A 72,089-nucleotide genomic window follows, 5' to 3' on the forward strand; every position below is an offset into this window, starting at 1 on the left:
TTCCATTCACAGACTTTGGGGTAGGTAATAATAACAATTAATTAAGTTATTTGCTTGTTTACTTTACTTACAAATATGAATCAGGTCCGTACCATAGAAATATAAGTATTTAGGGTAATCTGTGCATGAATTTTAACATCCCTAATCATAGCAACATCCCATGTGAACTAGAACTCCCGTCTTAGTAAATTTACCCCTACATTTTACCCTCAATAAATGATTTTGCACTAACAAAATATCTGCCAATGATAGAAAGTACTGCAATGACCGACATAAAATAAAAGTTAAAATAAATAATTTGATGAAACGTTTCATATGTGTCGGCGCCAGTAGCATCGGTCGGGGCGTTATGGTGATATAATAACAGGATATTCTATTCTATTCTCTACAACTTATAAATTAGAAATCTTTGCACTCTGATATTAAGCTCACAATCCGCAATGTGTGCGCTGATTGTGAGTTTATATCAGAGATTAAATGTACAGAACACATCACATAAACACGTACACAAGTGTATAATAGTACAAGTATATAATAGGTGATTTAATATAATGCTTATGCATCTGTGATCAGTTGTATAAAGTCATACAGTACAATACAGCGGGAAAATCCACTACTTAATATATACAGTATAATGTATTTTTCAATATACATTAAGAAAACGCAATAGCTGTGAAAACATAATGTAATAAATATTCCTTATTCCTTAAATATTCCTTATACACAACCTACACAATTTGTCCCAATTTGTCAGATCGCAGCTGTTTAAAAATCCAGGGCAATTTTTATTTTTTATATAGAAATGTGACATGATTGTGTGAGGATCTGTATAAAATGCGTCGTGATCTCCCAGCTACAATGTCTGTAAGGAGTATATAATGATGCATCTTTGCCACAGGGATTACTGTGCCCTTTGTGGATGAATTCATTACAGTGATCCCAGAACAATTAATATCTACCTGTTTAGTGTAACAATTCTTTGTTTCTATATGTCATCTCCCTACCCGGGAAGGTTTGATACTTACCATTTCCTCTAGTATACATACTGTACTAGATTAAATGGTAGCTATAGCACGATGTTTATAACCTGATATATATATATATGTTTCATAGATATATAGGTAGATTGTTTACTCCATGGCTTTCTTTATAATACAACTAGAATGTATTATTATTCACTCGTTAACACGAATGGAATCCCGAATGTCAGCCTTTTAACCTTTTTCTAATGCTGGCCACACATCAGACCAACTTTTCTCCAACCATCCAACTAGTTGGTTGGTTGGACTGAAAATCTGGTACTGTATGGGGGCAAATGCCAATAAGCAATTTGCTCAAAAAAACTCAGGAGAATAGACAAAAACATTCAGTGAAATTGTCTAAATCAAATAGGTCCAACTACAGTATATTGTCTGAGTGACGGGTGTTGTCCATTTTCCGATTTGGGAGACAAATGACTTAATTACAAATTACATTTGCTCCTATCCAGTACCAGGGTTTTATTCCATCCAACCAACTAGTTGTATGGTTGGAGGAAAGTTGGTCAGATGTGTGGCCAGCATTAGTCACCTCACATACACAGGCATGTACTGTACAATTATTATGCACTTTGCTCACGTTTTTATTGTGTTACAGATAGAGCCGGCTCCATCTTTGGCCGGTGCTCGCCAGATGCCTTTCACTGGCGAGTGCTGGCGATACAGACTGGGATGCGCGTGTGTCTCACGCGCATGCGCGTCCCAGTATCACGGCGGATACCCGTCCACGCTTCAGGGAGACGCTGCCCAGTTCAGGGGGGGGTCGGGGCGGCGATGGGGACCGTTGGCAGCGGGGACCCCCACCAAGCTCTGTCGCCACGGGGCACGCGAGCGTCTCGTGCGTGCGCGTCCCTGGCGGTAGCCGGCTGCTGGCGGTGGATGGCGGCAGAATCGCCATCCACTGCAAAGATGGAGCCGGGTCCATCAGTATACTTATGTTTTCATGTTATGGTTTTCTATAACTATTATCTTGTACACTGCAGCGCGATGCCCGGCTAATAGTGACATCATAGAGGCAACACCCGTGGGGCGGCCCTGAGTGTCTGGCCTCCTGGAAGTCTGAGCAGCACGGCATCGGCGCTACATGCTGCTTACACATGGTTTTAATGTCTCAACTAGAAGGTAAGAAACTGTTTGTTTGTTTGTTTGTTTGTTTTATTTTGCACTTATGCTACTTAACCCCTTACCGCCGCAGCCTGTTTTTGCCTTCCTGACAGAGCCCTTTTTTTCAAATCTGACAGGTATCACTTAAGTAGGGATAACTTTTTTTTGCTTTTACTTATCCCAGTGATTTTGAGATTGTTTTCTCGTGACACATTGTACTTCAAGTTAGTGGTAAATTTTGGTCGATACAGTCTGTGTTTTTTTGTGAAAAATACCAAAATGTCGTAAAAAAAAATTGAAAATTTTGCAATTTGCAAAATGTTAAATTTTCTGCTTGTGAGACAAATAATCATACCACTCAAAATAGTTAATAACTAACATAGACCATATGTATACTTTATGTTTCCATCATTATTTCAACCTCCTTTTAATTTTTTTGGACACTAGGAGGCTTAAAATATGAATAGCAAATTCTCAAATTTTCAAGAAAATTTCAAACACTGATTTTTTTAGGGACCAGTTCAGTTCTGATGTGACTTTGAGGGACTTGTATGTGAGACACCCCCATAAATGATGCCATTTCAAAAACTGCACCCCTCACAGTATTCAAAACAGCATTTTGGAAGTTTGTTAACCCTTTAGGTGTTTCACAGGAATAAAAACATAGTGTAGGTGAAATTTCAAAATTTCATTTTTTTTGCAGATTTTCAATTTTAATACATTTTTCTAAGGAACACAGTAGATTTTACTAGAGAAATGTGACTAAAAATTGATTCCCCCAATTCTTTTGTTTTCATAAATATCCTATATGTGGCCCTAGTGTGCACGTTGACCAAACCACAGGCTTCATAATAGAAGGAGCACCTACTTGATTTTGGAGCCTCCTTTTTATGAGATTATTTTTTAGGCACCATGTAGGTTTCTAGGCACCATAAGATGCTAAAAGTTAGGAACCCCCCCACAAGTGACCCCATTTTGCAAACTACACCCCTCAGGGAATTCATCTAGGGGTATAGTGTACATTTCAAACCCCCAGGGGTTTCACCAATTTTGGCACAACTGGGCTGTGAAAATGAAAAATTACATTTTTTACACAAAAATGCAGTTCTGGCTCAAAATTTTTCATTTTCACAAGGAATGAAGGAGACAAAGCACCCCAAAATCTGTGCCCCAATTTCTCCCGAGTACGGCAATGCCTCATATGTGACCAAAAAATACCATTTGGGTGCATGGCAGGACTCAGAAGGGAAGGAGGGATATTTGGATTTTGCAGCACACATTCTGGTGGAATGAATGGTGGGTGCTATGTCGCATTAGCAAGACCCCCGAAGCACCAATACAGTGGAACCCCCCCACAAGTGACCCCATTTTGCAAACTACACCCCTCAGGGAATTCATCTAGGGGTATAGTGTACATTTCAAACCCCCAGGGGTTTCACCAATTGTGGTACAACTGGGCTGTGAAAATGAAAAATTACATTTTTTTACACAAAAATGCAGTTCTGGCTCAAAATTTTTCATTTTCACAAGGAATGAAGGAGACAAAGCACCCCAAAACCTGTGCCCCAATTTCTCCCGAGTATGGCAATGCCTCATATGTGACCAAAAAATACCATTTGGGTGCATGGCAGGACTCAGAAGGGAAGGAGTGATATTTGGATTTTGCAGCACAGATTCTGGTGGAATGAATGGTGGGTGCTATGTCGCATTAGCAAGACCCCCGAAGCACCAATACAGTGGAACCCCCCCACAAGTGACCCCATTTTGCAAACTACACCCCTCAGGGAATTCATCTAGGGGTATAGTGTACATTTCAAACCCCCAGGGGTTTCACCAATTGTGGTACAACTGGGCTGCGAAAATGAAAAATTACATTTTTTTACACAAAAATGCAGTTCTGGCTCAAAATTTTTCATTTTCACAAGGAATGAAGGAGACAAAGCACCCCAAAATCTGTGCCCCAATTTCTCCGGAGTACGGCAATGCCTCATATGTGACCAAAAAATACCATTTGGGTGCATGGCAGGACTCAGAAGGGAAGGAGTGATATTTGGATTTTGCAGCACACATTCTGGTGGAATGAATGGTGGGTGCTATGTCGCATTAGCAAGACCCCCGAAGCACCAATACAGTGGAACCCCCCCACAAGTGACCCCATTTCGCAAACTACACCCCTCAGGGAATTCATCTAGGGGTATAGTGTACATTTCAAACCCCCAGGGGTTTCACCAATTGTGGTACAACTGGGCTGTGAAAATGAAAAATTACATTTTTTTACACAAAAATGCAGTTCTGGCTCAAAATTTTTCATTGTCACAAGGAATGAAGGAGACAAAGCACCCCAAAATCTGTGCCCCAATTTCTCCCGAGTACGGCAATGCCTCATATGTGACCAAAAAATACCATTTGGGTGCATGGCAGGACTCAGAAGGGAAGGAGTGATATTTGGATTTTGCAGCACACATTCTGGTGGAATGAATGGTGGGTGCTATGTCGCATTAGAAAGACCCCCGAAGCACCAATACAGTGGAACCCCCCCACAAGTGACCCCATTTTGCAAACTACACCCCTCAGGGAATTCATCTAGGGGTATAGTGTACATTTCAAACCCCCAGGGGTTTCACCAATTTTGGTACAACTGGGCTGTGAAAATGAAAAATTACATTTTTTAACACAAAAATGCAGTTCTGGCTCAAACTTTTGCATTGTCACAAGGAATGAAGGAGACAAAGCACCCCAAAATCTGTGCCCTAATTTCTCCCGAGTACGGCAATGCCTCATATGTGACCAAAAAATGGCAGGACTCATAAGGGAAGGAGTGATATTTGGATTTTGCAGCACAGATTCTGGTGGAATGAATGGTGGGTGCTATGTCGCATTAGCAAGACCCCCGAAGCACCAATACAGTGGAACCCCCCCACAAGTGACCCCATTTTGCAAACTACACCCCTCAGGGAATTCATCTAGGGGTATAGTGTAAATTTAAACCCCCCAGGGGTTTCACCAATTGTGGTACAACTGGGCTGTGAAAATGAAAAATTACATTTTTTTACACAAAAATGCAGTTCTGGCTCAAAATTTTTCATTTTCACAAGGAATGAAGGAGACATAGCACCCCAAAATCTGTGCCCCAATTTCTCCCGAGTACGGAAATGCCTCATATGTGACCAAAAAATACCATTTGGGTGCATGGCAGGACTCAGAAGGGAAGGAGGGATATTTGGATTTTGCAGCACACATTCTGGTGGAATGAATGGTGGGTGCTATGTCGCATTAGCAAGACCCCCGAAGCACCAATACAGTGGAACCCCCCCACAAGTGACCCCATTTTGCAAACTACACCCCTCAGGGAATTCATCTAGGGGTATAGTGTACATTTCAAACCCCCAGGGGTTTCACCAATTGTGGTACAACTGGGCTGTGAAAATGAAAAATTACATTTTTTTACACAAAAATGCAGTTCTGGCTCAAAATTTTTCATTTTCACAAGTAATGAAGGAGACAAAGCACCCCAAAACCTGTGCCCCAATTTCTCCCGAGTATGGCAATGCCTCATATGTGACCAAAAAATACCATTTGGGTGCATGGCAGGACTCAGAAGGGAAGGAGTGATATTTGGATTTTGCAGCACAGATTCTGGTGGAATGAATGGTGGGTGCTATGTCGCATTAGCAAGACCCCCGAAGCACCAATACAGTGGAACCCCCCCACAAGTGACCCCATTTTGCAAACTACACCCCTCAGGGAATTCATCTAGGGGTATAGTGTACATTTCAAACCCCCAGGGGTTTCACCAATTGTGGTACAACTGGGCTGCGAAAATGAAAAATTACATTTTTTTACACAAAAATGCAGTTCTGGCTCAAAATTTTTCATTTTCACAAGGAATGAAGGAGACAAAGCACCCCAAAATCTGTGCCCCAATTTCTCCGGAGTACGGCAATGCCTCATATGTGACCAAAAAATACCATTTGGGTGCATGGCAGGACTCAGAAGGGAAGGAGTGATATTTGGATTTTGCAGCACACATTCTGGTGGAATGAATGGTGGGTGCTATGTCGCATTAGCAAGACCCCCGAAGCACCAATACAGTGGAACCCCCCCACAAGTGACCCCATTTCGCAAACTACACCCCTCAGGGAATTCATCTAGGGGTATAGTGTACATTTCAAACCCCCAGGGGTTTCACCAATTGTGGTACAACTGGGCTGTGAAAATGAAAAATTACATTTTTTTACACAAAAATGCAGTTCTGGCTCAAAATTTTTCATTGTCACAAGGAATGAAGGAGACAAAGCACCCCAAAATCTGTGCCCCAATTTCTCCCGAGTACGGCAATGCCTCATATGTGACCAAAAAATACCATTTGGGTGCATGGCAGGACTCAGAAGGGAAGGAGTGATATTTGGATTTTGCAGCACACATTCTGGTGGAATGAATGGTGGGTGCTATGTCGCATTAGCAAGACCCCCGAAGCACGGTGAAATGATGAACCTAATAATCCATAGATGTGTGGTATATTTTAAAGCACTCCTTCATACATAAGCCGGGTTTGTCGGGGCAAGTTTCACAGTGGAAAATAGTTTGCTTTCGTATTCCCTTTTTATAGCAAACTTTGCACCTTTTTTGTGTCCTGCCCTTTTTTCCAGTGGAGGGGATTTCGTTAGGAAAATGCTGCCCTGATACAATACGGGGGCCAGTACTAGAAGTACTGGGGCCAGTACTAGAAGTACTGGGGCCCTCTGCCTGCTGGTTCCCAAATATTAGGCCCTTTATGACTTCCTCTTGAAAGTGCATAAATGTCCCCGTCTGGCTGGTAGAACGGAATAGTACGTAAGCGTTATACAGTGCCATCTGGATGATATACACGGCCAGCTTCTTATACCATATTTTTGTTTCCCGCAGGGCACAGTACGGCTTCAGTACCTGATCTGAAAGATCCACTCCGCCCATGTACTTATTGTAATCTAGGATACAAATAGGTTTTGAGGTGTGGGTACTGGTACCTCGTACAGGGACGGAGGTGGTACTGTCTCCGTGAATTGTTGTCAGTATATGGACATCCCTCTTGTCCTTATATTTGACCAACAACATATTTTCGGTGCATATTCCCCTGCTTTCACCCTTTCTCAGTAATTGGGCAACGTGCGTTTTTGGGAGGCCTCTTTGGTTCTTGCGCACAGTACCGCAAGCTGCTGTACCTCTTGAACCAAGGGCCTTAAACAGGGGGATGCTGGTGTAAAAGTTATCCACATAGAGGTGATAACCCTTATCCAGGAAGGGGTGCACTAAATCCCAGACAATCTTTCCACTAACACCTACGAGGGAGGGGGGGCATTCTGGCGGTTCAATTCTTGTGTCCTTCCCTTCATATACCCTAAACCTGTGGGTGTACCCTGAGGTACTTTCGCACAGCTTATACATTTTTATGCCATACCTTGCCCTCTTATTGGGAAGGTACTGGCGGAATTTAACCCTTCCTTTAAAATGTATAAGTGACTCGTCTACACAAATGAATTTTTGGGGGATGTACATCTCAGCAAATTTGGCGCTGAAATGATCAATGACCGGCCTGACTTTGAATAGCCGGTCAAAGGTGGGATCATCTCTGGGTGGGCACTGTGCATTATCGTTGTAATGCAAAAATTTAAGGATCGTCTCAAAACGAGTCCGGGTCATGGCCATACGATGAAGTGGGGTGCTGTACAGAACATCTGTACTCCAATATTGCCTAATTTCTGGCTTTTTAACTATGCCCATATGTAACACCAGACCCCAAAACGTCATCATCTCTACTGCATCTACAGGGGTCCACCTAGCAAATGATGACATGGGGTTTTGGGCAATAAACTGCTGGGCATATAAATTACTTTGGTCCACCATTAAATTTATAAAATCATCAGAGAAAAAATCTTTGAAAAAGTCAATTTCTTTGAGGCCTGTACTATCAAATTGGATTCCTGGGTTGGCCAAAAACTCAGGAACCTGGGGCTCAAAATTGTCTGGTGGTGGGGTCCATACGAGATCAATCATTGGGGGGGGGGTCTCAGCTGCTCTACGGGGGCGTCTTTGAGGGGGTCCCTCATCACTAGAGGAGGAAGAGGAGCTTAAGACAAATGCCAATTCATCGCTTACTTTACTGGCTGTGTCAGTGTCAGAGGCAAGAAGGGCATATGCCTCCTCCGCTGAAAACAGTCTTTGCGATGATTGGGACATTTTTATTATTTTTAAGTGTAGTGTTTCAACACGTGTATAGTGTAGGGGGGGGTACAAACTTTATTTCAACACGGTGGGTATGTAGTGTGTATGTAGTGCTTTAACACGTGTAAGTTTAAAAGAAAAAAAAAAAAGCTCCTGCGCCAAAAATTGAGCACAGATGTTGGTCAGTAACGTCCGTCACTGATCAGCGCTCAGCGGGCACAGGACACCCACAAAAGCACCGTGGGTGTAAAAACAATTTAAAAAAAAAAGCCCACAGCACTCTCCAAAAAAAAAAAAAAAACTGCTAAAAAAAAATTATATCAACCCTGTGCCAAAAATGCTGTTCAGTGATGTACGTCACTGATCAGCGCTCAGCGGCCACAGGACACCCACAAAAGCACCGTGGGTGTAAAAACAATTAAAAAAAAAAAGCCCACAGCACTCTCCAAAAAAAAAAATTAAAAAAAAACTGCTGAAAAAAAATTATATCAACCCTGTGCCAAAAATGCTGTTCAGTGATGTACGTCACTGATTAGCGCTCAGCGGCCACAGGACACCCACAAAAGCACCGTGGGTGTAAAAACAATTTAAAAAAAAAAGCCCACAGCACTCTCCAAAAAAAAAAAATTTAAAAAAACTGCTGAAAAAAAATTATATCACCCCTGTGCCAAAAATGCTGTTCAGTGATGTACGTCACTGATCAGCGCTCAGCGGCCACAGGACACCCACAAAAGCACCGTGGGTGTAAAAACAATTAAAAAAAAAAAGCCCACAGCACTCGCCCCAAAAAATAAATAAAAAAAAACTGCTGAAAAAAAATTATATCAACCCTGTGCCAAAAATGCTGTTCAGTGATGTACGTCACTGATCAGCGCTCAGCGGCCACAGGACACCCACAAAATCACCGTGGGTGTAAAAAATTTTTTACAAAAAAAACCCACAACACCCTCAAAAAAAAACAACTGCTGAGCAGTAATGCACCACTGATTAGCAGTGATGCAACACTGATTAGCAGTGAGGGGCAGCAGGCACACAACTGTGGGTGCAACCTGACAGGGTATATATATAAAAAACCTGCACCCCAAAAAAGGTGCTGATCACTTAGTTTATAGTGATCAGCACAAAAGGGGGCAGCAGGGGGCAGCAGATACAAAATTAAAGCACACAATTTAAATCTCTGAAACAATGACGCTGCTGCAGCAGCAGCAGCAGCAGCAGCACAAGGAAGTCACACAAGGAAGTCACACCAGGAGCTGGCACCAACGCTGATCAGGTCAGTATAGGGCACAGATGGGCACGGAGACCGCTCTACACGCTGTTCCTGACCGGAATGGCGGCTGCAGGGCTGTCTCCGTTATTTCATCTGAGGTGAAATGGCTGTGATTGGTCCGTCGGTCCGACAGACCAATCACAGCCTTTGGGGGCAGGTGGGGTGAGGTGGGGTGACCACCAGTGTCACCCTTACACCCGGTGGTGATTGGTGCTGTACTTTACAGCACCAATCACCACCGATCCCTGTGTCACCGGCGAACGTTATTCGCCGGTACACAGAAAAACGCTGTAATTGGCTGTTCACATTGAACAGCCAATCACAGCGATCGCCGATGGGCGAGGGCATCGCTGCCCCCCCTGGGCAATGAGGGAAGATGTCAGGGACAGCAGACATCGTCCCTCTGTCACCGCGTCTCTAGACGCGGTGACAGTTAAATGGCATGACGTACATTTATGCCATGTGGCGGAAAGTACATCCCGACCATGACGTAAATGTACGTCAAATGTCGGGAAGGGGTTAAGGTATGACCTGATGAAAAGACTGCACAGGCCTTGAAACGTTGTTATGTGGATTACAATGATACTTTGAAAATGCTTATCACAATACACATGCACCTTTCAAAAATCCGTTCTTATCTCATACTTTGCTGCTAACGTTTCCTATGAGAGTCTGGATAGATACTGTAGATAGATAGATAGATAGATAGATAGATAGATAGATAGATATACACCTACATCCACATATAGACCTACACATATACATAAATATACTTGCATGCTTATCCTCTCACATTGTATATACATGTGACCCAGACATAGAATGTCAAAGTCGTGAATGAGGTTTCTAGGGCCCAGGGGCTACTCAACGTCACTATAGTCAATATGTCTTTCATTTGTAGGGACAGTTCAGTGGTGGGGCTGCTGCCACTGTCTTGCACTTGTGTCCAGTGCAGGCAGAAGGCTGGGCTGCTCTGTGACGTTCCTCAGCTGCTCGGCATCAAGAGAAACGTAAGGACCGGCGCAGCCTCAAGATGGCCGCTTGAGCCACTAGAACAGGACTGAACTAATTGGGAGGGGGAATAAGCCTCCGGACTCATTGTAGGTGTCCTTCATACCCAGCCGGGCCTGGGGGGCTACCACACATAGCTCCCCCACTCCTCCTGTAGAGCGGCACCTCTGATACATGATGTGGCATGGGGTGGTGGGACTCCCTCATGCTTTGAAAGACACCTGGAAAGCCCACCGCTCTCTGTCCTGCTGTCACTGCTGAGTTGTGCCTGCCTTGCGGGCGCGTCTGTCTGGTCACAGTTTACCACCCATTATAACTGCCACCCCTAGGCCCGTGCCTCACAGGCCTAGTGACAAATCTGGCTCCGACCACAGCCTCTCTTCATGGGAGACAGGACTGGGGGATTGACTATCAGCTCATAGATTATATTTCCTATATAAGGTAACAATATAGGTCATTATGATGAATTAAAAATGTTTCCTTGGCAATTTTCACACCAATTTTGACAAATTCACTTGGCACTCAAAGGGTTAATTAGAAAAGGATCATTTTGAATCCCTTTTTGAAAGACTAACTGTAACATTTACCATGCAGAAATGTCTTAATCTAATGCTTATTATTAAAATTAATGAAATAGTATCATGACATGTATAAGTGATTTCTTCTTATTTTTCAAAAACAAGAAATATATAAAGCTGTCTTTACTTCACAGGGAATAACCTTTGTGAATACACGTATAACGGTTTCCCATAACAATTAATATTTTATTTTTTTACTGATTTAACTCTAAAAAGTCTTTATCAATTCTGCAGTATACGCAATTACTCTATCATTAATACACTCGCTTAATTTCTAGATTTTTATATTTTACCCCATGATTTAAAAAGAGAAAATAAGTTAAATTATGAATAATTATTTGTATAAATGTATCTTTTATAATTAGCATATCAAATAAACCATATCTATAGGAGAGACTTTGATAAAATGGTCAGTGGACACTGAAACGCGTCAGTTGGAGAAGCCCTGACCTGCTTTTTTAGTACTGAAGATTAAAATTGCAGGCCAATCACTTTTGGCCAACATGTTAATTTAGCAAAAATAAGGCCAACAAAAACCTTAAGCCCTAAAACTGAACATTTGAAGTAATTACAAAACTTGGGGAACTACATTAGGAGGTCTCTAAAGCTGACTCGTGTCTAGGTAGGCAGAGCTAATCATGTTAATCTGTTGAAAGCACAGAAAGACCAAGAGGTTTTTTTTAACCACTTAAACATTTGGGTGGTAAGGATGTTGCTAATCTTCACCCTACTACTGTATAGATTAGGTTTGGCATCATTATTTTAGTCTTACTATGCATATATTTAAAGTGTGGACTAATAATCTGTGTACAATGTATTAAAGGATTTCAGAGGTTAGAGGCAAAGAACCAAAATCCTTTATTAAATCTAGAAAAAAAATCACAAGTTGTTTATAGCGACTTGCATGAAATAAATGAAAATCTCCCTCATGAGACTCTATATGAGACCCTAGAAGGAGGAAATTTAAGGTTCATAAAACAATTAAGGACACCGCTGTCTGATGTGATGAGTTTCATGTGAAAACCAGTATCGTGCATCTACCCTTTCCTTTGTTGTATGTTATCCTAAACCTCCTTAGTAACTCAAATAAGAACCTCTTGATTTGTGTAATAGGATGTTGATTATAAGGGATATGGTCCGTTGGTCGACCTAAAGATGGTCAATAGTCATAAGGTCGACACCACTAGGTCAACATGCTGCAAGGTAGACATAGGTCTAGGTCGACATGGGACAAGGTCGTCAGGGCATTAGGTCGACACAAGCATTAGGTCGACAGTCAAAAGGTCTGGACACAATGGAACCTCATTCCGGCCTATGTTCAAGGATGATAAATAACAATAGAGAGGCTCATGGGAAAATATATATTTCCACACATTACAAAAAACTGTCAATTAACATGAAAATAAAAAATGTAATAAAAAAATGTTTGCTGCAATTTTTATGGATATACTCTATTAGCATTGCCTTTTATATATTGTGGACTTTCCTTTAATATGTCATGACAAATGTATTCACATTTTATAACTGTCATTTCATATTTGAAACTTTATGTATATTTTTCGGTACTTGTGTATTTTGGCGGCGCCCATCGCATCGCATACCATAACGTATACGATGGTATGCGATGCGACGCGATATCGTACGATAGTGCACGATGGCATACAATTTTGAAATTGTATGCCATTGTACATGGCATACAATGCCATACGATGCGATGCGATGCGATTAAACATTGTATAAGCACCCTAATGGGTGCTTATATAATGTTAAGCACCCAATTGGGTGCTTACAATGTTAAATGCACCCCCACGCCACCCCCCCACTATAAACGTGAACCTGAAGCGTGGCGAGCGCAGCGTGCCCGCGAGGGGCGGCGGTACGCGTCCTACGACCTTTTCATACCCCCACTATCCACGTCGGCGTGGAGTTGAAAATAGAATAGTGTGGCGAGCGCAGCGAGCCACCGAGCCCGAAGCATGGCGAGCGCAGCGAGCCCCACGAGGGGACACGGATACCTGTGAAGCCCGCGAAGGGACGCGTTTACCTGTGAAGGTATCCGCGTCCCCTCGCGGGGCTCGCTGCGCTCGCCACGCTTCGGGCTCGGTGGCTCGCTGCGCTCGCCACACTATTCTATTCTCAGCTCCACGCCGACGTGGATAGTGGGGGTATGAAAAGGTCGTAGGACGCGTACCGACGCCCCTCGCGGGCTCGCTGCGCTCGCCACGCTTCGGGTTCACGTTTATAGTGGGGGGGTGGCGTGGGGGTGCATTTAACATTGTAAGCACCCATTTGGGTGCTCAAAAGCACCCTTTAGGGTGCTTATACGATTTTTGGTCATATAAGGGGTCAAAATCGCGTCGCATCGCATCGTATGCCATCGGGTGCATGGCATGCGATGCGATGTGATCTGTCCGTCGTACGACGGACATCGGGGGCGCCGCCAAAATACACAAGTACCTATTTTTCTTATGTGATGATACATTTTGCATATTTATTGTAAGTTGAAAACAAAAAAATAAAATATAAGGAAGCTAGCCAAAATTAATTTTTTTTCCGAAATCTGAACTCAAACCAGAAGCCCAGTCTGGATTTCCTGAGGATATTTGGTATGATATCTCGATTTTGTTGTGGTTCAAAGATCAAATTTCAATCCAAATGTTGGGTTATAGATTGCAAAAATTACATGATTTTAGCTGTTTTTATCAATTTGAAATAATATATAAATATAAAACCAAATCACTTAATGGGGAATTTTGCAGAATCAAAACATGAGGATGAAATTATAACCAAAACCAATACACAACACTCTGCAAACATCTCTACATAAAATTTTGATACCTCTAAATTTCAGTAAACAGGCATCAGTGTTGTGATGCTCTTTAAAATCTCTTGAGACAGCAAAGGTATCAACACTATTCCTTGGATATAAAGTTTTACAAATCCTTTTTATTTTTCCAACATATAACATATGAATTTTAGAAGCAATTTAAAACTATGTTCTAGGTTTCCTATAAAGGTTTAACTTTTTTGACTGAATTTTTTTTTTAAAAAGGCCACATTTTTGTAAATGTACCAATTTTTTTTTTAAAGTGCCTTTCTCATGCACAATGCTTATCATGCTATTAGCAACAACAATTTTTTTGTATCTTACTTTCTGAAAAATAATTTCCAGACTAGTTGGAATGATGGTAGTAGAACACAATCTCTTAATAAAATATTCCAATATTTTGTGAGTATACATTTTATTTTTCTGTACTTCAAGTTGTTTCCAGTTTGTAAGGTTATCACTTTCATAACGTAGATACATTTTTGTATCTACTGTTTTTATAACTGTTTTAGTTTTAGCTTTGTCACAAATCTTCTACAAATAAAATCTAATTAGTCATTGAGGGAATTATTAACTTTGAAGTTAAATTAAAATTAAAATTATTATTGCAAAATTAAATAAAAAAAAAAACATCTCATCTACAGTATATATTGATTAAAAATCGTAATCTTCACTTCGTAATATATATTAACAACAAGGGTTGTTAATATATATTAATTCATACAATTAGCAATGTTCAAATTAGCAAAATTACAGGCAATAATGGTACCAATGGCTGTTTAGTTTTTTTGAATAAAAAATTGATCCAGATGTTAAAAAAAGGTAAAATGAAAGTGAATTCAAAAATATTTTTAGGATTATCATCCATGATCTTACCTTGCTTAAGAAAAACATCAACCACATATATTATTTTCTTTTTCTGAATGGATTTATAAATATAATACATAAATTGATGCCATACAAATATGCTTTCATTAAATAGTATCCAAATGTTTAATAAGAGTATTATACATATCTTTTAAAAGGAAGCTTAACTTTCCACAAATTAAAAAAACTGAAAGGAAAATATAACATACTAGGATATATGCAATGTTAATAAATTTATGACAAACATTATTTGCCTCGTTATACGTTTTGTTATTATTATTTTTTTGCATTTTTGGAATGGTAGAGAAATAAGGGAAATTTGTTTTAATTTTATAATAAATAGTTGTAATCATTTATATCTAGAATTCCTTACTCTAAGGTTGCATTTTTTCTATTCAAATATAAAAGTCTAGTAGTGCCTTAAATATAATAAATTCTTTGAAATGAATGAAAATCCCTCCACAATCAGCTGCTTGTTGTATTACTATTTCCATATTCTCCAATAACATTTCTAATGCCCCAGTGGAAAGGGGAGACAATTGGGATCCACAGAGACTACTAGAGACTCCCGGGGAGGTATTCTCACAAACCCAATATGGCAACTATTGGCAATGGGACTTAATAGATGGGACTTTAAACAGGTTTAAAAGTAAAGTTATTTGTAAAGGGTGCTTCTATATAAAGGTATTTCTTTATGGAGGACCCTAACAGCATAGAGGAAAAAAGTATTAAATGAAAGAAGCCTATAATTAATGTATGGAGATCTTTGCTTTTGGATTTTCAGATTCCCTTGCCATGTGTTTCCATCACAGATCCCAAGATTCCAAGATACATGCACACAAACAGAAAAGAAACATATAAGTGCAACTTAGTGACACTTACCTGCTATCTAGAATGAATAATACACCAATAAGAAAATGAAACCGAATAAACAAATTAACAACATAAGCATCTTTTCAAAATGTCACCCAAGGATATCAGGACCTGCTTGTTCCTCGGAGTATAAACTAGAGGGTTTAGCATTGGGACCCCAGCTGTGTACAGCAAGTAGAGAAGTTGTTCTTGTTGTGGAGGGTCCTGTGACTCTGGGATGGTATACAAACTGAGCGACGTCCCATAGAATAACATTACAATGGTGAGATGGGAGGAGCAGCTGGAGAACGCCTTTCCTCTGCTCGCTGAGCTACGGATCATTATAATAGTAGAAATGATACATGTACAGTATAAGAGACTAAAATCAGCACAAACCACCTCACCCTAGCAAAAAAATGAATATTAATTCACTGGATATCGCCATCTACACCCTCCATCACAGAACTAAAAATGAAACTAACACAACTAGTACTATTTGACAAAAGATCAGTCCAACTTAACACACACCTAACTATCAAAAAATACCAGCAGAAATGGGAATAATTTATCAACTCGACTCACAGACAAAAACTATCCTCTCCCTTTAACCTGTCATAGAAAGCACTACTCAACAAAATTATCAAGTCATCCTCGCCCTAACATGAAATTTGACTGTTTAATAGCCTTAGCGTAAACTGTTTTTATTGAAGCAGTAGACAACAACATTGGTCATAACATTCAGTCCTTAAGTTGACATTGGTAATATGTCTACATTACGATTAAGTCAATAGATAAGTTACAAGGGTGGAGGAAGGAAAGGAAAGGGAGGAAAAAAGTAAAGAAGAGTAAGAAGAAAAGGTTATGAGGACATATATGACCTGTAAATGGGTGAAAGTTTGAAATTATGCCATAGTTGATTTGTCTCTAGTGGGGCAGTGGGTTGGCCTGAGGAGAAGGAGATCAGATCTTCCATATCTAAGAAGTAGTCAATTTTCTTTAACCATTGCTTCATCGAGGGAGGTATAGGAGACTTCCATAAGGTAGGGATAATGGCTTTGGCTGCATTATTAAAATGTCTAAGTAATGAGTGCTTATAAGTGTGTGTGTCTATTTGGATAAGGTTTAGTAGCCAAAATCCCGGGTCTTTGGGTACTGTATCCCCCAGTATTAATTCTGAGCACTTAAATACCTCAGTCCAAAAGGTAGAAATGTGGGGGCACTCCCACCAGATGTGAACAAAAGTGCCGGGAGCAGACTTACATCTCCAACAAAGGTTGGACACCGCAGGAAACATTTTATTGAGAATATATGGGGTTCTGTACCATCTATATATAAGTTTATAAAGGTTTTCTAGTGTGTGTAGGCACAAGGAACTGCACTGTGTATTACGCAAAATTGTATCCCAATTTGTTTGTATATCTAGTGCTTGCATATCTTTCTCCCAGGAGATTGTAAAGGAGGGCGGTTTAGCAGCAAAGTTATCCATAATGATCGCATATACTTGTGAGATAGTGTGCGTAGGAGTCTGGGGTGAAATACATAACTTCTCGAAGGGAGTGAGTTTTCTTTTGGTACTGGAGGACTTTCTAGAAGAGACAAGAAAGTGACGCACCTGGAGATACTTCCAAAAATCTGAGTTTGGAATGCTCCATAGTGACTGGATGTCAGAGAATGACCGCACCTCACCATCGCTCACCAGTTGGCCCAGTCTGAAGAGCCCACAATCTGTCCATCGTTCAAAAGTTAATCTGTCAAGTCCAGGGGTAAATTCTGGGTTACAAATGAAGGGGGTAAGGGGGGAGATTCTTGAGGTTATGAGTGAATTATCTCGTAACCTATCCCATCTTTTGAGTGTAGGGGTGACCGTTGGGTGGGAGATTTTCGGCAATGAGGGTAGCCATGGCGCGACTTCTATATACTGTTGGAAGCTAGCTTCCTCTAGAAGGACCCATTGTTTATCACTCTTGGCCCTTGTCCAGTCTATTATTCTGTGTAAAATTATTGCATCATAGTAATTTGGGATATGTGGGAGTTGTTGGCCTCCTTGGTGTTTTCTCATGAATAAGATATCATGACAGAACCATGACAGATGCAGTTTCCGCCACTTCTGAAAGTCTAAGCGCAGTGTGTTCAGCAAAGGGATAAAATTTAATGTGAATAATTTAGATAAGTCATTTGGGATCGTTACACCTAAATATTTTATTTTGCAATCCTGCCAAGTGAATGGGAAACTATTTTTCAGATTTAGAAGGATATTGGTGGGTGTATTTAAGTTCATTGCGATAGATTTAGAATAATTTATTTTAAAATTAGACAGGGCTCCAAATTTGTTAAATTCTGATATCAGATTTGGTAGGGAGGTCGATGGATTGGTGATGAGGGCTAGTAGGTCATCAGCGAACATAGCTAGCTTATATTCTTTACCTTTTACCATAAGACCTGTGATGTTTGGGTTTGCTCTGATACTCCTGGCTAATGCTTCTATACATAGAACAAATAGGAGGGGGGACAGGGGGCAGCCCTGTCTCGTACCATTAGTAATTGAGAAGGGGTCAGATAGAGACCCATTGATTTTAATGCGGGCATATGGTGAGATGTATAAGGATAGGATTCTATGAAGGCAGGTCTTGCCTAATCCTAGGTGTTTTAGTACCCCTGTCATAAATCCCCAATCTACTCTATTGAACGCCTTTTCGGCGTCTGTCGTGATAACGACTGACGGTTGTGTAGACAGAGAGGCGTAGTGAATCATATTAATCACTTTGACAGTGTTGTCTCTGGCCTCTCGGCCTATAACAAAGCCAACCTGGTCGCCATGGATTAAGTCAGGTAGTAGCAATTTCAGGCGGTTTGCGATCAGTTTGGCGAAAATTTTTATGTCTATATTTAATAAAGAGATTGGTCTATAACTTGGGCATAGGCTAGGATCTTTGCCTTCTTTAGGCAGGACCGTGATATGTGCCTCCAGCGAGTGTGGGGAGAAATGTGACTCCGCTGAGATCTCATTAAAGGCACGTGTAAGTAGGGAAGCCAATTTGTTTTTATAGGCTTTATAGTAGGCTATAGTGAACCCGTCAGGGCCCGGACTTTTCCCATTAGCAGATGAATCTATGGCTTTCTCTACCTCCTCAAGGGTAAAGGGGGCATCTAAGGCATCTGCTTCGTCTTTGGGTAATGTGGGGAAGTTAATCGTTTTTAAGTATTCAGCTACCGCAGAACTATGAGCTATTGTGTCTGTTCTTCCCCCAGACCCTGAGAGGTTATATAAATTTGCGTAGTATGCTTGGAAGATTTTGGCTATCTGAGAGGTGTCGTGGTGTGTATGGCCTCCATCATCTTTTATGGCGTGTATAAAGGTGAGGGCTCGTTGTTCTCTCAGGGCTTTGGCTAGTAATTTGCCAGGTTTGTTGCCCCATTGATAATATCGGCTACGACATTTGCGATATGAGAATTTTATGTTGTCATTAAGCAGTTTATTTAGAGAAGTACGGGCCAATTCAAGATCCATATAATGTTGGGGGGATTGTGATTTCTTATGGAGAGTTTCTAGTCTTTTAATCTGGGTTAGGAGGTCGTCCCTTTGTTTGCATTTTTGTTTTTTCCGCATAGAGCCTAACTGAATACACACTCCACGTAGCACGCATTTATGTGCCTCCCAAATGGAAATTCTGGAGGCTTCAGTGTTGTCATTATCAGAGATATAGGAATCAATGGCTTTATCTAGCTGAGCTTTGTACGTTACATCCTGTAAGAGAGTGTCATTGAAACGCCAGTTCCATGAGCGTGTGGTCTGTGTAGGAAAAAGCAGGGTTAAGTGGACTGGGGCATGGTCGGACCATGTAATTTGACCTATCGAGGTGTTTGCAATCAGGTGTAAATGTCGGTGGCCGAGGAATAGATAATCTAACCTCGAGTAGGATTGATGGGGGTGAGAGAAGTATGTATAATCTAAGTCTGAGGGGTGGGTCAGTCTCCAAGAGTCAATCAACTGGTGGTCCAGCAAGGTGCGTCTCACCCTCCTATATTCCCGTTCCGGTCTATAAGACACTTTTTTGGAGGAATCTAGAAAGGGATCAAGAGTCCAGTTTAAGTCTCCCCCCATTACCGTCACTCCCTCGAGAAGAGTGTCTGCTTTATCTAAGGCTGATGAGATAAATAATGGTTGTTTCGTGTTTGGGGCGTAGATGTTCATGAAAGAGAAACGTTGGGAGTTAATGTCACACTTGACTAATAGCGCTCTGCCCTCTAGGATAATATGAGAGGATACATTCAGGATAGGTATATGTCTAGCTATCAAGATTCCCACTCCCAGTGATTTCCCTGTTGGATTGTTTGCTGTAAAGACATGGGGGTAGTAGTGACATTTGAGAGAGGGAACATTCCCTTTTTTAAAATGTGTTTCCTGAATGAGCGCGATATCTACTTTCTCGTCTCTGAGCCACTTAAGTAACCCAGAATGTTTCTCTGGGATGTTTAAGCCCTTAACGTTAAGAGTGATTATATGTAGATCATTAATACCCATTGCCAGTTTGGATCAAGGCAACTCTTACCAAGCTCAAGGCCATATAGATAGGAAGAGGGATAGAAGTGAGGAAATAGGTGGAAAAAAGGAAGAGGAGGATGCCACATAATAAGATATGTAGCATAGAACATTGGAAATATATAACGTACGTGTAAACGTGTAAAAGAAGAACAGCTGCAAATGGGACAAGGGAGGATGCCTGCACCCTCCCTTCCCATGGAGAAGACTTGTGCAGCTCAACGGGGGATTAGCGGGGAGCCAAAAACAACAACCGCCCACCGCCAATATCTATATTCATCTATCAAATCGCATATGAAAATAACATACTAGGTAATTCTAATTGGAAATACCATTAAAGAGCTAAGTATCAATACAAGTATAGAAAATTAGCCATCTATCTGTCGCTTCTATATGAGCAGACAAAGTACAACGATAAATGTAAAATTAGAAATATCTATCAGAATACTAAACATTGAGTCAACAGAACCCATAAGTCTTTAAGCGGAGAAAAAAGGTATATTACCACTTTTCATGAACCAAGGGGTAATAGCCTAGAAAAAGGGTTGATCTTGCAATAGCAAATGTTCATGGTGGTTCCGTTGTACGAGAGGGGGTCGTATGGGACTTCCCGCGTCGTGGTGGACGTGCTTGTTGCCAAGCGTCGTCGTGCGTATCGATAGTAGGTAGGTCAGGGCATTGGTGAAAAGAGTCCCAATCCGGAAGTGGCACAGGTTGGATGCCAAGTGTAGTGAAAAAAGTTGGGAGATCAGCTGGTTTGGATATAGAGGTAGATTTACCATTGTGGGTCACCTGCAAAGAGAATGGGAATCCCCATCTATATTTCAGGCCTAATTTTCGCAGGGTATCTGTAAGCGGTTTTAAGGTTCTTCTCTGCTGTAATGTCGACCACGCCAGGTCGGGAAATATTTGGATCCTGTCTCCTTGGAATTCGATCCCTTCTAATAGGCGAGATTTATGTAGAATTTCTTCTTTTTGGGTGTAGTAATGCAGTCTACAGATAACATCTCGAGGTCGGTCCGGTGGGAGGCCCCTAGGTCTCAGGGCACGGTGTGCTCTATCGAAGGTAATGGCTGTGTTTGGGTCTAAGCCCAGGATTTCCCCAAAGATTTTTGTAAGGACATCTGTGAGATTAGACTGGTGTATATCTTCTGATAAACCTCTGACCCTGATGTTATTTCTTCTGCCCCGATTGTCCATATCTTCTATGCGGGCTTTAAGGAAGGTGATATCAGATGTTTGGTGGGAGATCACGTCCTTGAACTTGGCCAAGATAGCTGTAGTTGGAGATTCGTGTCTCTCTAGAGTATCTACTCTTGACTCAAGTGAAGACATGTCTCTCTGAAGGACAGATACTTCGTGTTTGATAGTAGCAAGTAGGCTGGACTCCAGGTTTGAAAAGTCCTGCTTCGTAGGTAGGGTTTTGACATGCGCCAGAATCTCCCTAACCTCTGTTGCCAATGAAGTAGTGTCCTGAGGTAGGGTGCCTTCTGGCAGAGACATCTCGTCTGACTGAGAGGGTGAGGTCGACGAGGAAGGGGTTTCTGTTGTATTCGAGGGATTTGTATTGGAGGGTAGTAAAAACTGGCGTAGATCTGATGTGTGGCAGTCCGCGGATTTAGGTGTTCCTTCCGGTTTGGTCTTAGATTTTTTCTTAGCGTTTTTCACCATGAGCACCGACTTAAATGTATGTGACTTTAAGATCAGATGGTAAAAACAGGCTCAGCTCTTCAGGTCTTGTGTTAAGAATAACAGCGGGCCATTGTCGTGTCAAGGCTCCCCCGTGGCCTATGTGGACGTCATCAGTCGGTCATTTTATCACCTCCCTGATGTCGGGTGTGATAGGAGAGAAACATTTTCAAAAGACACTCAAACTGCTGGATTTAGATAATATATTATTTGGAAGCTCCGTGTCCGCTCCTAGCCACCCGAGGCTTTGTGTGGTGGCTCTGGTCACCGTCAGTGTGTGGTAAAGGGGTGGGTGGGGCAAGGGGCAGTCGGAGGCCCCCCCCTCGCGAGTCGGTCCAAGCCGCGCCCTGTGGCAGATGAAAATCAGCTCTGAGGTGGAAACATAGGTCCCGCAGTGAGATTTAATATGCAGCTGTTTTAGGACAGATATGCAGGTAATGCTTCCAATGTACCCCTCTGTAAGTGTCCAGAAGATAGTTGTGTATGGCTAGCTTTATTTGTCAGCAAGTTATGTATAGAGAGTAGGTATGCTAGTTTTATTTAGCAGTCTCTATTAATAGGCTTTCTATGTGGTCCCCGCGAGTCTCAGGGGGAGATTTGTGTGCCAGGAGCAGCAGCTGCAGCTGTGGAGAACTGCCTGCTGTATGCTTATCTCAATCCAAGATGGCGGCCGCCCTTATTTTATATGGGGGAGAGGGAGCCTGCAGATGCCCCCCGTCCCCTAGGTCTGCTGGGTAGAGTGGTGCCTTGTCTGGTGGGCTGGGGGGTCCCCTGCTTCTCTCCAGCGAGGCTCTCCCTGTTAGAACAGGAGCCTGCGCCGGAGTCTGCCGCCCGCCAGTAACCAAGATGGCCGCCGCGGCTTCGAGCGGGGAGCCTCTTCGCTCTGTCCCTGGCTCCGGCGCCGCTGAATTAGGTCTGGGACGTGCGGGGAAGACCCGGGGCACAACAGTCTTACCTCCGGTCTCACTCCCTCGTCCCGCCGTCCGCGATGCCTCTTCCACGTATTTCGGCTGGCGGGTATGTGGAGTCCACTCCTGGACGCTGCTTCAGGGGGAGGAGAGGGCCGCAGCCTGCAGAGAGGGATTTCTCCCCTTCCCGGCTCCGCAGCACCGTCAGCTCTGCTCCGGAGGGTGGGTGCAGGGTAAGGGCCCCTGTGTGAGTTGTTTTTTTTTTTGTGAATGGAGTCCGGGGTTAAATTCTAAAGTAGAACTGCGGGAGCTCCTGTAAAACGTGTCCAGCAGTCTACACGGCCAGGCCACGCCCCGACTGTTTAATAGCCTTTTTTACTGCCCTGTATGCGAAACCAGTGTTGACTGCCTCTGGAGATGTCATAGACCTTTATCCTCCTTCCTATTGATAAAACATCCTAACTCAACTTGAATCGAAATACTGAATTCCTGAGCAGAGTGGGTCATGGGCGTCAGTCTTCGTCAGAAGAATGAACAAAAGAACTGTCTTTCGAATTGAATATATTTACCCTCTCCCTTTCCTCCTCCACCCCCCCTCGTCTTCACCAATAAAAAAAAAATATCAGCACAAACCCCAAAACTACACATTCCACATATATCATAATCGCAATCCCTGTGATGTCACCACTAGAAAGCATTATCATGGCTTTCAGATCACAAAAGAAATGACTAATGTCTTGCGAGATGAAGAATGAGGATTTAGAAACAAGCACAGCATATATTAAACCGGTAAAAAAGCCAACAAGCCAGGAGACAGAAGATAGCGTAATACACAGGTTTTTGTTCATAACAGTTGTGAAACGCAGAGGGATGCAGACATAACGGTCATATGCCATAGCAATCAGGAGTAAAAACTCTGCCCCCACACAAAATGAAAACAAGAATACATCTGTGTGATGCATGCTGGGAAGGCAATTCTGGTGTCACCTGTTACTAGGAAAGAGAGAAATTTCGGTAGTATGCTGGAGACGTAGATGATGTCCTGCACTGAGAGGTTACAAAGGAAATAGTACATAGGGGTGTGGAGCTGTGGGGTCAGACATATAAGACTGGAGATAATCAGGTTCCCCAGCAATATCAGTAAATACATCACCAGGATCCCAATGAAGAGCAGAAGCTGTGGGTCTGCAGAGATGGAGAACACCAGGCGGTAAAAGTCTCCCTGTACTGTGCAGTTCATGAGATATTCCTTCCTCTCATGGCAGGTTCACGCTCCGCCACAGAAGAAGCATGAAAAAAAAAAAAAAAAAAAAAAATATATATATATATATATATATATATATATATATATATATATATAATTTTATACATAATATTTGCAAGACCGCTTCTGTGGACATTTTATATATATACATATATATATATATATATATATATATATATATATATATACGGGCGTTTGGACCAGCACTCTCCTCAGAAACAATCGAATGGGGCTGCGTGCCATTGCCAGGATACATACAAATCAGGGTTTCTCTTCCCAAAGGAAATGGAAACGGCACGTCACTGCAGCAGGAATGAAAAAGTCTTTATTAGAGCCTCAACGGCTCGTTTCGGGGCATCAGCCCCTTTATCAAGAGGCAAACAAGACAGGTACAGGCAGCAAGATGACACAGCATCACACACATCATTAAATGCTAAACAGGCGCCAAATCGGTCCGTTCACGTGGATCTCAGCACAGCTGCGGCTAGTCAGGCACCAGCTGATGACGCAAGCGTCATCACCAAGGTAACCCGGCTCACGTCCTATGCAGCTCATGACAGCGCGGCTCCCACCCGCAGTGTCATGGCAACCGGACGCCGCTCAGCTGATTGCCGTACACACTGAAGCATAGTGTGCGAGTAATCGGCAGACAGTTTCATACAGACGGAGTGACCTCAGCAGCTCTCACCTGCTTAATCAAAACCCCCTGTCATTCGGCTGTCTGTCTATACTCAAAAACACATACAGTTGCCTGGACAATGGATACATTTGAATACATTAAAAATAACATTGTTATACAAACGATTTTAGATGTAGACAGAGTAGAATACAATTCATCAACATACAAAATACATTTATCAAAGGCAAAAATACAGAAAAATACAAAAAGATATATAAGAAATACAGATAAATGTACACCTCCAAACGACCATTGAGCCCCAGTGGGTGACATAACCACACAATGGCTCCGGCATGTCTATATCACCCCAAGTGTCTCACACCCACTTGGTTAGACAATGACCATACTAAAGCACAAAGGTGGCCATACACTCCACTCCGGAGCCATGGTCAATATATGGCTATATATCATAAACTCAAGTGAATAAAAGGAAAGTAGAAACCCAGCGTAATAAAGTAACTGTCCAAGAGGATGCAGGTCATTGTTCTCCAATCTGCAACCTAAAGTGACAGGAAGTTAAAAACAAATACACCATAAGCAATAAACAACTAACAATTAGTTGAAAACATATATATTGTCCAACTAAGAGAGTAGCATAGTTCTAGGTACACCAATCTACATGAAAGTGCTCCATACAATACGCTCATTCAAGCCATGTGGAGCCACCGTATTTAATCGATGGATCCAAGTGGCTTCCAATTTCAGTAATCTCTTAAATCTGTCTCCTCCCCTATTGGATAAGGGGACTTGATCAATGATTTGATACTTAAGTGAGGCCAGCGTGTGTTGACATTCCTTGAAATAAATGGCCACCGGTTGGTCGGCCTTTTTGCCGGCCAATGCCGCTTTAATGGCCGACCGGTGCATGGCCATTCTTTCTTTGAATTTGCGTGATGTCATGCCTATATAGAATAAGCCACAGGGCACACAATCCTATAGACCACAAATTGCGACTCACAGGATAAAACATATCTGATATGGTATATCTTAGATGATTGCGAATCTTTAAATTCACTACCTGGGATGAGATAATTACAGGTCGTACAACGAGGACATTTGTAACATCCCGTTTTTTTAAAAGTTGTGTTGCTATGTTCATTCATACCATATCCTGTGATATCCGTGTGGACTAGTATATCACGAAGGTTACGCCCTCTGGTGTAACACGTTAAGGGGTGAACATTTTTGAACACTGGTAAATTTGCATCAGTGGCAACTATGGGTCACAGTGCCTTACTGGCAATGGGCACCACAGAGCATGATGTGTAAAATTTAGTAATGAAGGGAAAAACAGAGGCAGGAGACTTCTCCACAGGAGTTAGTAAATCAGTTCTATGTAAACGTAGAGCTTTGTTTTTAGCTGTAATCAATTGATTGTATGCATAGCCTCTGTTGCGAAATTTATCGATGATGATATTAAGTTCTTCCTGCATTTTGGAAGGGTCACTGCATATCCGCACCGCCCGCACCATCTGCGAATATGGGAGACCCTTGCGCAATGCAGAAGGGTGGTGGCTGCTTGCATGCAGCAGGGTGTTGCGGTCTGTGATTTTTCTAAACAATTCTGTGTTGACCACCCTGTTGTTGAGTTTGACTGATACATCCAGGAAATCAATCTCTGATTGGCCTCATTAATTTCACCCAGCATGTCTTCAAATAATTGTACTCCACCATTCCAAAACATAAATAAATCATAGATATATCTACAGAACGTCTGAATGTGCTGGCTGTATCTATGTCCGAAGAAAAATTCACGTTCAAATTTGAACATGAAAATATTGGCGTAAGCCGGAGCTACCGCCGCGCCCATCGCACACCCGGACGTCTGTAGATATGTCCCTCCATCAAATAAAAAGTAATTTTTCGTGAGCACTAGCTCAAGCAATTTCAGGTACAGATTGATATTAAAATCAAACCCCTCCAAATCCATCAAAAACTCTTGCATGGCGAGTAAACCCTGCTGATGGGGGATGGACGTGTACAAACTGCACACGTCCATCACACACATCAGGGTATGGTCGCAGATGTCATCCGCACTTGTTAAACGATTTAAAAAACTAGTAGTGTCTTTTAGGAATGATTGCTGGGATGATAAGTGAGGCTGGACCAACATGTCCAGGAGCTGAGAGATGGGTTGGTATAGACTCCCCCTGGCAGAGATGATAGGTCTGCCAGGGGGGTCTACCTGATTTTTGTGCAGTTTAGGCAGGGAATAAAGTGCCGGGATCACAGGACTCTCTACCTTCAACGCTGCTGCATATTTAGCATCCAAAACCCCTTCTAACACTGCCCCATCAATAATAGCAAACAATTCACGTTGAAACATTTTATTAGGGTCACAGGATAATTTTTTGTACACTTTACCATCGCCAAGCTGTTTGTATAACTCTCTGCGGTAATCAGAAACATTTTGAACGACTATCCCGCCCCCCTTATCGGCAGGGCGGATAGTAATAGACTTGTCCTTGCTGAGTGACTTCAACGCACTCTGTTCAGCCCTAGATAGATTGCAATGAACAGGGTGCTCAGCAATGTTGAACCGGGTCATAGAGTCATTCAGCAAACGAACATAAGTCTTAATAGAAGCATTACTGCTTAACGGGTCAAATTTAGAGAGATGTTGGCTTCTGATAAATGCACCTGTGATGCTATTGTCAGGGGGGGATACAGATCCCTGGAAATGTTCTCTCAGCCGCAAATTTCTACCCAGTCTATGGATGTTACACTGCCACTCGAAGCTATCATGGGGGTTGGTGGGGATAAATGATAATCCCTTACCTAGAACTCTTTCTTCAATTGTTGATAGCGGACGATCCGACAAATTAAAAACTAGGTCCTCTTTGACCCTCTGGCTCTTGAAGATCCTCTGGTTTTGTCCACTGCGGCGGGTTCTTTTATCCCGTGACCAGCTTTTCTGCAGGTGGTTACCCCTAAAGGGGGACGACCTGTGGATGGATCATCAGATTCAGGCCAGCCAAAGTCACTGTCGCTGTATGAGGAGTGCCAGTGCTGTTCAGGTCTTTCTTTGCGATTGCGCCAATTACTATTGTTACGTTGTCTGAAAGTGCGTCTGGAAGAACCTGTTCCAGAAGCCCAGCGATACACAGTGTTGTCCTCGTAGTCTTGTTGGACTGTGTGTAGCTTGGTTTTTTAAATTTCAACAATTCTGCCTTGTAGCTTTCACATTGGGATTCTAGTTTCTGCCACAATTTCTCATGCTCTTTCCCTTTAAGCACGGATTCATGTATATTTGTAAAGGCCTCCAATTTTTCACGGGTAGATTTAAGTTCTCGCCCTGCTTGCTCTATTACTATAAGCATTAAGTCTAGCCCGGCTATCCACCGTCTACAAAATTCGGGGCTAGATCGGCCTATTGTTGGTACATTGTGGCAACAAAACCCACGGGGGATTAATTTGTCCCGGAAATGGTCAGAGAGTGACTGACCATGTAACAAAAAGTCAATTTCTTTCTTGCGCATTTTCAACAAACGGAAATATATATCTTCCACATTAGGGCTGGAATCGTTAGAAGATTCACCAAACAGCATCTGAGCAGCCTCCTCAGCAGTGAAGGACAAAGTCTCACCTCACCATTACTCGCACACTATGCTTCAGTGTGTACGGCAATCAGCTGAGCGGCGTCCGGTTGCCATGACACTGCGGGTGGGAGCCGCGCTGTCATGAGCTGCATAGGACGTGAGCCGGGTTACCTTGGTGATGACACTGCGGGTGAGAGCCGCTTGCGTCATCAGCTGGTGCCTGACTAGCCGCAGCTGTGCTGAGATCCACGTGAACGGACCGATTTTGCGCCTGTTTAGCATTTAAAAAGGTAATGATGTGACGAGAGAAAGGAGGAGCGCACGAGTGAGCAAGGTTAAAACAGCATTTACTGAAAAAAGTGTAGGCTTACATACAATTCAATTAGCTGTAGTCAGCATATGTAGCATTCACCGTCAGCACACCAGCTCGTAGCACGGGCACCTTTAAACATGATAACCAAATGAGGTACAATAGAGGTACAATAGAAATTCTCAATATCGTCAGTCTGATAATAGTTGGCAAAGAGTGCCATATAAAAAATAAAAATAAAAATTGGACCAGACACTCTGACTCCCCTAATCATTCTGATAAACCCCATTCTGAAATATACACACATAACCGATTCCAAGTGTTTAATACTCCTAATAGGAATAGGAATAGGCAAGAGACGGACAGGATACACTGTAGCAAGGATCCGATACGTCAGGTGACCATACTCCAACGCGTTTCGTCACGGATGACTTCGTCAGGAGGCGTGTCAAAGGTACGTATGGCAGGGTTTTTTATAAGCCGGCTAATTGAGCTCAATCAGTAAACAGAAACCAAAAAGATGAACAGCGCAATAGTGATGAGAATCGATGTAACAATTTATTTAATAACAATGAAAATATAAGAAATTCATAAAATACATATGTTAAAAACTGTAATTGATATATTGCACAATTGATAATGAATGGGTATGAAATATGGGGGTCCCCCTGCAATTGGGATAAAGCTGGAGAGTCCATTCGGTACTTGTTTCCTAGCACGGCCACAATCTTAAGTAATCGTGTCCCTTAATTAAGGGACACGATTACCCCCGATGGACCCGATTTCTTTTGAAATCAGGTCCATTTAGCCGGCTAGGAGACAATATTGCGACCGACGCGATGCCCCCGATATTTCCATAGACTTCAATGTTAAAAAAAAATTTAACATTGAAATCTTGTCGGGAAAGGTAAAATATCGGGGGCATCGCGTCGGTCGGGACCATTAACATTGGTCCCGACGCGATGCGACGCGATGCACCCGATTTTTGCATAGGCTTCAATGTTAAAAAAATTTGGTACTTGTTTCCTAGCACGGCCACACCGATTCAGATCGGGGTGGTCGTGTCGGAAAAATCGGGTCGATCGCATCGCATGCGATTTGGTCGCATGCGATGCGATCGACGCGACCGACCGATTTTTGACCCGATTTTTTTCATTGAATCCAATGTAAATTGGGTCCCTGGGACCCAATTTTACATTGGATTCAATGAAAAAAATTCCCAACCCCCCCAAATTTAAGCGCGTTAACCCCAGGCCACGATAGACGCCAACCCGAAGCGTGGCGAGCGCAGCGAGCCCGCGAGGGGCGGCGGTACGCGTCCTCCGACCTTTTCATGCCCTACTATCCACGTCGGCGTGGAGTGAGAATAGAATAGTGTGGCGAGCGCAGCGAGCCACCGAGCCCGAAGCGTGGCGAGCGCAGCGAGCCACCGAGCCCGAAGCGTGGCGAGGGGACGCGGATACCTTCACAGGTAAACGCGTCCCTTCGCGGGCTTCACAGGTGTCCGCGTCGCCACGGACACCTGTGAAGCCCGCAAGGGGACGCGTATAACTGTGAAGGTATCCGCGTCCCCTCGCAGGGCTCGCTGCGCTCGCCACACTTCGGGCTCGGTGGCTTGCTGCGCTCGCCACACTATTCTATTCTCACTCCACGCCGACGTGGATAGTAGGGCATGAAAAGGTCGGAGGACGCGTACCGCCGCCCCTCGCGGGCTCACTGCGCTCGCCACGCTTCGGGTTGGCGTCTATCGTGGGGTGACGACGGGGACATCTATAATGTGAAATGGGTCATATTGGCCCATTTCACATTTTTTCACATTTTTACAGCATTTCAATGTTAAAAAATTTTTTAACATTGAAGCCTATGCAAAAATCGGGTGCATCGCGTCGCATCGCGTCGGGACCAATGTTAATGGTCCCGACCGACGCGATGCCCCCGATATTTTACCTTTCCCGACAAGATTTCAATGTTAAATTTTTTTTTAACATTGAAGTCTATGGAAATATCGGGGGCATCGCGTCGGTCGCGTCGGGACCAATGTTAATGGTCCCGACCGACGCGATGCCCCCGATATTGTCTCCTGGCCGGCTAAATGGACCTGATTTCAAAAGAAATCGGGTCCATCGGGGGTAATCGTGTCCCTTAATTAAGGGACACGATTACTTAAGATTGTGGCCGTGCTAGGAAACAAGTACCGAAATTCTAAACGTTTAGAAGATTGTCATAGACGTTTTAATAATGTATTTGAGACCAGTCACAAAGTAGTGAGTGGGCCCGGTGCTGAGAATACGAATGATTTTGATGAATTGTGCTCTCAGATAGAGAAGTTGAATATAAAGGAGATGAAAATCAACTGGGAAATCACTACCTTGGAGAATTATATCCAAGCTAAAAGGATACCCAGGGGTTTGCGACTAACAAAACATCCCACTTTTGGAAACGATAAAAAAGATTTTATTGATAGCTGGTTTAACATTTTGGACGAGTGTTCTATGCAATTAATGAAATTCATTATTAGAGAGAGAAAATGTGAAATTGCTGTTATTGGTAATGAAATCGATGCCCTTGAGTTAAAATTAAATCCTGCAAAAGAGTTAAAAATATATAAGGACCTCATTGCTATGAGTGATCTTAGGTTTAAGAAAATTGAGGATGATATTGTGGACATTAAAGTTAAAAAATTTAAACGTGACCTCAATGATTACAAAGAGGGTAATATTCACAAATGGCCACAAAATCAAACCTTTAAACATGATAACCAAATGAGGTACAATAGAAATTCTCAATATCGTCAGTCTGATAATGGTTGGCAAAGAGTGCCATATAAAAATAAAAATAAAAATTGGACACTCTGATTCCCCTAATCATTCTGATAAACCCCATTCTGAAATATACACACATAACCGATTCCAAGTGTTTAACACACCTAATAGGAATAGGCAAGAGGTTTTTCAGGATCGCCCTCAATGGAGGAACTACAAGAGAGGCGAATTAGGAGCAGAGAACAGCCCAAATATCTCACAAAAAAAAAAAGAAAACAAGAGGCTGTAGACGTGGGAAAAGAGGGGGAAAGACGACTAAAGCAAAGGAAATACAATCACTAAAATGTAATATCGATGTCTTTAATTTATCAGACCATTTACTTACTAAAGATGAAAATAATGTATTAAGTAAAGGGTTATCGTTTGCTCCCCAAAAGGGTCCTAATCCCTTTGAACTATTTATAGATGCCAATAAATTTGTGCGCACTCTGACCTTAAAACGGCATTTTGCAAAAATGAATAAGAATAATGATATTGGAGATACCGACAGTACCCAGATTTCTAATGAAATTAAACTTAAACCCAAATTTAATTTTTATCCAATTGAATCCCGTGGTAGCAATGTGGAGACCTTCTTTAACCTCATTAAAAAGGACTTTGATAAATTGTGTGAGGATAATAATGGTTATAGATCTAAAGACAACCTTAAAAGGAATGAAAGAGCAGCCATTAAAAAATTGGAAGATAATCACAATATAGTGATCAAGTCGGCTGACAAGGGCAGTGGGATAGTTGTCCTTAACCGCGAAGATTACCTTAAGGGGGCTTACCGGCTCCTTAATGATCATACCACCTACCGCAGGCTGGCAGCAGATCCCACTCCCCTTGTCATTGATTAAATCAAACAACACATGAAACTTGTCATAGAAAGTGGATGTATTACTATCAGTGAGTCCAAATATATCATTAATGAAAATCCACCATTGGCGTTGTTTTATTATATGCCAAAAATACATAAACGACTTGTCAAACCTCCCGGGCGTCCCATTGTTGCTGGGATCAATTTGGCTACCTCTAGTCTCTGAATATATTGATTTACATATACAAAAATATGTGGTCAAGCTCGATTCTTTTACCAAAGATTCTACTCAGATTCTTATGATGCTTGAGGATTTTGAATGGAAACATACTTACAGATGGTGTACAATAGATGTGGAGGCGCTCTACACCTCCATACCTCATGAGGTAGGCCTCCAGGCAATTAAATATTATCTTGATAGCGATAGTTCCTTAAATGACACCTTTCGTGATTTTATTTTGGATAGTATAAGGCTAGTCATGAGCAATAATGTTTTTGTTTTCCAAAGTGAATACTTTGTCCAGCTATGCGGGGTTGCAATGGGTACGCCCTATGCTCCCAGCCTCGCCAATCTTTATTTAGGACAGTGGGAAGAGTGCAATATGGAAATTAATCTAACCTATAAAAAGAACATTATTAGGTATAATCGTTATATCGACGATATTATTATTGTATGGGATGGTGATGAGAGCCTTTTTAATGATTTTGTCAGAGACATAAATATCAATTGTTATAACCTTCGGTTTACGTCAAAAACAGACAAAAATAAAATTGAATTCCTCGATCTTTTGCTGGATACTACAAATTGGTCTGAAGATAATAAATTAATAGAAACCAGCACATTCATTAAGCAAGTTGATAGCAACAGCTACGTTCACTTTAATAGTTGTCACCTAAAAAAATGGATTAACAATATTCCTTACTCGCAGTTCGTACGTGTGCGCAGGAATTGTGCAAACGTAACCAAGTTTGAAGAGCAAGCCGATATATAGTAAAAGGTTTATTGAAAAGGAATATTCCTGCGAATTGGGCCGTAGCTGTAAGGAAAGAGCACTCAAACGTGACAGAAAATAACTGCTTAAGTATAAAGAAAGACCGTGCGACCAAGGTGCCATGGTTCCTTTTGTCACAAAATATAATAGTGATAGCAACAAAATTAGACAAATCTTAACCCAGCATTGGGATGTGCTATTATTAGACCCTTTGTTAAAACCGTTACTGCCTGAAAGACCTCAGGTAATTTTTAGAAGAGCCGCCTCTCTTAAAAATACATTAGCGCCGAGTATGTTGAGGAGTGTTGATGATCGTAAAGAAGGCTGGTTAAAAACATGTAATGGATTTTTCCCTTGCAACAAATGCAAGGTGTGCAAATATGCTGATAAAGAGAGATCCCTTTTTTGGAACTCCGAACACACTAAATCCTGGCATATTAAAAGCAGGATGTCTTGCCTGACCACACATGTTGTATACATGCTTATGTGTAGATGCGGTAAAAAGTATGTCGGCAAGACAAAAAGGTTTCTTAAATTACGTGTGTTAGAACACACTAGGAGCATTACCAACAAAGTGTTAAAACACAGTGTCCCTAGACACTTTGCCACATGTTGCGCCTCTGACCTTCAGCACTTCTCATTTAAGGCGCTTGAGCATATTACCCTTGATGAAAGGGGGGGCGACATTCTAACTAAACTAAGTAAGAGGGAGACATTTTGAATCTATACCCTCAATACCATGTCTCCGATGGGTCTTAACGAGGGGGTGGACATTGTACCGTTCTTGCACTAAATGGCTCCGTGTGTAGGACGCTTGCACTGGCTCCGTGCTGTTGTTGGGTTTTTGCCCCTTCAAGGTGCCTATAGTGCGGGTGCCCGGACATTGAGTCTGTGCAGAGCAGTGTACACTTCCCTTGTTGTTCTGTGATATCGAATTTAAATTTAAGTATATATATATTTCTATTTATTTCTATCATGTAGTGACTTGTACACTTATGTATTAGTGGCTATCAACTGCCTGTTGCTATATGTCTGACATTGACGTTTGATTATGTTCCATTATACTAATATTGTTCTTCATTTTTTCTTTCTTCCTTTATTGTTCATCTCCTTGTATCTGAGTGATAGTCATATATTCTAATATGATATGTGCCGTACTTATATATATATATATATATATATATATATATATATATATATATATTAATATAGCATTATTTAAATGCTCTTTTATGTACTTCTTTATTTTTTATATTTTATATATATATATATATTTATATATATATATATATATATATATATATATTTTATATATATTTTATTTTTTTATATGTTTATCTTGTATTGTATATTGCTATTAAATTGAATTAAATATTGTATTTTTTTTTTATTGCATGTATGTAACTTCAACTGGGGCGTACTTTTGTGCTACCAGTTGGAATATGTTAAACAAATTCATTTTATGTTTTCTCTCTGTGATGTATACTTACTATTATGTGGAATTAGCATAGACTGTTTACTGATTGAGCTCAATTAGCCGGCTTATAAAAAACCCTGCCATACGTACCTTGGACACGCCTCCTAACGAAGTCATACGTGACGAAACGCGTTGGTACGTGGTCACCTGACGTATCGGATCCTTGCTACAGTGTATCCTGTCTATCTGTAGTCCTTGTGTGGAGAACACCGCCGCCGCTGCTGTTCCATTCTTGCCGGTCTTCTGGATGTCCTCCGGTGCCCGTGCTACGAGCTTGTGTGCTGACAGTGAATGCTACATATGCTGACTACAGCTGATTGAATTGTATGTGAGCCTACACTTTTTTCAGTAAATGCTGTTTTAACCTTGCTCACTCGTGCGCTCCTCCTTTCTCTCGTTACATGTGTTACCACTGAGGCCGTGACAAAGCCTTTTGAGAGTGAGCAGCACTACATTTGGAGAGACGGATTCACTATTAATGGTGTAACGTTGCGCAGATTCCTTTCTTGTATATATATACTGTATATATATATATATATTCCAAAGACAAAAAACCTTACGGTTTCACATGTCCCATTAAGGCTTCTTACACATGATCTGGCATTTCTGAAACCTGTTGTAACTCTTCCACTCAAACGCCAAAAAGCAATGAAATTCCGATCATTAAGGCTGACGCCTTAATGGACGTGTTCCTTGTGCAATACAGATATGGTACGCCATCACAGCCTGTGGGTAAGTGCAGATTCAGCACTCTCACAGAGTGAGATTGCTGTCACTCACACAATGGTGGAGCTGCTAATTCACAGATTTGTGTGCTCATTGGAATACACACATGCAGTCTATGCAACTGAAGGTCTGAGCAGTTATGTAGCGCACTCATCCTAATAAGTACCTGCAATCATCTAAAACTGTCTAGCCCACTGGATTACTATAGTGTTCATTCTAGCACCCGCCATCTTTGAAAACCCATGCAGTTCCTCTTCCCTGCCTGGGGTGTAGCTGTCTGCTGTAGTGCTTCTAGCACAGTGTGATCTGTACATCAGCACTGCAAACCAGACCTGTGCTAGAAACACTACAGCAGACAGCAACACCCTAGACAGGGTAGATGAACTGCATGGGTTTTCAAAGATAGCAGGTGCTAGAATAAACACTATTACTAGAACTTTTCCACTGAGGGTCCAACATCTTTCACACACTACCAATATCCATTTCATTTAGTATTCACATACAGTTACAATAAACATCTTTCATAATTGCAAAAACTATAATACTCCCAACTACTATGCATCAACACTTTCCTCTTCTATACGCCTTCATGCTGCTCTGTCTTCTTCAATCCCTACTGCTGTGTGTACTCCCTCATCCGCACCAATGTGTCTTTCCCCATCTGCACTGCCCTGTCTTTCCACACAGATGCCGCTGTTTACTTCTACCTGTGCCACTGGCTTCCACACTATTAGTGATACTCTGTCTCCCCCTCCATCCATGCTGCTCTGCCTGCATCATCCATGACACAGTTTACTTCCATCTGTACTGCTCTGTTTTCCCTTTATCCCCTTTGCTCCGAACCCCCTCCCCCATCAGTGCTGTCTTTCCTCCAACTGCTCCTCTGTTTCCCACCCAATCGCATCACTCTGCCTTACCTTCCCCCAATCTGTGCCACTGTTTTCCACCCATCTGCTTCGTTAGTCCCCCATCAGTGCTGCTTCCCCATTATCTACACATTTCTATTTGTCCCCATCCACATGACACTGTCTCCTCCCCTAATCAACACCACTTTTACCCCATCCGCTCAGCTCTCTTTTGCTCAGACCTTCAGTTGCATAGACTGCATGTGTGTATTCCAATGAGCACACAAATCTGTGAATTAGCAGCTCCACCATTGTGTGAGTGACAGCAATCTCACTCTGTGAGAGTGCTGAATCTGCACTTACCCACAGGCTGTGATGGCGTACCATATCTGTATTGCACAAGGAACACGTCCATTAAGGCGTCAGCCTTAATGATCGGAATTTCATTGCTTTTTGGCGTTTGAGTGGAAGAGTTACAACAGGTTTCAGAAATGCCAGATCATGTGTAAGAAGCCTTAATGGGACATGTGAAACCGTAAGGTTTTTTGTCTTTGGAATTTCATAGCTTTTTTTCAATTTATTTTTTTTAATTCAGAAATTTTCACTGTAAGAATAAACATTGGATTTTTAAAAATGTTTAAAAATACACACCCTTGGCAATGAGCATTACCAGTGGCTACAAGCGTTACAAACCCCTGGCAATGAGTATGACACCCATCCCAGAGCATGAAAGCCCTGGCAATGAAGACACCCATCTCATGAAACCCCTGGCAATGAGCATGACACCCAGTGTGTAGAAGCTATACTGTAGGGCATAATGTATCATGGGCATTGCAGTGTGGGGCCATTACTGTATGGGGCTTCATATGGTGAAAAAATGTTCTTCCTGTGGTGGTAAAGGTCTGTTGATGCAGGGCCAAAAACTGGGGTGTAAGGTAGTCTTCTCTGGTGAGGCCATGCCCATTTTGATGAGACCACGCCCCTTGCTTGGGGCAGAGATCAAATTACAAATGTATGGATAGGGTTAGGCTGCGAGTGTGTGTGTGTATGTACAGGGTTAAGCTATGGGTGTATGAATAGATAAGGTTAGGCTATGTGTGTGTATGGATAGGGTTAGGCTGCAGGTGTGTGTGTGTGTATGTATGGAGTGTGCGGATGGGCGTGTGTGTAGATAGGGTAGGCTACATATGTGTGTGGATGGTGTTAGACTATGTGTTTAGATAGTGTTAGGCTACGTGTGAGTGTGTATGGATAGGGTTAGGGTATGTGTATGGACAGGGTTAGGCTACATGTGTGTGTGCATATATGATAGACTATGGGTGGGTGTGTTTGGCTACTGTGTTATAACCCTGCACACACACACACACACACACACACACACAGAGTCAATAATGCCTATCCCTAGATATACATGACACGCTGACCCTACCAGGTCAGCTGCGGGTGTGTGAGAATGTATGTATGGATAGGGTTAGGCTACATATATGTGTGTGTGTGCACAGGGTTAGGATACAGGTGCCAGAGTCAATGATACCTACCTATACATGACACGCTGACCCTACCAGGTTATGGAACTTTAAAAGGGTGAGGGTTCCTCCCGGGGATGGCGACCAATCTGCTCCTTCTGTCTGACTTGATGGTTTCCCCTACAGCAGAGAGTTCCAGGCAGCCGCTCCCCTCTTCCCCGATGTCCGCAGATGCTGCCATGCCTTCTTCTGGCATGGCAGTGGTGCGGTCTCCAGACTGGATCGCCAGATTTAAGGGGAGTGTCAATGGGGTGACCAGGGCGGCATGGGAGGAGCTACACACGACTGTGCATGCGCAGCAGCCCTCCCGGAGCTATTTTGGTTTTGTGCAATGATCAAATTTGTTTTTTGGTTACGATCAAATTCTGCTAAGAGAAATGTGACCTATTTTAGTCTAAAAAAAAGGGAGGTAGTGAATCACACCATACCTCTGGTGCTATATTGAATAAAACAGTTAATAGCCAAAGAAAGCCGCATATGACAACAAGCAAACCAGCTTGTAAGAAATAAAAGAAAACAATTGGAAAGCTGTCACAGCATTAGCAATTATACCTTTGATTAAAGTTAAAAACTAAATGTAATATAGGTCCCCCTTTTCAATAATAACACAAGTCTCAGTTCAATTGAAATATCAAAAATATTTAATAAACACATAATATATACAAAAATATACATAAATCACATGTAATTAATGGTAAAACAATGTAACTTAAGGTGCTGGCGTCTCAATTAATTAATAGAAATGAATGTAGCAGCAGCAGCAGCAGACCTCACTTGGCAGGATGATGATGGAGTCGGCGGAAAACAGCTGGGTCATGATCAGAGCCCACAGCAGGTGCCCGCCGGCAGAGGAATCAGCACTGGTGCATCACCGAGGAGTAGGAGGGGGGTTTAGATGAGGTCTGACAGAGCAGGCAGTAGTAGGGAGATAGCCGTAGTGAGGGACCAAGTTTGTGTTTATGCAGGATGGGGAGGGGAGTTCGGCGGGTGAGAAGCCCCTGAGCAGATGAAAGCTGCCGGTCACTGGTCGGCCGGGTGAGAGGTACGGGCAGGAGGTGTGGGGGGAGAAAGCTGCAAGGGCCAGTGAGAGGGGGACAGTGTACACATGAGGTCACTGAAGGGATGGGGGGGACAGTGTACACATGGGGTCACTGAAGGGAGGGGGGACAGCGTACACATGGAATCACTGAAGGGGTTATAGGCTGCATATGGTTAGGATAATAGGCTGCGGGGGGGGTGTATGGTTAGGGTCATAGGCTGTGGGGTGTGTATGGTTAGGGTTATAGGCAGCGGGGTGTGTGTGTGTGGTTAGGGTTATTGGCTGCTGGGTGTGTGTGTATGGTTAGGGTTATAGGCAGTGAAGTGGGTGTATGGTTAGGGTCATAGGCTGCGGGTGTGTGTATGGTTAGGGTTATAGGCTGCGGGGTGTGTGTATGGTTAGGGTAAATGGCTGCTGGGTGTGTGTGTGTATGGTTAGGGTTATAGGCAGTGGGGTGGGTGTATAGTTAGGGTTATAGGCTGCGGGGTGTATGTATGGTTAGGGTTATAGGCTGCGGGGTGTGTGTATGGTTAGGGTTATAGGCAGTGGGGTGGGTGTATGGTTACAGTTATAGGCTGCGGGGGGTGTGTGGTTAGGGTTATAGGCTGCGGGGTGTATGTATGGTTAGGGTTATAGGCTGCAGGATGTGTGTGTATGGTTAGGGTTATAGGCTGCGGGGTGTGTGTATGGTTAGGGTTATAGGCTGCGGGGTTTCTGTGTGGTTAGGGTTATAGGCTGCGGGGAGTGTGTGTATGGTTAGGGTTATAGGCAGTGGGGTGGGTGTATGGTTACAGTTATAGGCTGCGGGGTGTGTTTGGTTAGGGTTATAGGCTGCAGGGTGTGTGTGGTTAGGGTTATAGGCTGCAGGATGTGTGTGTATGGCTAGGGTTATAGGCTGCGGGGTGTGTGTATGGTTAGGGTTATAGGCTGCGGGGTGTGTATGGTTAGGGTTATAGGCTGCGGGGTGTGTGTGTATGGTTAGGGTTATAGGCAGTGGGGTGGGTGTATGGTTACAGTTATAGGCTGCAGGTGTGTATGGTTAGGGTTATAGGCTTCGGGGTGTATGTGTATGGTTCGGGTTATAGGCTGCGAAGTGTGTGTATGGTTAGGGTTATAGGCTGCAGGGTGTGTGTGGTTAGGGTTATAGGCTGCGGGGTGTGTATGGTTAGGGTTATAGGCTGCGGGGTGTGTATGGTTAGGGTTATAGGCTGCGGGGTGTGTATGGTTAGGGTTATAGGCTGCGGGGTGTGTGTGTATGGTTATGGTTATAGGCTGCGGGGTGGGTGTATGGTTACAGTTATAGGCTGCGGGTGTGTATGGTTAGGGTTATAGGCTGCGGGGTGTATGTGTATGGTTAGGGTTATAGGCTGCGAAGTGTGTGTATGGTTAGGGTTATAGGCTGCAGGGTGTGTGTGGTTAGGGTTATAGGCTGCGGGGTGTATGTATGGTTAGGGTTATAGGCTGCAGGATGTGTGTGTATGGTTAGGGTTATAGGCTGCGGGGTGTGTGTATGGTTAGGGTTATAGGCTGCGGGGTGTGTGTATGGTTAGGGTTATAGGCTGCGGGGTGTGTATGGTTAGGGTTATAGGCTGCGGGGTGTGTGTATGGTTAGGGTTATAGGCAGTGGGGTGGGTGTATGGTTACAGTTATCGGCTGCGGGTGTGTATGGTTAGGGTTATAGGCTGCGGGGTGTATGCATGTGTATGGTTAGGTTATAGGCTGCGGGGTGTGTGTGTATGGTTAGGGTTATAGGCAGGGTGTGTGTGTATGGTTAGGGTTATAGGCTGCGGGGTGTGTGTATGGTTAGGGTTATAGGCTGCGGGGTGTGTGTATGGTTAGGGTTATAGGCTGCGGGGTGTGTGTATGGTTAGGGTTATAGGCTGCGGGGTGTGTGTATGGTTAGGGTTATAGGCTGCGGGGTGTGTGTATGGTTAGGGTTATAGGCTGCGGGGTGTGTGTATGGTTAGGGTTATAGGCTGCGGGGTGTGTGTATGGTTAGGGTTATAGGCTGCGGGGTTTGTGTATGGTTAGGGTTATAGGCTGCGGGGTGTGTGTATGGTTAGGGTTATAGGCTGCGGGGTGTGTGTATGGTTAGGGTTATAGGCTGCGGGGTGTGTGTATGGTTAGGGTTATAGGCTGCGGGGTGTGTGTATGGTTAGGGTTATAGGCTGCGGGGTGTGTGTATGGTTAGGGTTATAGGCTGCGGGGTGTGTGTATGGTTAGGATTATAGGCTGCGGGGTGTGTGTATGGTTAGGGTTAAAGGCTGTGCGGTGTGTATGGTTAGAGTTATAGGCTGCAGGGGGGGGAGTATGTTTAGGGTTATAAGCTGCAGTGTGTGTGTGTGTGTGTGTGTGTGTGGTTAGGTTTATAGGCTGCAGGGTTTGTGTTTGTATGGTTAGGTTTATAGGCTGTGCGGTGTGTATGGTTAGGGTTATAAGCTAAGTGTATGGTTAGAGTTATAGGCTGCGGGGGGGGGGATATGTTTAGGGTTATAGGCTGCAGGGTTATAGGCTGCAGGGTGTGTGTATGGTTAGGGTTATAGGCTGCGGGGTGTGTGTATTGTTAGGGTTATAGGCTGCCGCGTTGTGTATGGTTAGGGTTATAGGCTGCGGAGTGTGTATGGTTAGGGTAATAGGCTGTGGGGGGGGGGGTGTATGTTTAGGGTTATAGGCTGCAGGGTGTACATGTATGGTTAGGGTTATAGGCTGTGGGGTGTGTATGGTTAGGGTTATAGACTGCAAGGTGTGTATGGTTACGGTTATAGGCTGCGGAATATGTGTATGGTTAGGGATATAAGCTGCGCAGCGTGTATGGTTAGGGTTAAAGGCTGTAGTGTGTGTGTATGGTTAGGGTTATAGGCTGTGGGGTGTGTGTGTGTATGGTTAGGGTTATAGGCTGTGGGGTGTGTGTGTGTATGGTTAGGATTATAGGCAGTGTTCCCTCTAAGCTGTGCGCGTGCACACAACTCGCCGAGCCCGCGCACAGACATTAAAACTGAGCGCACAAAGTTTAATATCTTGTTTAGTGTTTTAATAAGGTTGAAAATCACTGATATAGCCTATATGTGTGGTGTGTGAAGTCTGTAAACATTCAAATTGCTTTATTAACTCGACAGAACGCGAAACCTAGGCCTGTATACGTTATGTGACGCACAAAAATGTACATTTTCTTCCAAAGTTGCACAGCCAATATCTTTTGCCGCACACAGCCTTCGTAAAATTAGAGGGAACATTGGTTATAGGCTGTGGTGTGTGTGTATGGTTGGGGTTATAGGCTGTGGGGTGTGTGTATGGTTAGGGTTATAGGCTGTGGTGTGTGTGTATGGTTAGGGTTATAGGCTGCGGGGTGTGTGTGCATAGTTAGGGTTGTACGCTGCGGGGTGTATGTGTATGGTTAGTGTTATAGGCTGTGGGGTGTGTGTATGGTTAGGGTTATAGGCTGCGGGGTGTGTATGGTTAGGGTTATAGGCTGTGCGGTGTGTGTATGGTTAGGGTTATAGGCTGCGGGGTGTGTGTATGGTTAGGGTTATAGGCTGCGGGGTGTGTGTATGGATAGGGGTAAAGGCTGTGCGGTGTGTATGGTTAGAGTTATAGGCTGCAGGGGGGGGGGGAGTATGTTTAGGGTTATAGGCTGCAGGGGGTGTGTATGGTTAGGGTTATAAGCTGCAGTGTGTGTGTGTGTGTGTGTGTGTGTGTGTGTGGTTAGGTTTATAGGCTGCAGGGTTTGTGTTTGTATGGTTAGGGTTATAGGCTGTGCGGTGTGTATGGTTAGGGTTATAAGCTAAGTGTATGGTTAGAGTTATAGGCTGCGGGGGGGGGGGGGATATGTTTAGGGTTATAGGCTGCAGGGTGTGTGTATGGTTAGGGTTATAGGCTGCGGGGGTGTGTGTGTGGTTAGGGTTATAGGCTGCGGGTGTGTGTGTGTGTGGTTAGGGTTATAGGCTGCAGGGTGTGTGTATTGTTAGGGTTATAGGCTGCGCGTTGTGTATGGTTAGGGTTATAGGCTGCGGAGTGTGTATGGTTAGGGTAATAGGCTGTGGGGGGGGGAGGGGTGTATGTTTAGGGTTATAGGCCGCAGGGTGTACATGTATGGTTAGGGTTATAGGCTGTGGGGTGTGTATGGTTAGGGTTATAGACTGCAAGGTGTGTATGGTTACGGTTATAGGCTGCGGAATATGTGTATGGTTAGGGATATAAGCTGCGCGGCGTGTATGGTTAGGGTTAAAGGCTGTAGTGTGTGTGTATGGTTACGGTTATAGGCTGTGGGGTGTGTGTGTATGGTTAGGGTTATAGGCTGTCGGGTGCTTGTGTGTATGGTTTGAGTTATAGGCTGTGGTGTGTGTATGGTTAGGGTTATAGGCTGTGGGGTGTGTGTGTGTGTATGGTTAGGGTTATAGGCTGTGGTGTGTGTGTATGGTTAGGGTTATAGGCTGCGGGGTGTGTGTGCATAGTTAGGGTTGTAGGCTGCGGGGTGTATGTGTATGGTTAGTGTTATAGGCTGTGGGGTGTGTGTATGGTTAGGGTTATAGGCTGCGGGGTGTGTATGGTTAGGGTTATAGGCTGTGGGGTGTGTGTATGGTTAGGGTTATAGGCTGTGGGGTGTGTATATGGTTAGGGTTATTGGCTGCAGTGTGTCTATGGTTAGGATTATAGGGTGCGGGGGGTGTGTGTATGGTTAGGGTTATAGGCTGTGGGGTGTGTGTATGGTTAGGGTTATACGCTGTGGGGTGTGTGTATGGTTAGGGTTATAGACTGCGGGGTGTGTATGGTTAGGGTAAAAGGCTGCGGGGGGTGTATGGTTAGGGCTATAGGCTGCGGGGTGTGTGTGCATAGTTAGGGTTATAGGCTGCGTGGTGTGTGTATGGTGAGGGTTATAGGCTGCGGGGTGTATGTATGGTTACAGTTATAGGCTGCGGGTGTGTATGGTTAGGGTTATAGGCTGCAGGGTGTGTGTATGGTTAGTGTTATAGGCTGTGGGGTGTGTGTATGGTTAGGATTATAGGTTGCGGGGAGTGTGTGTATAGTTAGGGTTGTAGGCTGCGGGGTGTATGTGTATGGTTAGGATTATAGGCTGCGGGGTGTGTGTATGGTTAGGGTTATAGGCTGCAGGGTGTGTGTATGGTTAGGATAATAGGCTGCAGGGTGTGTGTGTGTGTGGTTAGGGTTATAGGCTGTGGGGTGTGTGTATGGTTAGGGTTATAGGATGCGGGGTGTGTGTGTATGGTTAGGAATATAGGCTGCAGGGTGTGTGTGTATGGTTAGGGTTATAGGCTGCGCGGTGTGTGTATGGTTAGGGTTATAGGCTGCGGGGTGTGTGTGTATGGTTAGGATTATAGGCTGCAGGGTGTGTGTGTATGGTTAGGGTTATAGGCTGCGGGGTGTGTGTATGGTTAGGGTTATAGGCTGCGCGGTGTGTATGGTTAGGGTTAAAGGCTGCGCGGTGTATGGTTAGAGTTATAGGCAGCGGGGGGGAGGAGCAGTGGCGTAGCTACAGGGGTCGCAGCGGTCGCAGATGCGACCGGGCCCCTGAGCCAGGGTGCCCAACCCCCGCCACTGTCCGGCCGTCCTGGAAGAGGAAAGCGAACAGGACGCACCCGTTCCCAGTGCTGCTTTGCGGGCCCGCGTTCGTCGCGCTGACGTCACGCGGCAAGGGGTCCCCTTCCTATTGGCTGCCTGCGGCTGGGGACGGGACACGGTGGCCGTATCTGAGCTGTGATCAGCGGCATAGCACTTGCTCCAGGCGCAGGAAGTTCACATGGCGCCGGAGCCGTGCTCCACAAACTCTGCCGCCCGCCCAGCACGCCTGCTCCCCCACCCGCTTCCCCGCACGTTCAGCACCCCCACCTCTGGTGTCCTGACACCTGGAACCGCAGCTCACTGTCTTAAGCCGCCAGTCATTGGTAGCCGCGCTGGGAAGAGGAGCACCCAGCGCGGTGACTGCGCTGTGGACTCTGGAGAGTAAGGCGCTGGGGAGAGGAACACCCGGCAGCGGAGACACTGTGATTGACACCAGGAGACTGGTGAGGGAGAAGCTGTGAGCACTGCAGGATGACGCCGGAAAAGTCGCGCCGGGGAGAGGAACACCCGGGGGCCGTGACAACAGGAGACTGCGGAGAGAAGCTGTGAGTGGTATGACACAGGAGACACCGCGCTGGGGAGAGGATGGAAGGAGAAACACTGACTGCACTGGGGACGGGAGAAGGAAGCGTGGTGAGCAGGTAAGTACTAGCAGTTAACACACTGCCTGTGAAAGGGAGTGTAGTTCCACTGTTACAGTGGAACTACACGTCCCAGCATGCCCTGTCACAGTTTTAGAAATCCATTATCTAAAATCTGTGGCAGGGCATGCTGGGACGTGTAGTTCCACAACAGCACTGACTCCAGTCCTGTCAGGCTTGTCAGCTTTTATTTTCTTGGGGTGCCTGCCTGGTGTCTGGCCATTTTGTTGTATGTAGGGGGGCCCCAAGCTGACCTTTCGCACCAGGGCCCATGAACCCTTAGCTACGCCCCTGGGGAGGAGTATGTTTAGGGTTATAGGCTGCAGGGGGTGTGTATGTATGGTTAGGGTTATAGGCTGCAGAGGGTGTGTATGGTTAGGGTTATAGGCTGCAGTGTGTGTGTGTGTGTGTGTGTGTGTGTGTGTGTGTGTGTGTATGGTTAGGTTTATAGGCTGCAGGGTGTGTGTTTGTATGGTTAGGGTTATAGGCTGTGCGGTGTGTATGGTTAGGGTTATAAGCTAAGTGTATGGTTAGAGTTATAGGCTGCGGGGGGGGATATGTTTAGGGTTATAGGCTGCAGGGTTATAGGCTGCAGGGTGTGTGTATGGTTAGGGTTATAGGCTGCGGGGTGTGTATGGTTAGGGTTATAGGCTGCGGGGTGTGTGTATGGTTAGGGTTATAGGCAGTGGGGTGGGTGTATGGTTACAGTTATCGGCTGCGGGTGTGTATGGTTAGGGTTATAGGCTGCGGGGTGTATGCATGTGTATGGTTAGGTTATAGGCTGCGGGGTGTGTGTGTATGGTTAGGGTTATAGGCAGGGTGTGTGTGTATGGTTAGGGTTATAGGCTGCGGGGTGTGTGTATGGTTAGGGTTATAGGCTGCGGGGTGTGTGTATGGTTAGGGTTATAGGCTGCGGGGTGTGTGTATGGTTAGGGTTATAGGCTGCGGGGTGTGTGTATGGTTAGGGTTATAGGCTGCGGGGTGTGTGTATGGTTAGGGTTATAGGCTGCGGGGTGTGTGTATGGTTAGGGTTATAGGCTGCGGGGTGTGTGTATGGTTAGGGTTATAGGCTGCGGGGTTTGTGTATGGTTAGGGTTATAGGCTGCGGGGTGTGTGTATGGTTAGGGTTATAGGCTGCGGGGTGTGTGTATGGTTAGGGTTATAGGCTGCGGGGTGTGTGTATGGTTAGGGTTATAGGCTGCGGGGTGTGTGTATGGTTAGGGTTATAGGCTGCGGGGTGTGTGTATGGTTAGGGTTATAGGCTGCGGGGTGTGTGTATGGTTAGGATTATAGGCTGCGGGGTGTGTGTATGGTTAGGGTTAAAGGCTGTGCGGTGTGTATGGTTAGAGTTATAGGCTGCAGGGGGGGGAGTATGTTTAGGGTTATAAGCTGCAGTGTGTGTGTGTGTGTGTGTGTGTGTGGTTAGGTTTATAGGCTGCAGGGTTTGTGTTTGTATGGTTAGGTTTATAGGCTGTGCGGTGTGTATGGTTAGGGTTATAAGCTAAGTGTATGGTTAGAGTTATAGGCTGCGGGGGGGGGGATATGTTTAGGGTTATAGGCTGCAGGGTTATAGGCTGCAGGGTGTGTGTATGGTTAGGGTTATAGGCTGCGGGGTGTGTGTATTGTTAGGGTTATAGGCTGCCGCGTTGTGTATGGTTAGGGTTATAGGCTGCGGAGTGTGTATGGTTAGGGTAATAGGCTGTGGGGGGGGGGGTGTATGTTTAGGGTTATAGGCTGCAGGGTGTACATGTATGGTTAGGGTTATAGGCTGTGGGGTGTGTATGGTTAGGGTTATAGACTGCAAGGTGTGTATGGTTACGGTTATAGGCTGCGGAATATGTGTATGGTTAGGGATATAAGCTGCGCAGCGTGTATGGTTAGGGTTAAAGGCTGTAGTGTGTGTGTATGGTTAGGGTTATAGGCTGTGGGGTGTGTGTGTGTATGGTTAGGGTTATAGGCTGTGGGGTGTGTGTGTGTATGGTTAGGATTATAGGCAGTGTTCCCTCTAAGCTGTGCGCGTGCACACAACTCGCCGAGCCCGCGCACAGACATTAAAACTGAGCGCACAAAGTTTAATATCTTGTTTAGTGTTTTAATAAGGTTGAAAATCACTGATATAGCCTATATGTGTGGTGTGTGAAGTCTGTAAACATTCAAATTGCTTTATTAACTCGACAGAACGCGAAACCTAGGCCTGTATACGTTATGTGACGCACAAAAATGTACATTTTCTTCCAAAGTTGCACAGCCAATATCTTTTGCCGCACACAGCCTTCGTAAAATTAGAGGGAACATTGGTTATAGGCTGTGGTGTGTGTGTATGGTTGGGGTTATAGGCTGTGGGGTGTGTGTATGGTTAGGGTTATAGGCTGTGGTGTGTGTGTATGGTTAGGGTTATAGGCTGCGGGGTGTGTGTGCATAGTTAGGGTTGTACGCTGCGGGGTGTATGTGTATGGTTAGTGTTATAGGCTGTGGGGTGTGTGTATGGTTAGGGTTATAGGCTGCGGGGTGTGTATGGTTAGGGTTATAGGCTGTGCGGTGTGTGTATGGTTAGGGTTATAGGCTGCGGGGTGTGTGTATGGTTAGGGTTATAGGCTGCGGGGTGTGTGTATGGATAGGGGTAAAGGCTGTGCGGTGTGTATGGTTAGAGTTATAGGCTGCAGGGGGGGGGGGAGTATGTTTAGGGTTATAGGCTGCAGGGGGTGTGTATGGTTAGGGTTATAAGCTGCAGTGTGTGTGTGTGTGTGTGTGTGTGTGTGTGTGGTTAGGTTTATAGGCTGCAGGGTTTGTGTTTGTATGGTTAGGGTTATAGGCTGTGCGGTGTGTATGGTTAGGGTTATAAGCTAAGTGTATGGTTAGAGTTATAGGCTGCGGGGGGGGGGGGATATGTTTAGGGTTATAGGCTGCAGGGTGTGTGTATGGTTAGGGTTATAGGCTGCGGGGGTGTGTGTGTGGTTAGGGTTATAGGCTGCGGGTGTGTGTGTGTGTGGTTAGGGTTATAGGCTGCAGGGTGTGTGTATTGTTAGGGTTATAGGCTGCGCGTTGTGTATGGTTAGGGTTATAGGCTGCGGAGTGTGTATGGTTAGGGTAATAGGCTGTGGGGGGGGGAGGGGTGTATGTTTAGGGTTATAGGCCGCAGGGTGTACATGTATGGTTAGGGTTATAGGCTGTGGGGTGTGTATGGTTAGGGTTATAGACTGCAAGGTGTGTATGGTTACGGTTATAGGCTGCGGAATATGTGTATGGTTAGGGATATAAGCTGCGCGGCGTGTATGGTTAGGGTTAAAGGCTGTAGTGTGTGTGTATGGTTACGGTTATAGGCTGTGGGGTGTGTGTGTATGGTTAGGGTTATAGGCTGTCGGGTGCTTGTGTGTATGGTTTGAGTTATAGGCTGTGGTGTGTGTATGGTTAGGGTTATAGGCTGTGGGGTGTGTGTGTGTGTATGGTTAGGGTTATAGGCTGTGGTGTGTGTGTATGGTTAGGGTTATAGGCTGCGGGGTGTGTGTGCATAGTTAGGGTTGTAGGCTGCGGGGTGTATGTGTATGGTTAGTGTTATAGGCTGTGGGGTGTGTGTATGGTTAGGGTTATAGGCTGCGGGGTGTGTATGGTTAGGGTTATAGGCTGTGGGGTGTGTGTATGGTTAGGGTTATAGGCTGTGGGGTGTGTATATGGTTAGGGTTATTGGCTGCAGTGTGTCTATGGTTAGGATTATAGGGTGCGGGGGGTGTGTGTATGGTTAGGGTTATAGGCTGTGGGGTGTGTGTATGGTTAGGGTTATACGCTGTGGGGTGTGTGTATGGTTAGGGTTATAGACTGCGGGGTGTGTATGGTTAGGGTAAAAGGCTGCGGGGGGTGTATGGTTAGGGCTATAGGCTGCGGGGTGTGTGTGCATAGTTAGGGTTATAGGCTGCGTGGTGTGTGTATGGTGAGGGTTATAGGCTGCGGGGTGTATGTATGGTTACAGTTATAGGCTGCGGGTGTGTATGGTTAGGGTTATAGGCTGCAGGGTGTGTGTATGGTTAGTGTTATAGGCTGTGGGGTGTGTGTATGGTTAGGATTATAGGTTGCGGGGAGTGTGTGTATAGTTAGGGTTGTAGGCTGCGGGGTGTATGTGTATGGTTAGGATTATAGGCTGCGGGGTGTGTGTATGGTTAGGGTTATAGGCTGCAGGGTGTGTGTATGGTTAGGATAATAGGCTGCAGGGTGTGTGTGTGTGTGGTTAGGGTTATAGGCTGTGGGGTGTGTGTATGGTTAGGGTTATAGGATGCGGGGTGTGTGTGTATGGTTAGGAATATAGGCTGCAGGGTGTGTGTGTATGGTTAGGGTTATAGGCTGCGCGGTGTGTGTATGGTTAGGGTTATAGGCTGCGGGGTGTGTGTGTATGGTTAGGATTATAGGCTGCAGGGTGTGTGTGTATGGTTAGGGTTATAGGCTGCGGGGTGTGTGTATGGTTAGGGTTATAGGCTGCGCGGTGTGTATGGTTAGGGTTAAAGGCTGCGCGGTGTATGGTTAGAGTTATAGGCAGCGGGGGGGAGGAGCAGTGGCGTAGCTACAGGGGTCGCAGCGGTCGCAGATGCGACCGGGCCCCTGAGCCAGGGTGCCCAACCCCCGCCACTGTCCGGCCGTCCTGGAAGAGGAAAGCGAACAGGACGCACCCGTTCCCAGTGCTGCTTTGCGGGCCCGCGTTCGTCGCGCTGACGTCACGCGGCAAGGGGTCCCCTTCCTATTGGCTGCCTGCGGCTGGGGACGGGACACGGTGGCCGTATCTGAGCTGTGATCAGCGGCATAGCACTTGCTCCAGGCGCAGGAAGTTCACATGGCGCCGGAGCCGTGCTCCACAAACTCTGCCGCCCGCCCAGCACGCCTGCTCCCCCACCCGCTTCCCCGCACGTTCAGCACCCCCACCTCTGGTGTCCTGACACCTGGAACCGCAGCTCACTGTCTTAAGCCGCCAGTCATTGGTAGCCGCGCTGGGAAGAGGAGCACCCAGCGCGGTGACTGCGCTGTGGACTCTGGAGAGTAAGGCGCTGGGGAGAGGAACACCCGGCAGCGGAGACACTGTGATTGACACCAGGAGACTGGTGAGGGAGAAGCTGTGAGCACTGCAGGATGACGCCGGAAAAGTCGCGCCGGGGAGAGGAACACCCGGGGGCCGTGACAACAGGAGACTGCGGAGAGAAGCTGTGAGTGGTATGACACAGGAGACACCGCGCTGGGGAGAGGATGGAAGGAGAAACACTGACTGCACTGGGGACGGGAGAAGGAAGCGTGGTGAGCAGGTAAGTACTAGCAGTTAACACACTGCCTGTGAAAGGGAGTGTAGTTCCACTGTTACAGTGGAACTACACGTCCCAGCATGCCCTGTCACAGTTTTAGAAATCCATTATCTAAAATCTGTGGCAGGGCATGCTGGGACGTGTAGTTCCACAACAGCACTGACTCCAGTCCTGTCAGGCTTGTCAGCTTTTATTTTCTTGGGGTGCCTGCCTGGTGTCTGGCCATTTTGTTGTATGTAGGGGGGCCCCAAGCTGACCTTTCGCACCAGGGCCCATGAACCCTTAGCTACGCCCCTGGGGAGGAGTATGTTTAGGGTTATAGGCTGCAGGGGGTGTGTATGTATGGTTAGGGTTATAGGCTGCAGAGGGTGTGTATGGTTAGGGTTATAGGCTGCAGTGTGTGTGTGTGTGTGTGTGTGTGTGTGTGTGTGTGTATGGTTAGGTTTATAGGCTGCAGGGTGTGTGTTTGTATGGTTAGGGTTATAGGCTGTGCGGTGTGTATGGTTAGGGTTATAAGCTAAGTGTATGGTTAGAGTTATAGGCTGCGGGGGGGGATATGTTTAGGGTTATAGGCTGCAGGGTTATAGGCTGCAGGGTGTGTGTATGGTTAGGGTTATAGGCTGCGGGGTATGTGTATGGTTAGGTTATAAGCTGCGTGGCGTGTATAGTTAGGGTTATGGGCTGCAGGGTGTGTGTATGTGTGTGTGTATGGTTAGGGTTATAGGCTGCGGGGGTGTGTGTATGGTCACGGTTATAGGCTGCGGGGTGAGCATGGTTACGGTTATAGGCTGCAAGGTGTGTGTATGGTTATTGGAATAGGCTGCGGGGTGTGTGTGTATGGTTAGGGTTATAGGCTGCGGGGTGTGTGTATGGTTAGGGTAATAGGCTGCGGGGTGTATGGTTAGGGTTATAGGCTGCTGGGTTTCTGTGTGGTTAGGGTTATAGGCTGCGGGGTGTGTATGGTTAGGGTTATAGGCTGCAGGGTGTGTATGGTTAGGGTAATAGGCTGCAAGGGAGGGTTTGTATGGTTAGGGTTATAGGCTGCGGCGTAGTGTTCCAAGGTGTGTGGCCTGGGGTGTCCCGCTACCCGGGGGGGAGCGGCCTGGGGTGTCCCGCTACCCAGGGGGGAGCGGTCTGGGGTGTCCCGCTACCCAGGGGGGAGCGGCCTGGGGTGTCCCGCTACCCAGGGGGGGGGGGGGGAGGCGGCCTGGGGTGTCCCGCTACCCAGGGGGGAGCGGCCTGGGGTGTATAGATAGTTAGGCTTGCGGGGGAGGTGTGTATAGATAGTTAGGCTTGCGGTGGAGGGGGTGTATAGATAGTTAGGCTTGCGGGGGAGCAGGGGTGCAGGGGAGGGAGGTGTATAGATATTTAGGCTGCAGGGGAACGGGGGGGGTATAGATAGTTAGGCTTGCGGGGGGAACGGGGGTGTATAGATAGTTAGGCTTGCGGGGGAAAGGGGGTGTATAGATAGTTAGGCTTGCGGGGGAACAGGGGTGTATAGATAGTTAGGTTTGCAGGGGAGGGGGTGTATAGTTAGAGTAAGGCTGTGGGCGATTGTGTGTGTGTAGTAGTTACTAACCTGGGTTTGAACGGAGGCTGCTTTTGGGGACACGCCGGATCAATTCACTAATTCATCCTATTTGGACCTCCATTTCCAGGTGCCATGCAGCCTTCTTCTCCACCCTCCAGAGCTCGGTTCTCCACCCTTCAGCCACTGGGACTCGCACTTCTTCTGGTTCAGTAGCAGGCACCGTACATCTCTCCGCTTCTGCTCCATTTCATCAGCCCACACTGGCCTGACTCCTGTCCTACAGTCATGGCCCAGCACAGCAGAGAGCAGACACGTGCGCAAGGAGGGAGAGATGCTGCGGAAAACATAGAGAGCTGCTCAGGGAATCCCGTGGTCAGCCTGCACACACATGCTGCCGCTGTTACATTTAAAGTAATTTTTTTTTTTAAATCACAAAAAAATTGGAAACTGACGGCAGTATATACATACATAATCGCTCTCATACATACATACATACACCATCACTCTCATCCATACATACACCGTCACTTTCAAACATATAAACACCCTGCCGCTCACACTACCACTTTTATACATACATACATTGCTGCTCTCATACATACATACATACATTCACTGCTGCTATCACATATACATACATACACTGCTGCTCTCACATATACAAACATACACTGCTGCTCTCACATATACAAACATACACTGCTGCTCACATACATACATAAATACACTACTGCTCTCATACATACAGTACATATATTGCTGCTCTCATACATACACACTTGGGGGCAGTGACGGGGGGACACTTGGGGGGAGTGACGGGGGACAGCGTACACTTGGGGGCAGTGACGGGGGGACGGCGTACACTTGGGGGCTGTGACGGGGGGACGGCGTACACTTGGGGGCTGTGACGGGGGGACAGCGCACACTTGGGGGCAGTGACGGGGGGACAGCGCACACTTGGGGGCAGTGACGGGGGGACAGCGTACACTTGGAGGGGGGCAGTGGGGGGGACAGCCTACACACGGAGGAGGGGGCACTGGGGGGGACAGCATACACACGGCGGGCGCACTTGGGGGGGACAGCGCGCACACAGGGGCACTTGGTACACACAGGGACAGTGGGGTGGGGGACAGGGTACACACAGGGACAGTCGGGGGACGGATTTACCTGGGTGCAGCTGCTCCTCTGATGGCCCAAGTGGCTTCTTTCTGCCTTCCCGGTGGCAGAGGCAACTCAAGGAAGCACCTTAGTCCCGGCGGTACCATAAAGGTGGTCAGCATCTAGGCAGGAAATATAATAATAATATTAAAGGGCACAGCGTACACACGGCGGGGGGCACAACGTACACACTGCATGGTGCACTAAGGGGGCAAAGCGTACACACGGGGGGCACTGAGGGGAGACAGCGTACACACGGGGGACACTGAGGGGAGACAGCGTACACACGGCGGACACTGAGAGGAGACAGCGTACACACGGGGGGCACTGAGGGGAGACAGCGTACACACAGGGGGCACTGAGGGGAGACAGCGTACACACAGGGGGCACTGAGGGGAGACAGCGTACACACGGGGGCACTGAGGGGAGACAGCGTACACACGGGGGGCACTGGGGGGAGACAGCGTACACACGGGGGGCATTGGGGGGAGACAGCGTACACACGGGGGGCACTGGGAGGAGACAGCGTACACACGGGGGGCACTGGGGGGAGACAGCGTACACACGGGGGGCACTGGGGGGAGACAGCGTACACACGGGGGGCACTGGGGGGAGACAGCGTACACACGGGGGGCACTGGGGGGAGACAGCGTACACACGGGGGGCACTGGGGGGAGACAGCGTACACACGGGGGGCACTGGGGGGAGACAGCGTACACACGGGGGGCACTGGGGGGAGACAGCGTACACACGGGGGGCACTGGGGGGAGACAGCGTACACACGGGGGGCACTGGGGGGAGACAGCGTACACACGGGGGGCACTGGGGGGAGACAGCGTACACACGGGGGGCACTGGGGGGAGACAGCGTACACACGGGGGGCACTGGGGGGAGACAGCGTACACACGGGGGGCACTGGGGGGAGACAGCGTACACACGGGGGGCACTGGGAGGAGACAGCGTACACACGGGGGGCACTGGGGGGAGACAGCGTACACACGGGGGGCACTGGGGGGAGACAGCGTACACACGGGGGGCACTGGGGGGAGACAGCGTACACACGGGGGGCACTGGGGGGAGACAGCGTACACACGGGGGGCACTGGGGGGAGACAGCGTACACACGGGGGCAGTGACGGGGGGACAGCGTACACACGGGGGCAGTGACGGGGGGACAGCGTACACACGGGGGCAGTGACGGGGGACAGCGTACACACGGGGGCAGTGACGGGGGACAGCGTACACTTGGGGGCAGTGACGGGGGGACAGCGTACACTTGGGGGCAGTGACGGGGGGACAGCGTACACTTGGGGGCAGTGACGGGGGGACAGCGTACACTTGGGGGGGACAGCGTACACTTGGGGGCAGTGACAGGGGGACAGCGTACACTTGGGGGCAGTGACGGGGGGACAGCGGGACAGCGTACACACGGAGGAGGGGGCACTGGGGGGGGGGACAGCATGCACACGGCGGGTGCACTTGGGGGGGGAAAGCGCACACACGGGGGCACTTGGTACACACAGACACAGTGGGGTGGGGGACAGGGTACACACAGGGACAGTGGGGGGACAGATTTACCAGGGTGCAGCTGCTCCTCTGAAGGCCCAAGTGGCTTCTTTCTGCCTTCCCGGTGGCAGAAGCAACTCAAGGAAGGGCATTAGTCCCAGCGGTACCATGGGGTGGTCAGCACCTAGGCAGGAAATATAATAATAATATTAAAGGGCACAGCGTACACACGGCGGGGGGCACAATGTACACACTGCATGGTGCACTAAGGGGGCACAGCGTACACACGGGGGGCACTGGGGGGAGACAGCGTACACACGGGGGGCACTGAGGGGAGACAGCGTACACACGGGGGGCACTGAGGGGAGACAGCGTACACACGGGGGGCACTGGGGGGAGACAGCGTACACACGGGGGGCACTGGGGGGAGACAGCGTACACACGGGGGGCACTGGGGGGAGACAGCGTACACACGGGGGGCACTGGGGGGAGACAGCGTACACACGGGGGGCACTGGGGGGAGACAGCGTACACACGGGGGGCACTGGGGGGAGACAGCGTACACACGGGGGGCACTGGGGGGAGACAGCGTACACACGGGGGCCACTGAAGGGAGACAGCGTACACACGGGGGCCACTGAAGGGAGACAGCGTACACACGGGGGGCACTGGGGGGAGACAGCGTACACACGGGGGGCACTGGGAGGAGACAGCGTACACACGGGGGGCACTGGGAGGAGACAGCGTACACACGGGGGGCACTGGGGGGAGACAGCGTACACACGGGGGGCACTGAGGGGACACACCGTACACACGGGGGGCACTGGGGGGAGACAGCGTACACATGGGGGGCACTGGGGGGAGACAGCGTACACACGGGGGGCACTGGGGGGAGACAGCGTACACACGGGGGCACTGGCGGGAGACAGCGTACACACGGGGGGCACTGGCGGGAGACAGCGTACACACGGGGGGCACTAGGGGGAGACAGCGTACACACGGGGGGCACTGGGGGGAGACAGCGTACACACGGGGGCAGTGACGGGGGGACAGCGTACACACGGGGGCAGTGACGGGGGGACAGCGTACACTTGGGGGCAGTGACGGGGGGACAGCGTACACTTGGGGGCAGTGACCAGGGGGACAGCGTACACTTGGGGGCAGTGACCAGGGGGACAGCGTACACTTGGGGGCAGTGACGGGGGGACAGCGTACACTTGGGGGTAGTGACGGGGGGACAGCGTACACTTGGGGGCAGTGACGGGGGGACAGCGTACACTTGGGGGGGGGCACTGGGGGGGACAGCGTACACTTGGGGGGGGGGCACTGGGGGGGACAGCGTACACTTGGGGGCAGTGACGGGGGGACAGCGTACACTTGGGGGCAGTGACGGGGGGACTGCGTACACTTGCGGGCATGGACGGGGGGACTGCGTACACTTGCGGGCATGGACGGGGGGACAGCGTACACACGGAGGAGGGGGCACTGGGGGGGGGGACAGCATAAACACGGAGGGCGCACTTGGGGGGGGACAGCGCACACACGGGGGCACTTGGTACACACAGGGACAGTGGGGCGGGGGACAGGTTACATACAGGGACAGTGGGGGGACGGATTTACCAGGGTGCAGCTGCTCCTCTGATGGCCCAAGTGGCTTCTTTCTGCCTTCCCGGTGGCGGAGGCAACTCAAGGAAGGGCCTTAGTCCCGGCGGTACCATGGGGTGGTCAGCATCTAGGCAGGAAATATAATAATAATAATAATAATAATAATAATAATAATAAAGGGCACAGCGTACACACGGAGGGGGGCACAATGTACACACCGCATGGTGCACTAAGGGGGCACAGCATACACACGGGGGGCACTGGGGGGAGAAAGCGTACACACGGGGGGCACTGGGGGGAGAAAGCGTACACACGGGGGGCCCTGGGGGGAGAAAGCGTACACACGGGGGGCACTGGGGGGAGAAAGCGTACACACGGGGGGCACTGGGGGGAGACAGCGTACACACGGGGGGCACTGGGGGGAGACAGCGTACACACGGGGGGCACTGGGGGGAGACAGCGTACACACGGGGGCAGTGACGGGGGGACAGCGTACACTTGGGGGCAGTGACGGCGGGACAGGGTACACTTGGGGGGAGTGACGGGGGGACAGCGTACACGTGGAGGCAGTGACGGGGGGGCGGCGTACATTTGGGGGGGCACTGGGGGGGACAGCGTACACTTGGGGGGGGGGGGCACAGCGTACACTTGGGGGCAGTGACGGGGGACAGCGTACACACGGAGGAGGAGGCACTGGGGGGGGGACAGCATACACACGGCGGGCGCACTTGGGGGGGGACAGCGTACACACGGGGGGCACTGGGGGGAGACAGCGTACACACGGGGGGCACTGGGGGGAGACAGCGTACACACGGGGGGCACTGGGGGGAGACAGCGTACACACGGGGGGCACTGGGGGGAGACAGCGTACACACGGGGGGCACTGGGGGGAGACAGCGTACACACGGGGGGCACTGGGGGGAGACAGCGTACACACGGGGGGCACTGGGGGGAGACAGCGTACACACGGGGGGCACTGGGGGGAGACAGCGTACACACGGGGGCCACTGAAGGGAGACAGCGTACACACGGGGGGCACTGGGGGGAGACAGCGTACACACGGGGGGCACTGGGAGGAGACAGCATACACACGGGGGGCACTGGGAGGAGACAGCGTACACACGGGGGGCACTGGGGGGAGACAGCGTACACACGGGGGGCACTGAGGGGACACACCGTACACACGGGGGGCACTGGGGGGAGACAGCGTACACACGGGGGGCACTGGGGGGAGACAGCGTACACACGGGGGGCACTGGGGGGAGACAGCGTACACACGGGGGCACTGGCGGGAGACAGCGTACACACGGGGGGCACTGGCGGGAGACAGCGTACACACGGGGGGCACTAGGGGGAGACAGCGTACACACGGGGGGCACTGGGGGGAGACAGCGTACACACGGGGGCAGTGACGGGGGGACAGCGTACACACGGGGGCAGTGACGGGGGGACAGCGTACACTTGGGGGCAGTGACGGGGGGACAGCGTACACTTGGGGGCAGTGACCAGGGGGACAGCGTACACTTGGGGGCAGTGACCAGGGGGACAGCGTACACTTGGGGGCAGTGACGGGGGGACAGCGTACACTTGGGGGTAGTGACGGGGGGACAGCGTACACTTGGGGGCAGTGACGGGGGGACAGCGTACACTTGGGGGGGGGCACTGGGGGGGACAGCGTACACTTGGGGGGGGGCACTGGGGGGGACAGCGTACACTTGGGGGCAGTGACGGGGGGACAGCGTACACTTGGGGGCAGTGACGGGGGGACTGCGTACACTTGCGGGCATGGACGGGGGGACTGCGTACACTTGCGGGCATGGACGGGGGGACAGCGTACACACGGAGGAGGGGGCACTGGGGGGGGGGACAGCATAAACACGGAGGGCGCACTTGGGGGGGGACAGCGCACACACGGGGGCACTTGGTACACACAGGGACAGTGGGGCGGGGGACAGGTTACATACAGGGACAGTGGGGGGACGGATTTACCAGGGTGCAGCTGCTCCTCTGATGGCCCAAGTGGCTTCTTTCTGCCTTCCCGGTGGCGGAGGCAACTCAAGGAAGGGCCTTAGTCCCGGCGGTACCATGGGGTGGTCAGCATCTAGGCAGGAAATATAATAATAATAATAATAATAATAATAATAATAATAATAAAGGGCACAGCGTACACACGGAGGGGGGCACAATGTACACACCGCATGGTGCACTAAGGGGGCACAGCATACACACGGGGGGCACTGGGGGGAGAAAGCGTACACACGGGGGGCACTGGGGGGAGAAAGCGTACACACGGGGGGCACTGGGGGGAGAAAGCGTACACACGGGGGGCACTGGGGGGAGAAAGCGTACACACGGGGGGCACTGGGGGGAGACAGCGTACAAACGGGGGGCACTGGGGGGAGACAGCGTACACACGGGGGGCACTGGGGGGAGACAGCGTACACACGGGGGCAGTGACGGGGGGACAGCGTACACTTGGGGGCAGTGACGGCGGGACAGGGTACACTTGGGGGGAGTGACGGGGGGACAGCGTACACGTGGGGGCAGTGACGGGGGGGCGGCGTACATTTGGGGGGGCACTAGGGGGGACAGCGTACACTTGGGGGGGGGGGCACAGCGTACACTTGGGGGCAGTGACGGGGGACAGCGTACACACGGAGGAGGAGGCACTGGGGGGGGGGACAGCATACACACGGCGGGCGCACTTGGGGGGGGACAGCGCACACACGGGGGCACTTGGTACACACAGGGACAGTGGGGTTAGGGACAGGGTACACACAGGGACAGTGGTGGGACGGATTTACCTGGGTGCAGCTGCTCCTCTGATGGCCCAAGTGGCTTCTTTCTACCTTCCCAGTGGTGGAGGCAACTCAAGGAAGCGCCTTAGTCCCGGCGGTACCATGGGGTGGTCAGCATCTAGGCAGGAAATATAATAATAATAATATTAAAGGGCACAGCGTACACACGGCGGGGGGCACAACGTACACACTGCATGGTGCACTAAGAGGGCACAGAGTACACACGGGGGGCACTGGGGGGAGACAGCGTACACACGGGGGGCACTGGGGGGAGACAGCGTACACACGGGGGGCACTGGGGGGAGACAGCGTACACACGGGGGGCACTGGGGGGAGACAGCGTACACACGGGGGGCACTGGGGGGAGACAGCGTACACACGGGGGGCACTGGGGGGAGACAGCGTACACACGGGGGGCACTCGGGGGAGACAGCGTACACACGGGGGGCACTCGGGGGAGACAGCGTACACACGGGGGGCACTCGGGGGAGACAGCGTACACACGGGGGGCACTCGGGGGAGACAGCGTACACACGGGGGGCACTCGGGGGAGACAGCGTACACACGGGGGGCACTCGGGGGAGACAGCGTACACACGGGGGGCACTCGGGGGAGACAGCGTACACACGGGGGGCACTCGGGGGAGACAGCGTACACACGGGGGGCACTCGGGGGAGACAGCGTACACACGGGGGGCACTCGGGGGAGACAGCGTACACACGGGGGGCACTCGGGGGAGACAGCGTACACACGGGGGGCACTCGGGGGAGACAGCGTACACACGGGGGGCACTCGGGGGAGACAGCGTACACACGGGGGGCACTCGGGGGAGACAGCGTACACACGGGGGGCACTCGGGGGAGACAGCGTACACACGGGGGGCACTCGGGGGAGACAGCGTACACACGGGGGGCACTCGGGGGAGACAGCGTACACACGGGGGGCACTCGGGGGAGACAGCGTACACACGGGGGGCACTCGGGGGAGACAGCGTACACACGGGGGGCACTGGGGGGAGACAGCGTACACACGGGGGCCACTGGGGGGAGACAGCGTACACACGGGGGGCACTGGGGGGAGACAGCGTACACACGGGGGGCACTGGGGGGAGACAGCGTACACACGGGGGGCACTGGGGGGAGACAGCGTACACACGGGGGGCACTGGGAGGAGACAGCGTACACACGGGGGGCACTGGGGGGAGACAGCGTACACACGGGGGGCACTGGGGGGAGACAGCGTACACACGGGGGGCACTGGGAGGAGACAGCGTACACACGGGGGGCACTGGGGGGAGACAGCGTACACACGGGGGGCACTGGGGGGACACACCGTACACACGGGGGGCACTGGGGGGAGACAGCGTACACACGGGGGGCACTGGGGGGGAGACAGCGTACACACGGGGGGCACTGGGGGGAGACAGCGTACACACGGGGGGCACTGGGGGGAGACAGCGTACACACGGGGGGCACTGGGGGGAGACAGCGTACACACGGGGGCACTGGCGGGAGACAGCGTACACACGGGGGGCACTGGCGGGAGACAGCGTACACACGGGGGGCACTAGGGGGAGACAGCGTACACACGGGGGCAGTGACGGGGGGACAGCGTACACACGGGGGCAGTGACGGGGGGACAGCGTACACACGGGGGCAGTGACGGGGGGACAGCGTACACTTGGGGGCAGTGACGGGGGGACAGCGTACACTTGGGGGCAGTGACGGGGGGACAGCATACACTTGGGGGCAGTGACAGGGGGACAGCATACACTTGGGGGCAGTGACAGGGGGACAGCGTACACTTGGGGGTAGTGACGGGGGGACAGCGTACACTTGGGGGTAGTGACGGGGGGACAGCGTACACTTGGGGGCAGTGACGGGGGGACAGCGTACACTTGGGGGGGGGCACTGGGGGGGACAGCGTACACTTGGGGGGGGGGCACTGGGGGGGACAGCGTACACTTGGGGGCAGTGACGGGGGGACAGCGTACACTTGGGGGCAGTGACGGGGGGACTGCGTACACTTGCGGGCATGGACGGGGGGACTGCGTACACTTGCGGGCATGGACGGGGGGACAGCGTACACACGGAGGAGGGGGCACTGGGGGGGGGGACAGCATAAACACGGAGGGCGCACTTGGGGGGGGACAGCGCACACACGGGGGCACTTGGTACACACAGGGACAGTGGGGCGGGAGACAGGTTACACACAGGGACAGTGGGGGGGACGGATTTACCAGGGTGCAGCTGCTCCTCTGATGGCCCAAGTGGCTTCTTTCTGCCTTCCCGGTGGCGGAGGCAACTCAAGGAAGGGCCTTAGTCCCGGCGGTACCATGGGGTGGTCAGCATCTAGGCAGGAAATATAATAATAATAATAATAATAATATTATTAAAGGGCACAGCGTACACACGGAGGGGGGCACAATGTACACACCGCATGGTGCACTAAGGGGGCACAGCGTACACACGGGGGGCACTGGGGGGAGAAAGCGTACACACGGGGGGCACTGGGGGGAGAAAGCGTACACACGGGGGGCACTGGGGGGAGAAAGCGTACACACGGGGGGCACTGGGGGGAGAAAGCGTACACACGGGGGGCACTGGGGGGAGACAGCGTACACACGGGGGGCACTGGGGGGAGACAGCGTACACGCGGGGGGCACTGGGGGCAGACAGCGTACACACGGGGGCAGTGATGGGGGGACAGCGTACACTTGGGGGCAGTGACGTCGGGACAGGGTACACTTGGGGGCAGTGACGGGGGGACAGCGTACACGTGGGGGCAGTGACGGGGGGCGGCGTACATTTGGGGGGGCACTGGGGGGGACAGCGTACACTTGGGGGGGGCACAGCGTACACTTGGGGGCAGTGACAGGGGGACAGCATACACTTGGGGGCAGTGACAGGGGGACAGCGTACACTTGGGGGCAGTGACGGGGGGACAGCGTACACTTGGGGGCAGTGACGGGGGGACAGCGTACACTTGGGGGCAGTGACGGGGGACAGCGTACACATGGAGGAGGAGGCACTGGGGGGGGGGGACAGCATACACACGGCGGGCGCACTTGGGGGGGGACAGCGCACACACGGGGGCACTTGGTACACACAGGGACAGTGGGGTGGGGGACAGGGTACACACAGGGACAGTGGTGGGACGGATTTACCTGGGTGCAGCTGCTCCTCTGATGGCCCAAGTGGCTTCTTTCTGCCTTCCCAGTGGCGGAGGCAACTCAAGGAAGCGCCTTAGTCCCGGCGGTACCATGGGGTGGTCAGCATCTAGGCAGGAAATATAATAATAATAATATTAAAGGGCACAGCGTACACACGGCGGGGGGCACAACGTACACACTGCATGGTGCACTAAGAGGGCACAGAGTACACACGGGGGGCACTGGGGGGAGACAGCGTACACACGGGGGGCACTGGGGGGAGACAGCATACACAGGGGGGCACTCGGGGGAGACAGCGTACACACGGGGGGCACTCGGGGGAGACAGCGTACACACGGGGGGCACTCGGGGGAGACAGCGTACACACGGGGGGCACTCGGGGGAGACAGCGTACACACGGGGGGCACTCGGGGGAGACAGCGTACACACGGGGGGCACTCGGGGGAGACAGCGTACACACGGGGGGCACTCGGGGGAGACAGCGTACACACGGGGGGCACTCGGGGGAGACAGCGTACACACGGGGGGCACTCGGGGGAGACAGCGTACACACGGGGGGCACTCGGGGGAGACAGCGTACACACGGGGGGCACTCGGGGGAGACAGCGTACACACGGGGGGCACTCGGGGGAGACAGCGTACACACGGGGGGCACTCGGGGGAGACAGCGTACACACGGGGGGCACTCGGGGGAGACAGCGTACACACGGGGGGCACTCGGGGGAGACAGCGTACACACGGGGGGCACTCGGGGGAGACAGCGTACACACGGGGGCACTCGGGGGAGACAGCGTACACACGGGGGGCACTCGGGGGAGACAGCGTACACACGGGTGGCACTCGGGGGAGACAGCGTACACACGGGGGGCACTCGGGGGAGACAGCGTACACACGGGGGGCACTCGGGGGAGACAGCGTACACACGGGGGGCACTCGGGGGAGACAGCGTACACACGGGGGGCACTCGGGGGAGACAGCGTACACACGGGGGGCACTCGGGGGAGACAGCGTACACACGGGGGCACTCGGGGGAGACAGCGTACACACGGGGGCACTCGGGGGAGACAGCGTACACACGGGGGGCACTCGGGGGAGACAGCGTACACACGGGGGGCACTCGGGGGAGACAGCGTACACACGGGGGGCACTCGGGGGAGATAGCGTACACACGGGGGGCACTCGGGGGAGACAGCGTACACACGGGGGGCACTCGGGGGAGACAGCGTACACACGGGGGGCACTCGGGGGAGACAGCGTACACACGGGGGGCACTCGGGGGAGACAGCGTACACACGGGGGGCACTCGGGGGAGACAGCGTACACACGGGGGCACTCGGGGGAGACAGCGTACACACGGGGGGCACTCGGGGGAGACAGCGTACACACGGGGGGCACTCGGGGGAGACAGCGTACACACGGGGGGCACTCGGGGGAGACAGCGTACACACGGGGGGCACTCGGGGGAGACAGCGTACACACGGGGGGCACTCGGGGGAGACAGCGTACACACGGGGGGCACTCGGGGGAGACAGCGTACACACGGGGGGCACTCGGGGGAGACAGCGTACACACGGGGGGCACTCGGGGGAGACAGCGTACACACGGGGGCACTCGGGGGAGACAGCGTACACACGGGGGGCACTGGGGGGAGACAGCGTACACACGGGGGCCACTGAAGGGAGACAGCGTACACACGGGGGGCACTGGGGGGAGACAGCGTACACACGGGGGGCACTGGGAGGAGACAGCGTACACACGGGGGGCACTGGGAGGAGACAGCGTACACACGGGGGGCACTGGGAGGAGACAGCGTACACACGGGGGGCACTGGGGGGAGACAGCGTACACACGGGGGGCACTGGGGGGACACACCGTACACACGGGGGGCACTGGGGGGAGACAGCGTACACACGGGGGGCACTGGGGGGAGACAGCGTACACACGGGGGGCACTGGGGGGAGACAGCGTACACACGGGGGGCACTGGGGGGAGACAGCGTACACACGGGGGCACTGGCGGGAGACAGCGTACACACGGGGGGCACTGGCGGGAGACAGCGTACACACGGGGGGCACTAGGGGGAGACAGCGTACACACGGGGGGCACTGGGGGGAGACAGCGTACACACTGGGGCAGTGACGGGGGGACAGCGTACACACGGGGGCAGTGACGGGGGGACAGCGTACACTTGGGGGCAGTGACGGGGGGACAGCGTACACTTGGGGGCAGTGACCAGGGGGACAGCGTACACTTGGGGGCAGTGACGGGGGGACAGCGTACACTTGGGGGCAGTGACGGGGGGACAGCGTACACTTGGGGGTAGTGACGGGGGAACAGCGTACACTTGGGGGTAGTGACGGGGGGACAGCGTACACTTGGGGGTAGTGACGGGGGGACAGCGTACACTTGGGGGCAGTGACGGGGGGACAGCGTACACTTGGGGGGGGCACTGGGGGGGACAGCGTACACTTGGGGGGGGCACTGGGGGGGACAGCGTACACTTGGGGGCAGTGACGGGGGGACAGCGTACACTTGGGGGCAGTGACGGGGGGACTGCGTACACTTGTGGGCAGTGACGGGGGGACTGCGTACACTTGCGGGCATGGACGGGGGGACAGCGTACACACGGAGGAGGGGGCACTGGGGGGGGGGCAGCATAAACACGGAGGGCGCACTTGGGGGGGGACAGCGCACACACGGGGGCACTTGGTACACACAGGGACAGTGGGGCGGGAGACAGGTTACACACAGGGACAGTGGGGGGACGGATTTACCAGGGTGCAGCTGCTCCTCTGATGGCCCAAGTGGCTTCTTTCTGCCTTCCCGGTGGCGGAGGCAACTCAAGGAAGGGCCTTAGTCCCGGCGGTACCATGGGGTGGTCAGCATCTAGGCAGGAAATATAATAATAATAATAATAATAATAATATTAAAGGGCACAGCGTACACACGGAGGGGGGCACAATGTACACACCGCATGGTGCACTAAGGGGGCACAGCGTACACACGGGGGCACTGGGGGGAGACAGCGTACACACGGGGGGCACTGGGGGGAGAAAGCGTACACACGGGGGGCACTGGGGGGAGACAGCGTACACACGGGGGGCACTGGGGGGAGACAGCGTACACACGGGGGGCACTGGGGGGAGACAGCGTACACACGGGGGGCACTGGGAGGAGACAGCGTACACACGGGGGCAGTGACGGCGGGACAGGGTACACTTGGGGGCAGTGACGGGGGGACAGCGTACACGTGGGGGCAGTGACGGGGGGGCGGCGTACATTTGGGGGGGCACTGGGGGGGACAGCGTACACTTGGGGGGGGGGGCACAGCGTACACTTGGGGGCAGTGACAGGGGGACAGCATACACTTGGGGGCAGTGACAGGGGGACAGCGTACACTTGGGGGCAGTGACGGGGGGACAGCGTACACTTGGGGGCAGTGACGGGGGGACAGCGTACACTTGGGGGCAGTGACGGGGGACAGCGTACACACGGAGGAGGAGGCACTGGGGGGGGGGACAGCATACACACGGCGGGCGCACTTGGGGGGGGACAGCGCACACACGGGGGCACTTGGTACACACAGGGACAGTGGGGTGGGGGACAGGGTACACACAGGGACAGTGGTGGGACGGATTTACCTGGGTGCAGCTGCTCCTCTGATGGCCCAAGTGGCTTCTTTCTGCCTTCCCAGTGGCGGAGGCAACTCAAGGAAGCGCCTTAGTCCCGGCGGTACCATGGGGTGGTCAGCATCTAGGCAGGAAATATAATAATAATAATATTAAAGGGCACAGCGTACACACGGCGGGGGGCACAACGTACACACTGCATGGTGCACTAAGAGGGCACAGAGTACACACGGGGGGCACTGGGGGGAGACAGCGTACACACGGGGGGCACTGGGGGGAGACAGCGTACACACGGGGGGCACTGGGGGGAGACAGCGTACACACGGGGGGCACTGGGGGGAGACAGCGTACACACGGGGGGCACTGGGGGGAGACAGCGTACACACGGGGGGCACTGGGGGGAGACAGCGTACACACGGGGGGCACTCGGGGGAGACAGCGTACACACGGGGGGCACTCGGGGGAGACAGCGTACACACGGGGGGCACTCGGGGGAGACAGCGTACACACGGGGGGCACTCAGGGGAGACAGCGTACACACGGGGGGCACTCAGGGGAGACAGCGTACACACGGGGGGCACTCAGGGGAGACAGCGTACACACGGGGGGCACTCAGGGGAGACAGCGTACACACGGGGGGCACTCAGGGGAGACAGCGTACACACGGGGGGCACTCAGGGGAGACAGCGTACACACGGGGGGCACTCAGGGGAGACAGCGTACACACGGGGGGCACTCAGGGGAGACAGCGTACACACGGGGGGCACTCAGGGGAGACAGCGTACACACGGGGGGCACTCAGGGGAGACAGCGTACACACGGGGGGCACTCAGGGGAGACAGCGTACACACGGGGGGCACTCAGGGGAGACAGCGTACACACGGGGGGCACTCAGGGGAGACAGCGTACACACGGGGGGCACTCAGGGGAGACAGCGTACACACGGGGGGCACTCAGGGGAGACAGCGTACACACGGGGGGCACTCAGGGGAGACAGCGTACACACGGGGGGCACTCAGGGGAGACAGCGTACACACGGGGGGCACTCAGGGGAGACAGCGTACACACGGGGGGCACTCAGGGGAGACAGCGTACACACGGGGGGCACTCAGGGGAGACAGCGTACACACGGGGGGCACTCAGGGGAGACAGCGTACACACGGGGGGCACTCAGGGGAGACAGCGTACACACGGGGGGCACTCAGGGGAGACAGCGTACACACGGGGGGCACTCAGGGGAGACAGCGTACACACGGGGGGCACTCAGGGGAGACAGCGTACACACGGGGGGCACTCAGGGGAGACAGCGTACACACGGGGGGCACTCAGTGGAGACAGCGTACACACGGGGGGCACTCAGGGGAGACAGCGTACACACGGGGGGCACTCAGGGGAGACAGCGTACACACGGGGGGCACTCAAGGGAGACAGCGTACACACGGGGGGCACTCAGGGGAGACAGCGTACACACGGGGGGGGCACTCAGGGGAGACAGCGTACACACGGGGGGCACTCAGGGGAGACAGCGTACACACGGGGGGCACTCAGGGGAGACAGCGTACACACGGGGGGCACTCAGGGGAGACAGCGTACACACGGGGGGCACTCAGGGGAGACAGCGTACACACGGGGGGCACTCAGGGGAGACAGCGTACACACGGGGGGCACTCAGGGGAGACAGCGTACACACGGGGGGCACTCAGGGGAGACAGCGTACACACGGGGGGCACTCAGGGGAGACAGCGTACACACGGGGGGCACTCAGGGGAGACAGCGTACACACGGGGGGCACTCAGGGGAGACAGCGTACACACGGGGGGCACTCAGGGGAGACAGCGTACACAGGGGGGGGGGGGCAAAAAGAGGTTCTTCAGCCGCTCGGTCATACCTGTCGGCCTGGCCTCCTGGCTAAGCCGTGCAACGCCATGCTGCGGGTGTGTGGAGGGATGGGGAGCCCCCCGGGAGCCGCTGCCTGTCACCGGCTGGAGGAGTGTGGACTTCTCCCCGATCTCCTCCAGCTGCAGCAGCATGCAGTAGGCTCCTTCTTCCTGAGCCATGCCACGGCGGGATGGGATGCCCCCGGGAGCCGCTGCCTGTCACCGGCGGCTCCGGGTGTGCGGCGGTATGGGGATCCCCCCCGGGAGCCGCTGCCTGTCACCGGCTGCGGCGCTGTCACTGGCGGCTCTGGGTGTGCAGCGGGATGGGGTGCCCCCCGGGAGCCGCTGCCTGTCACTGGCGGCTCAGGGTGTGCGGCGGGATGGGGAGCCCCCCCCGGGAGCTGCTGCCTGTCACTGGCGGCTCCAAGTGTGCGGCGGGATTGGGAGCCCCCCGGGAGCCGCTGCCTGTCACCGGCTGCGGCGCTGTCACTGGCGGCTCCGGGTGTGCGGCGGGATGGGGTGCCCCCCGGGAGCCGCTGCCTGTCACCGGCTGCGGCGCTGTCACTGGCGGCTCCGGGTGTGCGGCGGGATGGGGTGCCCCCCGGGAGCCGCTGCCTGTCACTGGCGACTCAGAGTGTGCGGCGAGCCCCCCCTGAGTCCTTTAATTCCGGTCTATCCCCCCCCGCCCTTAACTGGAATAATATAATTGCTTGCGCCGGACAACAGGCTTTGAGCGGCCATCTTGGTACACCCAAGTGAAGCCTATTAAGTACTCCCCCTCCTGGCGGCTGTGTACTGCGCATGCGCAACAAGTTGGAGCTCCTATCTTTATAATGGGGGACATTTCACTAAATTTAATAAAAACTGTACCTATCTGAAAATCCTCAACCCCAAAAGGCACTCCACTGGGACAATATCTACCTAATAAAACAAACCCCAAGTCTCAATTGTTCCTCTACCCCGAGTTATGCCTTCCCAAAAAAACCCTCATAGATTAACATGGGTGACAAAGTGTCATTTCTGAAGTGTCCGAAAAAAACTGGCAGTTGGAAGTTTAGATCGCTCCCAATTGGTCATTTTTTTATATTTCGCCCTGAAATTTGGCAAGCAGCACCGGTTGACGATTCTACGCGTACATGCCAAATTTCAGCTCAGTACGCCCAGTCACTTTTGAGGAGCAGTCCCTCAAACACCATGCCCCCATCCGAAAAGTTCCCTATGGGAAAAATCCGTTCGTTGGATTCAGCCTTAATATAAGGGCACTACCGTGCCCTTATAATAACAACAATGCAGAAGGAATGGGCGGCACTCCGAGGTTTTTTCAAAAGTAATCTGTATTAAATTCTGACACCAACGTTTCGGGGCGTGCGCCCCTTTGTCAAGGTGAAAAAACAGTGAATAAATGTTACATACACAATCTTACCTTAAATAAGGTGAGACTCACCGCCCCTCCTTCTGTGCAGTCAGCGCGGGCTTCCCGGATGCTTTCCGTGTCGCAGGGCGCCGGATATGACATGAGATCTCTTCCTGGATACAAGTTGAACCGCAAGCAAAGCTGCTGGTGAGACGCTGTGGAGCGCACATTAGGATGCGGTGATTGGCTGACACTTCCAGCTTCACGGGACAGTCCGGCGGCTGTAGGGAGAAGGAGCGTTTACATATAAGTGCTACGAGTGACCATAAGTGCATACAAGATGACATGATAAAAAACTTATAATCATGATAATAAAAGTGACAAACACTGTGGGAAAAGCATATATATGTGAACTTATAAAAAACTGGATGAAAAATATATAAAATATAAAAATAGGGAAAAGTTGCAGGAAAAGCATCATAAGTACCAACGTCTTAATCCATTATATTAAAAAAGACTGATGCTCTATTTGCATGTTACGTATATTGGGAGGACACCTCCATAAGGTATATGTCCATAAATCAGATGGGTTCCCTATTACAGTATATCACTGATATATTATTACAGCTATATTTTTGCAATATTTACTAAATTTAAGGAAGAAATGCATGCCTATTGAGAATTTAAAGAAAGAAATTAAAGAAAGACTGAAAGTGGCAACTTGTCATTAAGTCCATTAGGTTTAGTGGCATTCAATCGATGAATCCAGGTGGCTTCCAGACGTAGTAACTTCCCTTCTCTGTCTCCCCGGCGTATAGATAAAGGTACGTGATCTATAGCCATATGTTGTAAATCTGATATTTTATGCTGGACTGAAGCGAAATGTTTGGCCACTGGCAAATCTGTATTTTTTGAGTGTACTACACCATGATATTTTCTTTGCATTCCCTATATGTGGAGTATTGGCTGACTTAAAAGAGTTTCAGCAGAAGCTACAACAGGGCGCTGGATAAGTGTTCAAACTCCAATTTGTGTTAGAAGTTGTGGTAAAGGTCTCAAGGAGAGACTTTTTTCTGGGCGTTTGTGCTGTTCAGCTGCACTATTTTGCGCATATTTCCTTCTGTCACAATCTTTTTCTGGGTTGTAAGTGAAGGCATGAACACAGAGAGATTCAAGTTCTGCATTTCATTTTAAATATTATACTCCCAATTTTTAGTAAAGACAACAATGTTGTAACCTCAGTGAGGATTTAACAGCCTATAGCCTTCTGGAAATTGGCTAGGGACCCATGAAAACCACAAGGTAATACTCAATATTGAAATGTATTATTATTTATTAACAGTTTCTTATATAGCGCAGCATATTCCGTTGCGCTTTACAAAGGAGACAGTCATACAACAAACAGGGTATTTACAGACAGTCAAAATGTAGGAGGGCCCTGCTCGCAAACTTACAATCTATAGGGAAATAGGCATTGATACATAAGGATAGATACTGTATTCTTTATTGCATTGATTCCACCAGAATGCAAGGTTCTATGACTGGTTCTGGAATTTGATAAGCTGCCTGAAGAGATGAGTTTTTAGGGAACGCTTATAGGTTTGGAGACTGGAATTTTATTGTGCTTGGGAGGGCATTCCAGAGAGTGGGTGCAGCCCAAAGAAAGTCCTGCAGTTGGGAATGGGAGCGAGTAATGAGTGTGGATGAGAGACGCAGATCTTGGGAGGAGCGTAGAGGTCGTGTTGGATGATATTTTGAGATAAGTGAAGATATGTATGTTGGTGTAGTTTGGTTTATGGCTTTGTGTGTAAGTAAAAGTATTTTGTATTGAATACGGTAGAATACAGGTAACCAATGAAGTGACTGACAGAGTAGCTTTGCAGACGATGAACGTCTGGCTAGGAAGATTAGCCTTGCAGCTGCATTCATGATGGACTGTAGTGGAAAGAGTCTGTATTGGGGAAGGCCAATAAGGAGACTATTGCAATAATCCATTGGGGGCTAAGAACACCATCTTTTCATCACCTGCTGTGTTTCTGGATTTTGCCAATACCCTTTTGTCACATTTAAAGTGGACTTTTGGTGTGATAAATGACATTTTAATGACTCTTGGCGTGAAATTCTACTAACTCAGCAAATTGGTGCATGGGATATGAGTCAAACTTTGAGACCTTGTTAAGTTGGTGGAAATCATTACGAAACCTCAGAGCACCCGATGGTTTCGGTACAAGCAGAAATGGATTATTCCAATAACTGTTGGAATCTGTGATAAATGCCAGTTGTAACGTCTTGGATTTCTTGATGCAATGCTGCGCTCTTGGCTTTGGGTATTTGATAATGTCGCATTTTCACTGTAATCCCCAGGGGAGTTGATATCATGCTTAATAACCTGTGTACAACATGGAAGAGGGGAGAATACATCCTGGATATTTCTTAGCTGTCCTTCAGGTCTGGAGTAATTGAGTTGGAGACTGCTCTCTTTTCTATAAGACACCACAGCAGAGCTGTAGCTCACTAAATAAACATTTTGATCTGTTACAGATGGAGCCAGTTCTATCTTTCTATCAGTGGCGTAACTATGAATTGCGCAACCCCCCCCCCCCCGCTGTTAATGGGGGGTGCCCCCCCTCCGGCTGCACCCCCCTCCCCCCTCCGCAGCCTTACCTGTCTTGCTGGTCCCAGCTCCCTTGCTGGCTTCATTCTTCTGCTATGGAGACGGACCAACACAAAATGTCCGCCCCCATACAGCAGACAGTTTCAGAGAACAGTCTGCTATATGGGGCGGACATTTTATTGTGGTCCGTCTCACTAGCAGAAGAATGACCACCACTGAAGACAGGTAAGGCTGCGGGCGGTGGAAGGGCGGGTGATGGGCGGGAGATGGGCGGGCGGCGGGCGGGCGAGCAACGGATGATCAGACGGGAAGGGGATAATTATAGCACCGCAGCCCCCCAGCGCCCCAACATGCACTGTGCCCCCCACCGCGGGGGCTGCGGTGCTATAGTTACGCCCCTGCTTTCTATCCAGCAAGCTGGAGCTTTCTTTCTCGGGGTGCCATTTGCCA

The sequence above is a fragment of the Crinia signifera genome, chromosome 8 (genome assembly GCF_055691185.1).
Source record: "Crinia signifera chromosome 8, ASM5569118v1, whole genome shotgun sequence".
Classification (NCBI taxonomy): Eukaryota; Metazoa; Chordata; class Amphibia; order Anura; family Myobatrachidae; genus Crinia; species Crinia signifera.